Here is a 52428-nt window from a genome sequence, read left to right on the forward strand (position 1 = left end):
GTTTCCACAGCAGCTGATAACAGGTGGCTGCTTTTGGAAAGCTCTCATCCACTCCCCTGCACAGTAAAACCCTCCTTAAATAACCGTACAGCTCTATTCAGCTGTGGCTGTTACCTCACTGTGGCTGAAAACTGGTGTGAGGAAGCCAGGGTGGTTCTGTTCAGCTTTTGTTACCCTCCAGTGTTTCTGGAGAGTGTTTACAGACCTGTGGAAATGCCAGCTTGTTCCTACCCCTTTAAAATACTTGCATTTTAAGCTGTTGTAGTTCTTGACAGCCCTGAAAGCAAAGTTTGGTTCAGAAAAGGCACTGATGTCCCAGCCATGGAACGGTGGTTTTCAGTGGCAGTATATCTGAGTTTTTAGACAGTCTTGTTTCTGGAAGAGCAGCTGTGCAAAGCTACATGGACTCTTGAAGGGGTTTTGCCTTTGCAGTGCTCCACAGCAGAGCTTGCAGCATTCCCCCTTGTGCTGTCAGTACTGAAGCGAGACAGGAAATGAGCTGCTTGATTATTTAATTGATATTATTTAATCCCATAAAATTACCCTCATAAGCAACAGCTTCCAGCTCCTCTCTGCAGCCTGGGATAAGTGTCCCACAATGGCAGGATGTGCCGTGGGCAGAATTACAGGCAATGGACGGGAAATAGTTTTTTGAAGACCTCTGAACATTTACTTCCTGAGGTCCATCTCTTAGAATGCTTGAAAAGGAGAAGGGAAAAAAAAAACTGTTCTGTGGGAAGGAAGAGATGTTGGGCTTTTTCTGTTTTCCCCAGTTTTACCATGGATGCCACAATGTTTTCCGTGTCACAGCTGTATTTGGAGGAAGGGGATGAGAACGTACTTTTCATCATAAAACTAGGTGATCTTTAAGGTCCCTTCCATCCCAAACTATTCTATGGTTCTGCATGCTTCAGTCCCATGTCTTCTGACAGCTTATTCTATAAATGGCTAGGTGTTGGAAATAAAACAGCACTAATAGAAGCTGTTGTCCCCTTGCCTGTGATGGGGCAGTGAGAGGGGCCTGTGTAATCTGCCGGCACTGCTGGTGACCAAGAAGATACTTACTGAATGGTTTATGCTCTGTTAACCGGGAGTTCCTGATAACATGACATTTCCTATACCATCCCGCCCTTCCTGGGACACTTGTGGCTGATCCAGCTGTGGGTGAGTCCCCCAGCTCCCTGTGGTAGCAGGCACTGCCCTGGGCAGCATGTGCAGTGCTTCCCAAGCCTGTCAGGCTGCGCCACGTTCGCTTACATGCGGCTTTATAAAGAGGAGGTGCAGAAGCTTTCCCTGGGGGTTTGGTCTGGGGTTTGGTCCAGTCTTTTCCCCCAGAACAGCCTTTGCTATGGCTGGCCTGAATGTCTCCATTGCTTTCTTTTTCCTGGTGGTTGGGGTGTGCCAGGTGCTCAGGCAGCTTTCCAAGAGGCTTCTTTCTCCTGGAGCATATGGCTGCCTTGCCAGAGAACTTGCTGGCTCGTTACAGCTGTGCATGAGCTTCCTTGAGCTGAGGATGCTGGTGGAGATCGGCCCATGGGGTGGTGGCTTTGGTCCAGACGTGGTCCTTACGCTGCTCTTCCTCCTCTTCGCTGTTCATGGTGCCTCTTTTGATGGAGCATCTGCCAACCCGACTGTCTCTCTTCAGGAGTTCCTTCTCCTTGAGTCCAGCCTAGCAGCAACTGCTACCAAGCTGCTGGCCCAGGGTGCAGGCATGGGCATGGGCTGGGCTGTCACCAAGCTCTACTGGTCCTGGGAGCTGACGCAGTTCCACCTCATCCAGAACCTGATAGCGCCAGAGTGCAACTCCTCCATCCACACCGCTCTGCACCACGCTGCCTTTGTGGAAGGAAGCTGCTCTTTCCTTTTCCACCTTGTCCTTTTCAAGCTGCGACAGAGTCACCCAGTGTACCAGGTCCCTGCACTGGCAGCAACTGTCACCTTCTTGAGCTACACAGGTAAGCAGCACTTGGCTTTCTAAGTCACTTACAGATATACCTAATTTGCCAGGGAGGAGCAGTTCCTTTTTCATCTTCAGGTGAAATTGTTACCTCTCGAGAGGTAACAATTATCAAGATGTTTGTTTTCTACTTATTTTGCAGAATATCCATTAGGCAGCAGGTGAAACGCTAGCATATGAGAAACCATAGCTTGTCCCAAGACTGGGACTGCTTTCCTCAAATGATCCTGCACTGAGCTCTTCCCACAAAGCTCTGGGTGACAAGGGTGGGATTTCTCCATCTGCTGCTATTATATGGTACAAGAGATGCAGCTACTGGCAGGCAGGAGAGGTTGTGGGTCTTCTGGCCCAGCTTTGCATCAGTCTTTCAAAGCATGCAATTGAGACTGCTGGCCATGCTTCTCTTCCTGTGCAGCTGGACCGTACACAGGGGCCTTCTTCAACCCTGCCCTGGCCACCGCCGCCACCTTTCACTGCTCTGGGAGCAGCTTTTGGGACTACATCTGGGTGTACTGGCTGGGGCCCCTCACAGGTGAGATCTGCCAGGGAGTTCCAAGGGGCAGGGATGGGGATCAAGGTGCAAGGCAGAAATGCTGGTCATAACACAAGCTGTTCCTGGCAAAGCACTGAACTTGGGTCTTGCCATTTGTAAGTGTCCTCCTCTGTCCTTCCCTGTCACTTGAATCATCTCTTTGCTATCCATTTTGTAAGTTTCTACCTGGGAGACAGGAAGACTCTCCCCAAAGCCAAAGTTTGGGAGAGATGAAGCAAGGATATTTTAGGGCAACAATAGGCTGAGCTATGCTGTAGTGGTTGTCCATAGCTTTCCAGATGATCGCAGGGAGCTGGGTAAGTGTTGCTTTAAATGTAGATAGCTGAGACAGAAGAGTGCTGGCGTGGTTTATGGCTCTATCTTTGGGTCAAAACAAGCCTTGCTTGTTACATTAAGGATACAGTGGTTAAATTCTTCAAGTAATTTAGCAAGGGTTTCTCAGACGTCAGTGGGGACTCCAGTGGTGCTGGGCTATGTTTTGGTCATGATGAAGGTTGTGGGGAAGGACCTGAAAATCACTGCTGAGCCCTGGGGAGGAGGGTGGAGGTGCTTGGTGCAGCACACAGAAGATGTCCATGCTCTTGTTTCAGGGATGCTCACTGCCCTCCTGCTATTCCAAGGCAACATCCCACGACTCTTCCAGAAAAACCTCCTTTACAGACAGAAGAGCAAATACAAGATACCCAAGGCAAAGGTGGTGGTGCATGTGGAGGGTGACAAACCGCAGAGGAAGAGTAAAGGGGAGAAGAGCAACTCCAAGCCCTGTGCCTGAGCCATGCATGGGGGCCCAAGAGGTCCCTGCAGCCCCTCTCCTGGGAGTGGGTTTCTCCTCCCACCCATCATCCATCCTGCCCGTTCATTCCCTACCTCAGGGTGAAATACTTTGGAAGAATCACAAAGGAATCAGCCAGACTGGGCTTGCAGGACATCAGAATCCCTGAGCTCCTTTGAGAATAACTTGAGAGTCTCCCTGGAGAGCCCAGAATGTTTCAAGCCTGCATGACTAGCTTGGTGGGGGAAAAAACCCAATACTTTTGCATAAATTGCTGGTCGTCTTGTATTGCCAGGAAGCTTACAGAAAGTCAGGACCATCCCGTGGGTAGGCTTGAGCAACTCCTGAGTTATTGCATTGTGAAGTGCTCGAAATAACCCAACTTACAGCCATAAAAACACAAGCGTAAGCCAGTAACTGCCTTGGAAACTTAGGATGAGGAAGAACCGGGCTTGATCTTTCAAGTTACTGAATGTGGATACTGGTCAAAAATGGGTGTTCTTTGAGTTAAACTGAGATCATTGGATTGAACAGGCTGAATCTGGCAGTTCTTAGGAATTTAAACTGCTTCAGGACAAGTGAGTTCACTGGCCAGAGGAGACCCCTCTCCCCTGTGGACATGGTGCTTAGCCTGAGATTCATGTGCTGTAAAGCATCAAGATACAGTGCAGGAAGTGTGTGTGGTTAAAAATGAGACCTGGGCAGCCAGTACGCACTGGTGTGGGTGAACAAATGTGTCCCCGGCTCCTTTCTGTGTCCACATGGAGTATTCTTGAAGGTGAAATTACAGTTCATGGAAATTGCAATGAAAATAAATGTGATTGGCATTTGGGTGAGTGATGTCGCTGCTCCGAGCAATGTGGGGGGTGGTCAACACATCTGATACCATCTGAGACACTGCTGAGAATCCCAGAATCCCAGACTGGTTTGGGTTGAAGGGACCTTAAAGCTCATCCAGTTCCAACCCTTTGCCACAGGCAGGGACACCTTCCACTAGAGCAGGGTGCTCCAAGACCTGTCCAACCTGACCTTGAACACTCTCAGGGATGGGGCAGCCACAGCTTCTCTGGGCGCCCTGTGCGAGTGCCTCAGCACCCTCACAGGGAAGAGCTTCTACCTTATATCTAACCTAAATATGGGTTTCTCTCCACAGGCAAGAGCTGGTCAAAAATGACCATCTCATGCATTTTGCAGAAAGCAGTCAGTTTTGCAGGATCTCTCTGGGCAGAAAGTTCCTGAGCTTGAATGTATTCTGGGTGCATCATGGCTCTTTTGGGCAGTCTGTGGTTTTCATGGGAGTGTGCATGCGATGCTCTTGGTTGTACAAGTGCCCTGCCATGGGTCACCTTAGCAGGCACTCAAGCAGGGATGATCTGCTTCTGTTTACTGAGGTGCAAGCAGTGAATAGCAAAGTGGCACCTGGTTAAAAACCAGAGAAGGTGTCAGATGCAGGTTTGATACCGGGTGTCAGTTCTGCTCTTCCCTGCAGCCCTGCTTATGTCCTCTGTGGGGTTTGGGGGGGACAGACTGGCTATGCTGACTGTAGGCTGCTCATCTCCCTTGCCTGTGTGTGGGATTGCCCTCTGGGGTGAACTGCAGACTGCCAAGGAACCCAAAGGGGGAGCTGGGCCTCTGCAAGCCACGAGACCATACCATGTCCCAGCAGGAGAAATGAGGGAAGGGACCACAACGCAGTGATCTGTGGGTATGCCGCAGACATGAAACTTTATGGAACAAACAACACCAAAAGCCCATTTGGCAAGCATCCCCAAAACAATGCCCATGCATTGTGCTGGGGTGGATGCTCAGCACTGCGAGTCATTCCTGGGGAAGAGCAGTGGGAGTGTGGTCTCTTTCTTATCCTATTTAAGCTGTGAGCAGCAGACAAAGTGCCTTTGGGTGGAAACCGAAACCTTTGATGCTCTGATGCTGGCCAAGGGAGAGCCTGAGATGCTCAGATCCTCTTGTAGGTTTTTACTGAACCTCTTCTGGATTGGGAAGCATGCTGAAGATCCTGATCTTGGGTTTCTGTTTCTCCAGACTCATTTGCTGGCTCTGCTTTTGATTCAAGGGTAAGTGTAGGCCATGAAAAGTATGGCTAACAAGTCCACCACAGCCCGTTCTTGTATTGTGCCCTTGGCACAGCACAGAATATTCCTACAGAATAGTGGCTCCAGAGTGGTTGGTCAGGATGTCTGGCTGCAGAGATGCTCACGAGACATCTCCCAGAGGCAGGGGTATTTAACTCGCAGTCTGACACTGTGGGGTTGGCATCAGCTCCAGGGTAGGATGCTGAGCCTATAAATGCAGTGTAGGAGTGCAGCATCCGAGGGCAGTGTGAACCACAGAGCCAGGGAGAAAATGCTGATTTTTCATCTTCTTTTTCCCCTGGACATTTTCAGGTGTCTGAGGCCTGTTTCTTGGGCTGCTGGGCAGACTGGTGTAATTGCAGGGAACTCCATAGGAGTGATGGTGAGCGTTGTTATTTTTAATTAAGAAGCTGCTTTTCCACAACAGTAGCATTAAGGCACAGTGGAGGAGAGCTATGGCAGGGCAGACAAACTTGTTCCCAAGCTGTAAATCAAGCTCCACAGCTCTGATTTACAGCTTGGTCCTGCACTGCTGCGATCTCCAGAGCAGAGCTGAGAACTTGGGTTACCCTCCTGGTTCTGCCCCGCATCGCCTCCTCTAAGGGCTCAGCTGCCAATGGGGGGTTTGCCCTGCTTGCTCAGGGCCTACCTGGAAGAGTTGTGTCATGTTGCACCCCTGGGAACCCCTGTTGTAGCACGTCCTGCTCTGCACCAGTGGACCCAAGAGCTAATGCACAGCCTTGCATGGACAGAGGTGTGCAGGGGCTCTCGTGGACAGGCGCCTCACTGTCCTTGGCAAAGACAGCTGGAGAACCATGCCTGGATGGGACAAGGAGGCTCAGTTTTGGGTGCCCTTCAACTTGTTCTTCAGGGCATTGTCCTGCTGGGAGGGACTGGGCTGGTGGGTCTGGGGCTGTTTCTGGGCAAACTGCTTGTTGTAGAGGATGCTGCTGTACTGCAGCTCTGGGGTCACCAGCCGCCGGCACGTGTGCTCCATCTCCTTATGCAAGCCCTGCTTGAGGTTATAGCCCAAGATCTTTGCATTGCCGTGCTGCAGTGGGCGCAGGGAAGAGTCTTTGATGTCCTTTGGGGCCACGCTGCCTGTCCCTTGCAGGCAGGTCCTCGCCAGCTCTGCCTGCCTGACCCGAAGTGCCTTTACTTCCTGCTGCATGCGTTCCCTGCCAATGTCCCTGTCAATCCTTTCCCAGAAGGTCCTGTTGAAGTAGATGTAGATTTCCCAGTCCAGCCTATTCCAGTCCTTTATCTTCTCCACAATGCTGTCTGGCAGGGGCGACTTGGTGCTGCTGTCCCTGATGTTGAGTGGGAAGGAGACAACGCTGTCCAGGTCCCAGCACAACATCTCCTTCAGCAGCACCATGGACTCATCAAAGTACTCTGAGATGAGAAGGAAGTCAAAGGATGTCTCAATGACCTTCAGCATGAGTTGCACCCGCTCAGCAGAGGCCTCTCCATCGGGGTTGAAGCCAAAGTCAAACGTCATGAGGTTCTTGGCATAATGGCTGTCACTGTTTGCAGGGTTGTAGTAATGGTAGGGCTGGCTGAGGAACTCTTCCAGGCTGCGGGCGCGGGAGAAAGCTGATGTGCCCTTGTAGTACACAAAGGAGGACTCCATGAGCTGCACAGGGTTCCTCAGGATGGAGAAATAGACAGCGGAGCTGGACACCACTTTCTGCACCTGCAGAGGGGAAAAGGAGGTTTTAAAGGGGGGGCAGGGAGAAGGGTCCTGCTCGCTCGCAGTCCTGTGCTCTGGAAGCAGAAACACTTGGTGAGGTTGCAGATGAGGGGTGCTGGGGTGCAGCTCACCTAAGGAACATTTGTGCCAGTTGTGGGAGCCCCAGAAGAGGTACACAGGGAGTGTAGTGACTAAAGCTCCCTACTGTATGCTTCTGCAGCTGGGTGGCCTGTCAGGGCTTGCGTTACGTTCTAACTCCTTGCCTTTCCCCAGATCTGTGAGATAAGACATCTCCAAGGGCCCACCAGACAAGAATGAGATGATAGCACCTGACTGCTATAGTTGCTATCTCCTGGCTTGTCTCGGGTCACAGTGCAATGATTCATCAGACCTAATCATGGAAGCTCTCCAGAGGTGCCCATAATGGGCAAGGTACAATCCTGTCTCTCTTTAGCTTCAACCCTGAGAAGTCTACATGCTCTACAGGTTGGTCCCACCTGGCTCCCCACCAGCTTCTCTCTCTCTTCCCCATTCCCCCGTCCCAAGGCATCAATGGCTTTGCCCGTACCTCTGGCTGCAGGAACCGCATGTGGTGGCAGAGGATGTTGAACCGCTGAGGGTTCCAGGGGGAGAAGCCCTGCACGAAGCTGGCCAAGAAGTGGCGTGGGTAGAAGAGCTGGTTACCCCCTCCATTGGGGAAGGCAAAGGTGAGGTTGTGCGTCTCGCCGAAGCGGAAGAGGATGTTCATGACGGTGCTGCTGGCGCTCTTGTGGACCTTCAGGAAAACAATGTCAGTCTTGGGCTCACATCTCTGCCCTTGAGAGGAGACTCCTCTGCCCTGCTGGTCTCCAGGTGTCACCTCCTCAACCTTAGGGACTTTTGTCTGGCTTGGGAATAATCCCCTCTCCGTGTGTGTCTTGTGGAAGTCCTCTGCCTGTGGAGCCTGAGCAGGATTTGGCATGGTGTGTTTAAGTGAGCTGCCCCACTGGTCTTGGGGGGAATCTATGGCTTGAGGCTGAGGCTGGCTCTGTACCACCACCCGTGTCACTGCTGGTGGTGACAGTCTCTGGTGCTCCTCTGTGGTCATCCTGTTTGCAAAGGTTATGAACTTGCTGATGACAGCACCAGCATCTCCCAACACTGTGGAGGTTCCCCCAGGAAGGCCTGGAGAAGGGCCCTCTCTGGTTGCTTTTCTCAGGCCAGGAAGCTGGGATTTCAGCCTCGTGGGTGACAGCTGAGCTTTCACCTTCTTGCTGCTCTCCACAGGCAGCAAGGTCCAGTGCTCGTCTTGGCTGCCTGGGCTGGTTTCCAGTGGGGTCTCCTGGCTGAGGTATGGTTGAGACTGAAGAATGTCTTGTGTGCCCTCACTCAAGGTGGTGTCGGGCACGGGTTTTCTCTGCCAGGACAGGGAGCCATCCTCCCACAGCACGTCAGGGGTCTGGAGGGCATCCTTCAGCTGCTTCTGGCCATGGTCTGTGGTCTGCTGCAGGGCACGCTCCAGCTCACACTGGCAGTTTCTGTAACAGAGAGGGTACAAGTCTGAGATGCAGAGGATGGAAAGAGGGCAGCTCCTCTGCAGCCCACTGAACCCCCCTGCAGGCAGCCCAAACCCTGTTCCCCCAGCTCTCTTGGGGTGGGTGTTCTTGCTGGTGGGTGTAGGACTCGAGCACTGCCCTGGGAGGTTGCCTTGGGTGCAAGAACTTCCCCTCCTGTCTGAAGAAGACACTGTTGGGTGGTTTTCAGGAGGGCAGTTCTGAGCCCACAGCAGTGGTCAGTGAAAGGCTGGAGGATGAGGTACAGGTTTGCAGTCCTGCCTGTGACCTACCTGGCAGGCTGCAGCTTCTCTGCAACCTGAAGCATGACCAAGAAGAGGATGAGGAGGCTGAAGAAGACCCAGAGTCCACCTGGCTGGCACCTGTATATTGCTTTCAGCTTCCTGCAGGGAAACAGACATTGCAGGCCAGTAGTAAGTAGGACAAATGTGAGGCAGAGCGGAAGGGCGCCTTGAGGCTTTTTAATTGCATTGCTTTTTGAGGTAAGGTGGCATCTCCATGGGTGGCAGAGGTGCACGGGCAGTGTTAACCAACGCACCTCAGAGCTGTGCTCAAACGGTGTAGTCTAGTGGAAATTTCCAGCTGGGACATGAATATCACACTGCAAGGCAAACAGTGATAACCTCACAGGGCCTTGGCTGCTCAGGAACACCTCGCCGGAGCAGCCTCAGCTCCCGCTGTGGCCGCAGGAGCAGGCACCGCTTGCATTTTCCCTGCCCTGCCTGGCCTGGAAATATTGGCACTGTATCCTTATAAACAAAGAGTAAATATTTGTTTTCCCTGCTCTCTGAGGCCTGCCGTTGGAGGTGATTGCCACCTGCTCCAGCTGTGGCTGCAGATATGATGTGTGGAAAAGCTGTCCTGCCCTGAAATGCAAAAATCCAGCAAAAGGACAAGTCAAGCCTTGCCCTTCTGTGCTCCTTGTCCACCCTCTCCAAAACAGAGGCTGTGGAAGAGCGTACCTTACTCTAATATGCCTTGCAGGTGAGTGTGCAGAGCTGAGAGTGGTGAGCCATTGCCTGACCCAAGGCAGGAGGGATCAGCATCCTACTTGCCCTGCCAAGATCTTTGCATTCTTCTTCCTTTGCTGTTTCAGGCCTTACAAAAAGGGGAGATTTAGATTAGACATTAGGAGTAAGTTCTTTCCTGTGGGGGTGTTGAGGCCCTGGCACAGGGTGCCCAGAGAAACTGTGGCTGCCCCATCCCTGGCAGTGTTCAAGGCCAGGTTGGACACAGGGGCTTGGAGCAACCTGGTCTAGTGGAAGGTGCCCCTGCTCATGGCAGGGTGATTGAAGCTTTAAGGTCCCTTCCAACCCAAACCATTCTGTGACTCTATGTTATCTTTCTGCCTTGCAACCAGGGGAGCAGAGCTGCCCTTGGAGCTTCACAAGAAGAGAGAGCCCTGTCAACCCAGCCCTCCCTGTGTTTATGCGGAGCAGAAGCGCTCCTCTGCCCACTGCCATCATCACTTCAATCTCCAACCATTTATCAGCACAGAGGAGCCTACAAGGAGATGACCTCTAGGTAGGATGGAAACACAATTTTCCTTACTGAGGTAGTATTTTACTTAAACGGATAAATAAGTTAAAAATCCACTTACGTGGTCAAGTATCTCCTGAATCTGAGCATGGCGAGCTGGAGCCTCGGCTGAGGAGCGGGCAGTTATCGGCACACCAGGAGAATGGAAAGCAAACACCCAGAGCCTGGCTTGTGTGCCTGCGGCCTTGTCGCCCCTCCCCGGAGAGGACCTGCTCCCTGGTGCCTGCCCCAGGGAGTGACCAGCCTCTGCTCCAGTGAATGGCACAGTTACATGGCCCTGGCCTCAAGGGCTGTTGGCAGCAAGCTGCCTCCTCCAAAATGTCTGCCCCAACAGGCAGGGCAGTGGGCAGGCTGTGGACGCTGCAGGCATGGCCGTGCCACCAGTATCTGCATCCCTGCCTTACTCCTTGGCGTCAGCCATGGCTGCTGGTGTTCTGCTTTGACTCCTAGTGTCCTCCTGCTCTGCTCTTTGTAGTTGTCCCTTCTTTTCCCTTCTTGCATCCTGCTTTTATGTCTTGACAAGGCTGAGGTCAGAGATGGTTTGGACATGAGTGTTTAGTCTTAATAATCTCTGTGTTGATAGTCTGCAGGTCTGTGCTGCTGAGACCCTGTGCAGTCTGTGTCGTACCTGCATGCCATGGAGATAATCCTCTCCAATGCAGCCTGGCTCCACCAACCCTGGGCTGAGGTAACAGCAGTCCCCAGCACCCTCCTTTATTCCCTCTCACCATACTTGCTGCTCCAGGTCTACAGCCAGCCTTTTGACCAGGCTTTTCCTTCTCATCCTTTCCCTTCAAGGCTCGTCCCAGTCATGGTTGGTCCCGCTCATATTTGGGCACCAGATGCCCGGGGCAGTGGTGGAGACAGAGTACGTGTGGCTGTGACATGTGCCATGAGGACCAGTGGCTTAGGCTGTGCAACAGTACTTGAATTTGGCAGTACCAGACTCCCCACATCTCCTGGAATCAGTGGAGAAGACTCTGGTGATGCTGCTTTCCCTTCACCCATGCCCACGGGTCTCAGGAAACGCACATGAGGCAGATAAGTCACTTCCAGCCCAGACCCTGGCTTTCTTGAGGGACTAAAGGACCCAGCTTCTTCCTGGCCCTGACCTTGCAGGCAGGCAGGCAGGCAGCCATTCCCCTCACCGTGGCACAAGCAAGCGCTGCCTCTCCCTGTCCACCTCATCAAAACCACAAGTTTGTTGTGGGGCTGCGGTGCTCTCCACCCATCCTGCGTCCCTGCTATCTGCCTCGGCTGGCAGTTTATCTGGGAGCCCAGCGCTGGGCGAGAGCCATGGGGGAGCTCCCTGTCTTCAAATCCCTCTCTACTGTTGGGACTGAGAGCTGGTGCTTCTCCCCTTTCCTTCTCTCTGGACAACTATGGCACATGCGATCTTGGGAGGGCACAGGAGGTGGCTGAGGGCTCAGGGGGTATTCTATTGCTGTAGGGCATGGGCCACCTTGCCTGCAAGCATCCAGAGACTCTTCAACATGCGAGTGCCCAGACAGGCTGGATCTTCCTCGTCTTTGGTTGTTTCCTTTCTCTTGGTTGTCTCTTGTGGGACTTGTCACTGCTCAGCTCACTTGCTCTCCTAAGGACAAGTCTGTCCATGGGGACCTCACAGGAGGTCCAGTTGTGGTATGTAATCCTGGTCAGGATCTCCTGTGTTCTTTCTTGGGCATGACCCAGTGCACCTCTGGAAGAGAAACTCAAAAGGCAAAGTTGCCTGTTCCTGCTGGGATCTGGTGATGTGGAAATTCAGAGAGGGACAAGCTTTGCTGCCCACTCCCAGGGAATTCTTTGTGCCACTTTGCTGTTTGCTTTTCAGACCGGTTTCCAGACAGCCCTATTCATAAAATGACCCACAATAATTTCTGCATTACTTTCTCCAGGAAACCCAGTGCACCACATTATCAGCAAGGCCAACGTTTGCTTTCCAAGTAATTTTGAAATCTATCACACACCTGGCCTCCCCTTCCGCTGCTGGGCAGCCGCTGGTCCATTAGTGCCTACCTGAACTGATATGTAGTTAATGTGCCACTTTGGAGCCAGCGAGACATGTCCATTAAATTCATTTCCAATAACTTCAGCAGCTCTCCTGGGACATGGCAGTCAGTCTGCTCTGCAATTACCTGCCCATCGGCAGCAGCTCCCTCTCAAAGGATGCTGAAGGCCAATGGGAGCAAATGTATCTGGCTGGTAAGTTGGGAGCCAAGCACAGACAGTGGGGCTGGTACTGACATGCTGCAGCTGCTGGAATCCCACCAGCATGGGGATCAGAGGGGACCAGGCAGGGCTCGTCTGAAGCGTGAATGCTGAAGAACATCTGGATGTGCTCATGTTTAGGTGAGAAGTGCCTCTTAGCTTCTGGCTTTGTACACTTTCTGGCTTGCACTGGGACTTTGGCCCTAACCATATGCTTATTTGTTCTTTAATCTTGGTCACTTTATCAGAAGCCTTTGAACAACCAAATAAGTCTCCACACACCAGGGGAACCGGCTTTGCCATTTCTTTTCAGTTGGTTTTGTTTCTTTGTCAGAGACCTCTGAGAGATTAGAGTGATCCTTCACAAACCATGACTTGAAGCCTCTGAAGCCCGCAGTGGAAGACCTGTATGTATCACAGTGGCTTTGACCTTAGACCAGATCCCTCAGGGTTTTGAAGGATCCAGGATCTTCCAAACAATTCCTGATGGCTGTCCATATTGTATTCACCAAAGACACCAGGTCATGTGCTACTGGGAGGACTTGCTGATCTGATTGCAAGTGACTGGAAGCAGAAATGAAAGTGGGCATCCCAAGCATGAGGTGCTGTGGGCTCTCCTCAGCAGAGGTGGAGAGAGGCAGCCCCTGTGGGTGGATCGTGTGTGTTTCAGTTTGCTCTCATTACCTCTTGTTCTGTCACTGGGCACCTCTGAGAAGAGCCCGGCTCCCTTGTCTTCATTCCCTCCTGTGATATATTTATATACAGCTATGAGATGTACATCCACCTGAGACGACTCTTCTTAGGGCTGAGCAGCCTCAGCTCACTTAGCTTCTCCTCATATGAAGGATGCTTCAGACCCTTCATCACCTTTATGGCCTTACATTGTACCGGCTCCAGTAGAGCATCTCTCTCTTGTACTGGGGAGCCCAGAGCTGGACCGAGCACTGCAAATGTGGCCTCGCCGGTAGTGAGCAGAGTGGGAAAGGAGGCTGCTGGAGCTTAGGGACTGTGTTTGACCTGGGGATGGCCAAAGATGTCTTTCGGACTCTCCATGCCAGGAGTCCTGTGCAGCAGCATCTGATCTGGAAGAGCGGGTAAGTGCTGTGTCCAGTCCTGGCTCTACAACAGAAGTCTAGCTCTTGTAAGAGAATAGTGGAAGTTGTTTTCAGGTGGAGCCTGGCTAGAAAAGCCATGTTGACCAAGGGAAACCAGGTGGAGCAGCTGTTTACAGAGCAAATGCCTTTTGAAACAAATCATCAAGCAAACAGAGTGGGGACCTCATGGTCTGATGCCACCTCCTATTTATGAAAAGCATGACAGGGCACCCAGATTAATGTCCATGTTTCATCCGGTGAAAAAAAAACAAACCCAAACAAACAAAACAGAGCAAAATGCAGGGGAGATTTTATGGTTTCTAGGAAAGCTACAGCATTGACATTAAGTACTAAACAGCTGCCCCAAAGGTGGAGATATGCAGGTTACCCTGGCCTCAAATCTCACTGAGGGGTATTCCTTGGGTTATGGAGGGAAGCTGAGGGTCATCATCTGAAGATGATGGCCAAGATGGGCTGTTCTGCTGGGTCTCCAAGGGGAGTATCCCTTACATACATGTCCTTCTGGCTGAGATGTCTTTGCAGAGTTATGCCGCAAGTGTCCTGCCTTCTGCCTTTGACAATGAGATCAGAAGAAGGAAAATGTCAGTGGTGGAGGGTGCATGGGGAGATACCACAGAGCATTCCTGTGAGCTCCCTGCAAGGAGGGCATCAGAGCAAGGTGTGTGCCATTTGATGCTCATTTACAGCCTTTTGTCTGAGATCTCTTAAAACACTGGTTCAGTTCACATTTGGGATACTTGCAGCCATGACAAAATGTAATTACTGTGTGGGCCATAGTCAGTGTTGGAGGAGGTGTTCACACTTTAATCAGATCTTTCCATCTTCTCTGCATGTCTTCGAGGAGGGACATGACAGTTTGTTCTGCTCTCTCCAAGTCCCAGCTGCACACAAGCGAGAATCAGTTCAGTAAAAGGGAGGATGCTGAAGTCATGGAGTTGTATTTTCCTTTAAATCACAGCAGCAGAGCTGCCTCCTCCTCATATACCAAGAGTATTAGTCCTTGTATGAGGCTATGTCAGATCTGTTGAGAATTTGATCATGGATTCCCACCAGGAAGGAGAACAAAAGAGCTAGTGCTAGCATCCTTGAGGGACTTGGAGAAGAAAGGGTGCCCACCAGAGAATGGGAAGAAGAACTGGCTATGTGGCTATGTAGAAGGATGAGCTTGAAAACAGCCGTCCAGAGATGTGGGATGGAGGACCTCTGTGTGTCAAAAACAAGGGAAAGATGGAAAACATCAGGAGGTGTCCTTGGACATGCCCAGCATCACTCTGTGCTGTCAGCAATGTGTGTGCACTCATATTTGTCTCTTTTGCAGCAATTTCCATGCTGCAGATGCTGTATCTGGTTCCTCCATTCACACTCAACTGCAGCTGGATACTACTGAGAGTCATCGTTCCCTATACAAGGACCTCGAAATGTGGGAGCTTCCTGTGAGTGTTAAATCTTTGCTTCCCCTGGGGGAGGAACTGACTGTCCCCTACAAAATCTGCAGTGCCCATATCCAGAGCACAGCTCTTCTAGGTGAAGAAGGGATTAAAAACTCAGGGCTTTTCACTGCTTGTCCCTGCAGGAGTCATCAAAGCAGCGTGGCAATCGCAGGTAGCTGCCCACAGAACAGGCACAGTAAGGTATTTCCTGATCAGAGCTACTTTTTGTAGGGAAAAAAGCCCCTGAGATTTGCATTTTCTGTCCCCAGTGGTGCAAGAGGAATCTGTTGACATGCCCAGAATATTTTTCGGAGTGAAGTTGGAACTGGATGATCTTTAAGGTCCCTTCCAACCCAAACCATTCTGTGATTTAAATGAAATCCCCACAGAAAGATGTTCAGGTCTGAGCTGTGCCCATCAGCTTCTTGGTCTGGTCCCTGGAGCTTCCACGAGCAAGTGTATGACACCTTCAGCTAGGAATGAAAAGCTGAGAGCTGATGTTCTGTTCCTACCTCCTCTGTTGTATGCGTAATGTACACAAAAGATAGGGGTCTGCCTCTTCTCCCTTTGGCCAAAAGGACTCTGAACTTGAAGATATTCTACAAGGGGAGTTGCTCCTTTTGGGGACCCAGTGCCTGCTGATGGATCTATTTATTTATTCTTTAGTTTATTTATTTTTGCTGGTTTTGCAGGCAATGGTGCTGCTTTGTGGGGTTCACAGCTCAAGGTGTAAATGGGGAGCATTTGCTTAGGGCAGCAGCTGTAGGTCAGGCTCCTCCTGGGGCTCTGAAGCTCTCTGCTTGGTTCTGCCATGGTTGGCACCAAGGTTGCAGGTAAACCACATTCCCATCACTTCTTGCTTTCGGGACAGTGTTGACAGAAGTAATCCAGGGCTTGAACACTGGCCAAGTTACTGCTTTCTTCTCCAAGACCAACAGCTCCCCACTGTACAATGCTGCCTCACATTTATGCTTGATTATCACATGCAGACACAGTAATTAACTTGATTTGGATGTCGGTGCCCTCTTGAGACACCGCAGGTGAGTTGAGGAGTGACGAGGTGAGTCACGGATGGAGTGTGAGCCTTCAGTCTCTGCAGCTGAACCATGAACTCCTGCCTGTGAGCTCCCGTAGTGCTGAAGCAGAGATGGAGGTGCACAGTGTGGCACTGTAATCCTGCTTAAGGCAGCAGGTCGTGGTGGGAGGGAGGTCACGGCACTGATGGTGGGGAGGTGCAGAGCCCCGTGCAGAGCCGGCTCTGGCCATTGTGTTTGAGCAAGGGCTATGCAAACAGCACTACGTGCCGGGCCAAGGCTGCTGTTGCCATTTCTTGTTGGCAGTGGCAGGTCGGAGGTTCAAAGGGACAGATTGGGGTCCAGAGTCTATGTGTGAGGAGAGCTGTGACTCATCAGAGACTGATGGGGTCGGGGCCTGAGAGAACTGTGCTGCGATCTCAAGAGCCAGAGGGGGTGCTCTGAGTAGACCTGTGGGGCAGGAGGAGAAAAGAAGATTGAGGTGGATGCAGCAGTCCTGGGGATGTGGCAAGGAAGAGGAGCATAATCGGCTCATTTCCTTCCTACACAGCTGAGCACAGGCATTCTGCCCCTGCACAGTCTTCTTTCCTTACCCCTGTCCTGATGACTCTGATGTCCTTGCTCGTCTTGCTCCTAGGCCTGGAGAGCTCACTCTCTTCCACGGGGTCTGAGGGCACGTTTATCCCAGAGGAACAAACACTGCTGTGCACACATCATGCTACAGAAAGCCAAGGAGCTGAAGGTGGGAATGGAGCCCCTTGTGTGCTGTGGATTTGGACATGGGTGTTTACCAAACACTTTTGGTAGACTCTCCTGCATCCAGTAGAGCAAGGGCACTCCTGGGTGCACCTCTGAGGACTGATGATGGTGGTTCAGTGAGGAGAATGGGGTGCACTGTGTCTGCATGTACACTCTTCACCACCAATACACAGCAGTAGCATAAGTGGTCCAAATACCAGTTCTTTGGAGATGTTAAATCATCTCCTCCAAAACTCCTGCCTGAAGCTGCAGCAGTTGGGGTAGGTGTGTTTGCTGAGCAAGCAGCTGCTGTTTGCACAGAGGGGATTCATTAGGCTACAGTTTGATTGAACTTTGTTCTGAGGGTCACATATTATAACTTGTGCCCCTCTTACCTCTACTGCCTTGGCTTTGGATCCTGTTCTCTACTGTGGGCCAAGAGAATGAACTTCCTTGTGGCCATTTATTTCTACTTTTCCTGCTTTCTGGTTCTTCCTCATGCTTATCCTCTGTATTTTTTGCAATACACTGACCCAGAGCAGCCAGCAGGACACCTTGGAGGGGCTTCTGGATGGACATCACATCCCAGGAAGCACCATCTTCACATCTGCTGACCCCATCTTCAAAGAGGCAATTCCAGAATAAGGAGAATGCAGGTCCAGCTTGGGAAGAAGTTAAGAGATGAGTAACTGAGCCTCAGGAGAGAGATACTGGAGCATTTTGGGCTGTTTAGCATTGTCCTGTCAATGCTAAAAGGGGGAAGCAATAGATACATGTATGGCTTGAAGTGGCCCAGGACTAACTACAGACATGAAGTCAGAGTAGAAGGAATGGAAAAGCTCTGATGATGTCTGTGTAGCTGCAGTGGCTTTCACCAGCCTTGGAGAGTGTGAAGACAATCTCTGGAGGGTGGTCTCTGTGTTCTCATGCATGGTAGCTCTAGGGAGGGGTTGGCAAGGTGCCCCTTCACAACAGCACCTGTGCCCCAGGGAATGAATATGTTCAGAGTGTTCAGAGACCTTTGGGCCATTGTCTTTCTGTTGGTGCAGGATGTGTCTCTTTCCAGCTGGTCTGGGACCATTATTTTCCTTTGGATGGACCAACACTAGAAGACAGTGCACAAAGCCTTTCTCTATCTTTACATTGCTCCTTATCCTTATCTAACCATACAGATAATAATCTTGTAGATATCCCTTGCTTTCCTTTTCACTATCCAAGTCTCTGAGCAAGAGGTGCATGAACAAGAGAGTTTGACAACTGTGAGCTGGGAAAGAGCTGAGTTAACAAAAAAAATTAACCAAAACAGTGGGATCTTTCCTCAAAGTGGCAACCAGTCTTGCCAGGTGTTAGATGTCAAAAAGCAGTCCCAAATCAAGTTGTATGAGCAGATAGAACTGCTGATCATGGAGAGGAGGGCTGTGTCTTGTGCCCAAGTTTGCTTCTTGGCTCAGCACCCTGCTAATGAAGACCCTGTGTGCTTGCAATGCATAAGCTGGGACAGGAGATGGTCGCAGCCCTGAGCTCAGAAAGGGACATTCCAGGGGGCAGGAATCTGGCTGTGGCATATCCTCCATGTTTCTCTCTGCTACCTTTCCACCCCCAACTCCTTTATTTTCAGGCGGTCACCTGTGACCAGGAGAAATTGCACCATGGATAAAAGAGCAACCTGTACTTGGACATTTGTGAGTACAGTAGGTTTAACCCTGAACTGCCCCAGGCACCTGCATCTCTCCCTAAAGCCAGTACAGCTTGACTGGGATTCAGTCAACCCTTGAATTCAGCTTTGATTGCTGAAGGTGGGAATAACCTCCCCAAGCCACCATGTCCAATACCATGTCCACAAGACACTTCATGTTATCTCTGCTGTAGTGGAGTGGATTGGCCTCTGAAGATCTCTGCCCTCAGATGTAACTTGCAGAGAGCTAAACCAGACCAAGGTGGTCCCTTCTTTTGGCTTCTCCAATTTATTAAGTCCTTTATCTTAAGGAGCTTGACAGAGCTCAGACAAAGACCAAGACAGAGCCTGCAAGTGTTACTATTTGATATAACATAAATGAGTAAAAAACTGATTGTTCTTCTGGTGTAAAACGCTCCCCTGAAAGACTGCTTGCTGCTGTGCTCTTATGCTAGCATCCTTCATGGCAGACAAGGAAATGCAGGTTGGCAGCTCCAGCTTCCCTAGAGCTCACTGTTGTTACGCAAGTCTGACGTCCTTTGACTAAAGGCCAGCCTGGTCTTTTCCTGGGGTTTTCCCACTACAAGGGGAGCAAACATCTTCCTTGTAATAATATCTTCTTAATGCTTTTCATGCTGTTTGTTCATGTTATTTCTCTATGGCGTGTTTATAGAACACAGCTCAGGGCTGTGGAATCCTTCAAGAGCCAGCACTCAGTAGAAGTGCTTGGTTTGGTGGAAAAATCTTTACTGCTGCATATAAAAACAATTGCCCAGGATCAAGTAGGCTGTAAATGGATTGAAGTATGGGATCAAAGCCCTATAAGAGAATCAGGATCTTGCTTGTCATTCTCTGGTCTAAACCGGCAATAGCTTTGTGTTCTCTCCTACATGCCAGGGTACCACAAGAGCTGACTGTTCCCAAAAGGATGGGGAGCCCAACATGATGGCACAGATGGCAGGACTTGTCCATCGCTGTCTCCATACAAGGTGAGCAGGATGGGCCTTGGGGAAATCAGCTGGAATCAGCACACAGTCCAGATCCACCGGGGATTGGGTGGTGAAGAGGCAGGTCTGAGCCTGGGATCAGGCCTGGAGACAGTAGCAGGATGGGACAGAACCTGGGGACCAATAGGCGTGTCCAAGGTGTGGCTGGGATGTCTGCCTGTAGGTTAGGGTATGGACCAGCAGGGCCATGGCCTGACAGGGGCAGAGCTGTGGTAGAGCTGGGGACCAGTGCTCCTCCAGCATTGCTTGGACAGGGACTGATGGGTTGAGCATCCTGGAAGATTCTTGCTGAAAGCTCCTGGTGATGCTGGAAATCTAGGAGGATGCAAGAGCTGGTGACACCTTTTGGTAAGGGGTGTCTCCTGCAGCACTGCACAGCTGACCAGTGTTTCTCCAAGGCTTGTTCCCTCTTTCTGTCCTCGGCATGTGGTCCTGGTGCACCCTGGCAGTGGTGTTAATCCACGTTTCCCATGGCAGGGCTTTCTGCCTGCAGTTGATGCCTCTGGCAGGCGTGGATGTTGGGAGAAGGGTGCTGGTGATCAGAGGGCTGATCACCACCTCTGATGGAGGGGAGAACAACAGATCTCATGTCTTGCAAGGCTATAGACATGGCCATGCTGAGACCCTCAGTCACTACCAGTGACCAGACTCCCCAGGAGTTTGTTCTCCTTTTCCACTGCAATTAGAAGGTTAGCGTCACAAAGCTGTTTCTCCATACAGCATCCTTCGTGTATACCATAACCAATCATCCCACCTCCAGGGCACAGCTGTGTTTACCCACATTATGCAACTTTTAGCAAAGCCTCTGAAACAAGAAGTTTTTCTGGTTCCTTCCTTAGACTTGCAACAACTTTCAGGATCTGTTAGGGCCACGTCACCCTTCAGCTGGGCTTTGCCATCGTCTTCCCAGCACTAAGGTATCCACATGAGGAGAGTGTGTGGGCCAGGGACTGGTGGCTGATGCTGGTGTAGGGCTGTGGGAGATGACTGCTGCATCCTGCTGAGCAGCCCCAGCCAGACATGTGCCCTGAAGCCCCCCATACCTCTGCCTAGGATTTCTGCTCCTTTATCCCTGTAGCTGGAAATGCCAAGAGGATTAAAATGCCACGAGAGTCTAAAAGCCCCCAGGAGGAGGTTTGAAATCTGCTCAGCTTTTGGTCTTTTGCTCCCCCCCCTCTCTTCTCCTCCCAGAGCTCTTATTAGTCCCAAGACTGTTATTACTTTCTACATTGCAAAACAGTAATTACTGGAAAGGACAAGGTGGTTTGAGAGCCAGGGCCCAGTGGTGCCTTCCAGCCCCAGGTGACCAGGGAGTAGAACGGTGAGGATGGGAGGAGCCTTTCCCATCTGGATTTTATCTCTATGAGAACATCTTAATCAGTGACCAGGAAACAAATTCCTCTACCACTTGGGAGGGAGAGGTGGAACTGAAAGGTCAACCCTGCTTGTGGGGTCCCCAGGGATCCTGTAGGCAGGGGAGGTCTTTTTCACTGGTGATATGGTGGTCTCCAACACTGACAGGGAAGAGATGTCCTGCCTGGTCCTGGGTCTGGTGTTTCGTCACTGGTGTCATAGTTTAGCTATGGACCTGAGAAGGATGAGATGTTTGCATGGTTCATGAGTGCTGAGCTGCCAGATCTCTGAAAATCTCGAGAGCAGGAGGAAAATTAATTTAACTAGAGTTCAAAGGGTCTCCAGTAAAGACTAAGCCTTGCTGTTATTCTGAAGCCTTATTTTCATTAATTCCCTTTAATGCTGCTTTAAAACTATGAAGTGGAAGGGAATGCTGGCCAACAGATTATTTTGTGGTTTCAAAGCAACCACTCTTAATCAGCAAGGAAATGTATTGGCCTTAAGAGTGTTTAAATGGGAAGGTGGCTTCAACCAGGACACATGTAACAGCGTGTAACGGTGGTGACAATTTAAAAATTAGCTATTGTGAGGCCCCACATATAGACAGAGGCTTGGTATTAATAATTACCATGAAATAACTAACTGGAAAGGGGTTGAACAGCAAGTGGTAGAGTTCAGCTTGACCCACTGGTGAGCTGACCCTTTTCCCATTCATTTAATGTCCAAACCTCATTTCTGACCAGCGTGGCTATCCAAGAGCTGAATGCAATGCTTTAGGCACTGCAGTGCGAGGCTGTGCCAGCCCAGCTGGGCTGCCCATGGGCTGCAGAGGATGAAAAGAGGTTCAGCCCCTGCTTCTTGGGCCACATCCAGCAGCAAGAGCTGCTCCAGCAGCCAGCCAGTGCTGCAAGCCCCAGGGCTCATGTTGATGACGCTGCTCCATGAAACTGGTTCAGAAGTCTTCCCTTGGTATTTCCCCTTGCTTTCTCTTTTTGTGTCCTTCTCCCTGACCCCACTGGCAGCTCTGAGCCCACAGCTCCTGCAAAGTCACTCTTGGACCACCCAAATCACCAGCATCCTTCTGCATCATGTACAAAGCTGGCTGCATCTGACAGGAGGTTTCTTTTGCCTGCTTCAGTGATGTCCCCCTGCTCCTTTGGCAGCCAAAGATGCAGGACCCAGTTTGGTGAGCTCTTGGGGTGGAATGGCTTTGACTTACTCCAGGCTCACCTTCTTCACCCTTGCTTCCCTCTCACCATGGGGTCTTCTTGACCAGCTCTGCCGCTGTCTTGTCTCTGTCCCCATCATGGTGACCTGGGCTCTGTGACAGCAGCGGAACATCACCGCTCACACCCCTACTCCCTTGTCCCTGAATGTGTGCATGGGAGCTCATGTGAGCTATAGCTCCCTTCTTCTCTGGAAATAAGCCACTTGTTCTGTTCTCACCCACCACATCTTCTTGGATGGTCCAGCACCTTGTCGGGAGTACATGCTCTCATAAAAGCTGCCAGGCATGTCCCATGGAGCTGGACACAACTGTTTTACGGACAGAAGACTTGTGCAACTACTTGGTGTGTGCCCTGGCACAGCACCTGGAGGTCCTGTGGGAGAGGAGCCAAGGGCACTGTGGCCATGCAGGGCTGCTGGTAGTTCTGCCCTTTCTTTCCTACTATCAATATTTACTGGTTTGTTCCCACAGATCTCTGGAAAATACACGGGAAGCAGGGTGAATGTTATCAGCCGCTCTATTTGCAAGCGTGTCTTCATAAGGAATGATTAACACACATCTTTCTGCCTTCCCTTCCTGAAGCCCTTCAAGAATATCACAGCTCCCAAGGTTGCACAGAGTTGTTGGTAATCCTGTTAACCTTTGAGTTAATTAAGCAAACAGGAATCCTTCATTAGGAGGAACAGCACTAATTGCATATCCCAGAGGGTGACTTTTGCATGGGCCGCTGGCTGTCAGAGCAGAAACCAGTGCTGACTTCAGCAAGGGGGCTGGGGAGTTAATGGTGATTTGCTTGAGAGAGGAGGTCAAGAAAACCTGCTTCTTCATCAGTGCTGGACCGGTTTGTGTTTGCTGGAGGGGGGGATGTGAATGGAGAAGATGCAGGGCAGTGGCACTGTCCTGCAGAGATGCTGTGCAAGGCAGAAAGGGTCGAGCTGCTGGTACTTGGCTTTCGAGCTGACCTTAGTTTCCAATCTAAAAATGCGATTCTTTAAGAGCATGACATGGTAAGCAGCTCTGGACAAGGGGCTACAGTGTGCAGCTGTGCTTAGTGCTCCATGCCAGGAAGAGCTCCTAAAAATGGACAGAGAGCTCTTTGTTTGCTGTGTGTGGTTTAGAAATTAAGCAATACTTAGGAGCAAATATTGGTTCAAACAATATCAGCTCCCACTCTCCAGTGGCCAGGTCAGCTCATCTCAGGTAGAAAACAGTGTATTGCAACACAGTCAAAACCTGACACCAAGTATTTCTCCTAACCAGCAGGGAAACTGGTTTATGGCATTCCTTGAAAAAATAAACTAACCTCAATGACTGGAGTTTGAGCACAGCCTCAAAATTGACCTGTAGGTACAATCAGGGGCTGAAAACCTGTTTCTGGAAGGACTGGAACAGCTCTCCAGGGATCTCTCAGGCCCTGGGAGCCATGGAGAATGCAGAGCTGGTCCCAGTTCCTCTGTCAGCCATGAACATGGTTGCAGAGCTGGACTCCCATGGTGCATCTTACTGCTGCTCCAAGCCCCGTGCCAACCCAGGCTCCAGAGGACAATGACCCCTCTTCCAGGAGAGAGCCGGCACTGGGCTGGGAATTCCCTTAGATCCTTACACTTGCCAGGTAAGACAACCCTGCAGAAGCCCCCTGACTTCTCCCTATCCCCCTGAGGTACCTGAACATTGAATCACAGAATGGTTTGGGTTGGAGAGGACCTTTAAAGCTCATCCAGTTCCAACCCCCGCACCTTACACTAGATCAGATTTGCTCCAACCCCCATCCAACCTGGCCTTGAACACTGCCAGGGATGGAGTAGCCACAGCTTCTCTGGACAACCTCTGGCAGCACCTCAGCACCCTCACAGGGAAGAATTTCTTCCTTATATCCAGCCTAAGCTTACCCTCTTTAATTTTAAAACTGTTGCCCCTTATCCTGTCACTACAAGCCTTGGTAAAAGGTCTCCATCTTTTCTATAAGCCCCCTTTATATACTGAAAGGCCACAGAATGGTTTCCCTGGAGCCTTCTCTTCTCCTGGCTGAATGACCCCAGCTCTCTCAGCCTCTCTCCATAGCAGAGGTGTTGAGCCCTCTGACTGTCTTTGCGATTTTCCTCTGGACTGGCTGTAACAGGTCTGTGCCTTTCTTCTCCTGGGGGCCTCAGAGCTGGATGCAGGACTGCAGGTGGGGTCTCACCAGGACAGAGTAGAGGGGCAGAACCACTTAATCACCTCACGTGACTTGCTGGCCATGCTGCTTTGGATGCAGCCCAGGATACACTTGGCTCTCTGGACCACACAATTGCACAGTGCCAGCTTATGTCCAATTTGTCATCCACCAGTATCCCCAGATCCTTCTCTGCTGGGCTGCTCTTCATCTATTCACCACCCAGCAGTGTTCTCTCCCACCTCTTGAAATGGGCATGACTGACAGTTCAGTGCTAGTCTCAGCCCTGTGTCCCACCCTGGTCTATTGATGGAGGAGCAGGGAAGATGATCTAGGAAAATAGGTTCCCATCAGCTTGCTCTTCTTGCCTTCACCTGCTGCAATGTGACCTGTAGGGCCAGGACAGGACAAGAAGTTGATCCCAGCTCTTGTGGCTGTCCATGCTTATGTCCTTGTGGGCAGGCTCCAGCCTTCTCCAAGCCACAGACTTAGAAATTCCCATTTCTAGAGGAAAACAAGTCAACTTTGTAGACAAGCCCAAAGTCCCAGGGGGTGTCTATTGTCCTCTGCCCTCAGCTTATCCCTCCTCAAGGTTCAATTGATCCTTTTTTCCTTTTCTTTCATTTTCAGTACTTTTTATCCTTAATATCTCAAGGTGAGCTGGGTCTCATCACACGTCTGCCAGCCTGGTGACACCTGGGAACATCAGTGTTATCTCCAAAGGCCTCCATTGCTGGATAGGAGCACCTCTACAGAAGTAACTGCTCCAAAAAGTCAGGTGAGATGCTTGTGTTGGGGTGGTGCCTTGACTGAAGCTTTCTCTCTCCTCAGTTAATGTTTTCCTCACATGCAGACACAACCAGAGCTTGGGTCCAGCCTCCTTTCAGCTGCGTTGGCTCCAGGATGAGCTCTGCATGGGGAGCAGCTAGCTCCATGCTAAAGCCAAGCCTTCTCACAGACGAATTGTTGTGCCACCTCTAACTTTATCCCAGCCCAATTACAACAAATGTCCTTTCCTTAGGACACAACCAAAACTCCAGTCCAGCCTTGTCTCAACCACAAACCACAGTGTGCACATAAAGGGTTGTAGTAATAAGGGAGATGTAGAAACGAGCAGTATTATTTTACCTTCAATTTTACTTAGGATTGGGCTGAGCCCTGTTATTTCCTGGGGGTTTGGATGTGTTTATCACCACCACCAATGACCCATGGCTGGCCAGAGGGTGTGCTAATTTGTATTTCTCCATCATCTGTGTCATTTTTAGCAGCATCCTCTTTCTGAAAACAGAACAGCCAGGATCCAAAGTGTTGCAATACAACAAACTTGTGATGTGTAATAATAGTTCAGCTTGTTTCATGAAGATGTGCTGTAGAAGTCTTGATGCTTTCTGGATAACAAGGGCAAAATCTGAGAGGCACTGGCTTAGTTCTGTCCTTTCTGGTAAAGCTGCTCCTGCTTTCAAGAGCCAGAGCATTGATGTCTTATTTTTGAAAGACAACAAGAATGTCTGTCATTAGTAAGAATTGGCCCTTGCTGTTCAATCTCAGTTTAGCCAGATACATGCATTTGATCATGGAAGGAGCTCTCTTTTTCACAAAACCATGCACCCAGGTAGTGAGGTATGGTTCTAGCTAGAGCTTGTAGAAGCATGTGTGTATTTAGTGAGAGAGAGGACCTGCTGTGTGAATAGAAGTGTATTTTTTAACACAATGCAGGCTGCTTCCAGCCAACCTTAGCCAAGAGCCTGGTATGGGCAAGCCCATGGATCTGCTGCATGGAGAGTGCGGGCTATGGGAGAGGATAGACCTGTGCAGGAGATCCAGAAGATCACAAAAGGAGGCTGGTGCTCTTGAAAGCCAACCTGGGAGCTGGACTTCACTGCTGGGCTTCCTACAGCACCCTTGTAGCTTGTGCTGGGTGGATCAGCCCCCAGTGCTGTCTAGGAATGCTGTTAGAACTTGTGGGTTAACTGATGTGGTGCAGGGACTCTTATTTAGTGTGCATGTGCCAAAGTCAACCAGAAGCACAGCCTGCAGCAAAGGTCAGAACAGCCTTTTTGAGACAGATTCGAGCCTGGGACAGCATCACAAAGGCAGACCTTTGTAAACCAAGCCATGCCCCACTGGTCCTGGCTGCAGGGAGATAAATCATGAATGGTACAATCAGGTGGAGAGGTTTTGCAGAGGAAGGGAGAGGAAGGTGACTGCTAATCTCAGCACTTCTTCCCAGGTTCATCCCAAGAATTTAACAAAGGTGCCGTGCAATGTCTCCTGCTGGCGGCAGGGCGTTTATCGAGCTCACTGCTCACTGCCATTGACCCTCCTTGCCTGTGCAATGGGCTTGTCAGATCATGTGGAAGGATCATTTACTGCCTTTCAACCCCATTGCCAATGCACTCAGTGTGCTGCAAGGCAAAGGGTGACAGGCACAACAGCAGCAGTTACTGGCAAGCATGAAAAACTCAGGGCTGGATCCAGCAGGGACTTCGAGGGATCCGGCTGTGCAAGGCAGGGGGTGGCCAGCACAAAAAGAGCCTCCCCTGCAGCGTTTCAGCCTGCAGAGGAATTCAGATGTTGCAACTTGGGAATTTTCCATCTGAAGCCCCTTGGAAAATGAAAAGCACCTTGCCCTGCTCTGACTCCTGCCTGCAGAAGGGTTCAGTGCCAAATTGAAAGGCTTCCTAAAAATGGGCTGATCCAGGGAGGGGGGCGATTTAGGAACTATTGAGAAACAATGAAGAACAAACAGTGTTAGGTCATTGCTTCTGCAAACATAGCCAGGGCTGTTCTTCTATAAAAGGGGGAGAAAGCAGCTCCAGAGCCATCACAGACTTGGAGGGGACAGTCTGTGACCAAGGATACTGCATCCCCTCCACGGCACCTGACTCCCTGCCCAGATATGAAACTCATACTCTCCACTGTGCTGTCCTTCGGGATAGTGGGTAAGTGCCTGCTGAAAGCAGTTTTGGGGGAAAGGAAGAGTCAAAACCTCCTGGGACCCCAGGCTCTCCCCTTGGTGAGGCTGTTTTAGAGCTGCAGCATGTGCCTTGACCCAGGCAGCAGTTAAGTATAAGCCAGGGTGTAAAGCGATGCTTGCTTCAGCAGCTGTGGATCTCTGCCAACAAGGATGGTATTTTGGGCATTAAAGCACCAGCTTTTTCCATAGAGGTCTGCAGCTCCCCACAGCAAGCTACTGAGCACCCAGCTGGCAAGCAGAAGGGATGCTTGGAATCTATGACCAGGGAGGAGACTGCTCTGGAGAGGCTCCACACTTCTGCTGTTGTGGGGCAAAGTGAAAAGTCATCCTTCAGCCACTGCTGTGTTGGAAGAGGAGTAGGAAGAGAAACTCTGTCAGCCAGCAAGGGGGAGAAACCAGAGGGAGACCTGCCTGCCAAGCCTGCATGTGTGTTGGGTTAAACCTGAGGGCAGTGATAATAAAATAGAGCTTATACAACAGACTCCGCATGCTCCCCACTCTGCTCCTGCGTTGCTCTGTTCTGCTGCTGCGGCTGCACTTTGCTCGGACTCCCCTCTATCTTATGCCTAAATCGTGCTGCTGCAGAGCTGGCTCTGCTTGAAGCCATTCTTTTGCTTCTCTCTGCTCACAGCTTCGGCAGGCAATGGGCAGGTAGACATGCCAAGGAGATTGCTGCCATCTACACCTGATCTGGGGACCACTGCCTAGAAAGTAGGGGTTCCCTTCTTGCTGTAGGCATCCCCCACAAAGTGTGGTGGTGATAAATGTCCTCTGGTGGGAAGTGCTCCCTGTGCCGCTGGCATCAGGAAGTCCTCAATCACCTTTGCTGAGTACTAGCACGCAATGTCTTATTAATGGTGAAGAATCCCTCCTCCTCCCCTGCATAGAGGGAGCACAGAGGCTGCCCAAAAGCTCTGTGGCACAGGTTAGTATGGAGGTGTTTGAATTAAATGTGCCATCAAGGGTTTGGAGAGGGTGAACTGTGCAGACGCCTGTTGGTGTGCACAATCCTGCCAGAAAAGGACAGAGTTAGCACAAGCTGGCTGGATATTTTAACTGCAACTGAAGAGGGTGTGAGACCTCCACCTGAGGTCTTTGCAATGCTTCCATTTCCTAGAGCAGCCAGTCAGCTGCACTTACTGACTGGGGGGGTTCTTAGAAGAGAAGACTGTAGTGGTGGTATGGCATCTCTGTTATTAAGTGTAGTGGAGGAGGTGAGATATAAAGAGACAGTTAAATAGATCATCTAGCTGCCAAGGTCACTTAGTGATGTACTGAGTTGTGATGTACTAAGTTGGTGATGTACTGAATATAGTCTGGCCAGGTCAGAGTTGCTCTCCATTTGGGGTTATTTGTAAAGACACTGCTTCAGTGCACAACTTTTTTTCCCTTGTTTTTGCAAAGTCTTGAGTTTGATTGCTATTGAAGTGTGTGGATTTGGTCTCCTATTCCTGTGGATGTTGCTGTGAGACCAAGCTGCTTGAATCATTATTCTGTGCAGGACATACATTACCCAGAGACAGGAATGCTTCTCCCAGGTGTACTTGAAGGTGCACACATCAGGCAGGAAAAAATGACCCAGGAGACAAGCAAGGGAGATCCTGCATCCGGCCACCACTCAAGGATATGACTGCAGGGAACCAGAGATCTTGTATTCACAGAGATACGGTTTCTGTCCAATTGTTGTCATTCTACCTCTCTGAGACTATTAGTTTCTGGTTCTTTCTACAGCCCTGTGTTTTGCTGCTCCCCCCAAGGCCAGCATCAGATGGTGCACAATATCCTCAGCAGAAGAGAACAAATGCAATAGCCTAAGGGACCACATGCAACAAGAGAACACGGCATTGAGTTGCCTGCAGAAAGCAACATACCTTGACTGCATAAAAGCCATTTCGGTGAGTGGGCAGCATCTGTGCTGGGCACTGTGAGGATGTTTGAGCAGCCTTGTTACACCTGGAGAAGGTTGAAGTTTCCTTTGGGTCATTGGTTGTTACTTGTGATCCCCCTGTAGAGGACTCACCCGCAAGGATGCAAGGGAGACACTGGGCAAGTGTTTTTCCCTCATGTGTCCCTGCTCTTTGTTTATTGACTGAAATGTTCTTCTTGTTTAGAATAATGAAGCAGATGCCATCAGCTTGGATGGCGGTCAAGTTTTTGAGGCAGGCCTTGCCCCCTACAAGCTGAAGCCCATTGTTGCTGAGGTCTACGCACAAAATGGAGGTACATTTTCATGCAGTACTTTTAAGCCAAGTGGTGGTAACAAACTGATAGTTCAAGGGCCGTCCTTTCCATGCAGAGCTCCCATGTTATTTGTGTTGGGTGCCCAAGATATTGCCCCTGGTTCCCAGATCCCAGAGGGAAAAGGGTGGTGGGTGCCCCATTTTTGATGTTAGCTGTAATGAAAGTCACTGAAGCCGATTTTGACCTCTGCACTGGAGCTCAGCCTGTTTCCACACAATAATCAGGATCAAAGCAACGTGGAAGAGTCATTCCCAATATGGTAGCTAAGAAATTACTGATACTAAATCAAGAGATGTGGTCTCTACTGCCCCTAAAATGCAGTAATTTTATTTATATGTAGCATGTAATGGACTATGTATAATTTTGAAGACTAAATGGGTGATTTTGGTTTTACAAGGCTTACAGGTATGCTTCAGTGGGCAACAGCATTGGAGAAAAGACTTGCCAAAAAAGATTTGCCAAAAAGACTTGTTGAAGTATCTTTGCAAAACAATGGGCATGTCTAATGTCTGCCCAGTGGCAAAGCATTTTGTGTGTGATTGATAGTATTTCCAGGTCGCTTATCATTGCAAGTTGTGAGGTTCAGTGTTGGTTTGATATCAGCAGTGTAGTTCACCCCCAAGAAAATGGGAAGACGATGTTGCTGATTATTTGGAAGTACAGCACTTTATTCTCTGAACCTGGAGGTCTGGCAAGATTTGAAATGTTCCTGAATCCCACTATTTCCTTGCTTTCCTGTTTTTTTCCTACACTGCAGGCTCCACAACCAGCTACTATTCTGTGGCAGTCGTGAAGAAAGGAACAGACTTCACAATAAACGACTTGCAGGGCAAGACCTCATGCCACACAGGCTTGGGCAGGTCTGCTGGCTGGAACATCCCCATTGGGACACTCCTCCGCCGAGGAGACATCAAGTGGGAAGGCAAAGACTCAGGCTCCATCGAGCAAGGTGAGGTGGGAAACAGTGAGAGAGATGGGCTGGAGTTAAGCTAGCGGTACAGTGAAAGTGATGATGCCTGATCTTCAAGAGAGGTCCAGAGATGGCTCACGGAGGAGTAGAGTCATTGGCATTCTTTGCGCATCCCCTCCCTTCCAGGTCCTTGTACAAGTGGATCTTAGACTAACCATTGCTTCTTTCTCATCCATAGCGGTGGCCAATTTTTTCTCTGCCAGCTGCGTGCCTGGTGCCACCACTGAACAAAAACTGTGCCGTCAGTGCAAGGGGGACTCCAAAACCAAATGCTCCCGCACAGCACCTTATTCTGGATATTCGGGAGCTTTTCAGTGAGTGAAAGTTATTTTTCCTTTGGGGAAATATTCTAGCCTTGTTTTTGTTATTCATACCAGCTTTTGTTATACTAGGGAGGGCTGTGTTGTAACCAGGGATCCTGAGGAAACTGAATTTATAGCACAACTGGGAGTGCTGGTAATTAAAGGTCCAATTAGTAATAACTGTCAGGCAGCTAGTGGGAGATGACAGAGGCAGCTGCCTTGCATGGTTTTGCACAGACTTAAGAATACACAGCATTAGCATGGCGCTAAGTCTAACTGGGCTTCTTGGGCATTGATACTTTGCCATTACATTTTCTTCCCTGCCAGCATAGGATTTTGGGAGGAAAACCACTGCTCTGTGTTTGCAGTTTGTGCTGCGGTAATTTGCAGAAACAGTACATAGGGAGTTACAATGTCTGGTTTTTAACATCTCTTCTGTTATTCCCACCTGCAGCTGTCTGAAAGATGGAAAAGGAGATGTGGCTTTTGTGAAACACACAACTGTTCAAGGTAGGCCTGCAAGATCAGTTGTTTCTCTTTTTTCTAGTAGAACCTCTCGCTGCTGCTCTATCCTGCAATTAGTCTACACAGTGCAGGCATTGATTCTTCTCCAGGTTTGCCATAAACCTCTTCTCTAATTGTTAGAAACCTGTTTTGCACACTGCCGACTGACTCATCCTTGTTGGTGAGAAATATGATGATGGTGGGGTCCACTTTTCCTTCTTGGGGTTTCTTCTTTGAAGAAGGAAAATCTGTTGAAGTTCAATGATATTATCATTGGTACCACATCTCAGGGCCAGCTGTACTGTTATCACAGGAAAAGAGGTGTAAGGCAATTACACTCACCCACGACTCAGGGAGGTAATACGGACGGAATTCAGCCTACAGCAAGAGTTCACTCACTTCTTGGAGCTGGAAGATGGCCTGGCATGCCCAGGACCTGGAATGAGCTCAGTGAACCACCAAGATGGTCATGGGGCAGGCACACCTGTCCTGTGAGGAGATGCTCAGTGTGGTGGGCTTGACCAGCCTGGGGAAGAGATGGTTTTGAGGGGGCCTCAGAGCAGCCTGCCTGTCCTTATAAGTCTGTACTTACAAGGAGGCTAGCAAGAAGGTGGAGCCAAGATCTTTATGGAGGTGAACAATGGAAAGATGAGAGACAATCATAAATGGAAACAAGGGAGGTTTGGACCAGATAGAAGGGGAAATGTTTTCCCCTTGAGGACAATCAAATAGTGGGACAGGTTACCCAGGACAGCTATGCATTCTCCGTTCTTGAAGGTTTTTAAGATCTATCTAAAGCAACCTGGTAGCATTACAAAGCTGCCCAGGCTGGCTTTTCTGTTTTCATGGTGATACAACTCACAGTTCCTCTCTTCCTCAAGAAAATGCCCCAGATGAGAAGGATGAGTATGAGCTTCTGTGTCTGGATGGCAGCCGTCAGCCTGTGGACAACTACAAAGCCTGTCACTGGGCCAAGGTTCCTGCTCATGCTGTTGTGGCTCGAGATGATAGCAAGGTTGATGACATCTGGGACTTCCTCTCAAAAGCTCAGGTATTGTCAAGCTCTCCTTCCCCTAGAAACCCTGCTTCTGTCCTCTGACTTTGCTTGCTCTCTCCAGCTTTCCAAGAGCTTTGGTACAGTCATTTGCAGATTATTTTCCCTCAATACAGGAAAGATTTGGTGTGGGCAAAAGCAGCTCCTTCCAGCTCTTTGGGCCACCTAGCAAGAAGGACCCAGCCCTCAAAGACTTGCTTTTCAAAGACTCTGCTGTCCAGCTGAAGCGTATCCCAGCACTGATGGATTCCCAGCTCTACCTGGGCTTTGAGTACTACACTGCCATCCAGAGCATTCAGAAAGGTAGGCGGGATGTGGAACACTAATGTGCATCAGTGCGAGCTGTGTTGAAAAGATGGCATCAGCAAATACAATTAGGCAAAAGGAACACAGTTATTTCAAAGACATAGTATCCTCTGCAGAAGATTTTCTGTGAAAGGTATTATCATTAAAATCACACCATCTTCACAAACTTCACTTACATTAACAAATGGAATTTGTTGATTCCAAAATCAGAGTAACATCATCATCGCACCAACAAAAGCGGAGAATTTACACACACTCCACACCTTGTCCCTTCAGTATGATTACAAAAATAGCCCATGGTTATTCAGCTGGTGATAGAGATTTGGCATAGTCGAAACTGCAGCTTAGAAAAGCTGTTTCTGAGATGGAAGAGGAAGAAACATCCCAGGTTGTTTGGGACTGGACTGGCCAGGTCCAGTATTGGCCACTTGAGGGAAACAGTGAGCTTTATTTCCATCTAGACCCATCAAGCTTTAATTGACATTCTACCTGGGCTTCTGGAAGTCAAATATCCCACAAAGGACCTCCAAAACCCACTTAAAATGTAGAGTTGCTCAGAGATCTCTGTGCCAGGGTCAGCCATCGTGGCTTTTATGGAAGAGGGTGCATGGATTTGTAGTACCAAAACAGACTATTCAGATGCCACTCCACATAAACATAACTAGGTTGTACTTTTCCAACTTGGTCTGGTCTTAGTCTCACGGTTGTCTGGGCTGTGAGGTTTGGAAAATGTGCAATATCTCGTAGGCAGCAATACCAAGTACTATTAACGCATGGTGGTTTAGTGGTTGTGATGTTTCAGCTGACATGAATCTGCATGAACGGTTTGTGTTATGCAGAAGTTCTCCTTTCTGATCTGCATATGGGTTTTTGAGCATCCTTCAGCTCAAGAATCATCCCTTCTATTCACACTGGCCCAGGGCTTATTAAGCAAGAACCTCTTGCAGTGAGCAGCAGCAACAGGTTGGTGCGTACAGACAGTTTCATGGCTGAGTAAAAGAAATAGAAAGTAGCCTGCTTGTAGCCTTATTGTTCACCAGGGCTCTAGGCTTATCCTTGGTTTTCCTCTGCTGGTTTTACAGATCAGCTGAACCCCAGCCGCAGAGAAAACAAGACACGGTGGTGTGCAGTAGGCAAGAATGAGAAGAGCAAGTGTGACCTCTGGAGCGTGGTGAGCAACGGGGATGTGGAGTGCATCGTGGCAGACAACACCAGGGATTGCATCATTAAGATCATGGTATGGCTTTTTAATTCTCCCTGTGAACCCTCCAGATGGAAAGCACCATTGCTTCCTTCAGCCTGGGAATAGATGGCATGGAGACAGGGCTAGATCTTAAAAGAAGATAGTGGGAGCTTTGTAAGAGAAAACAGTGGGTAGAAACCAGCCTCATCACAGGGAATGGGGCTGACTATATTTTCACCAATTAACGTTCTTAAAAAGAAAATAAATTATTGAACGGTGTTCTTTCTTGAGGTTTCCTAAACAAAAACCAAATGTCTGCTGTGAAGCAACTTTTTATGAGGAAAAGGAAGGTGAAATATAAATATTGAAAAATATAGAGAAGAACAGTTGCCTGCTTAGAAGAGGAGAGATTCCATAGCACAGATGAGGATGCTGGTGTCAGCTCAGGGCATTGGGTTGGTACTGTGAAGAAAGCACAAAATGTGAACTTGAAAAGACAGGTGAGGTGAGGAGATCTGTTTGGCAGGGAAGCATGCTAGGAGAGACACACAGGTAAGCCTGTGAATGTCTGGGGAAGTGAGCTGCTGCTGCAGGTGGTTACAAGCACAAGGGAGCATCAAAACTCCCTCTGCATCAGTGAGACCTTGCCTGTCCATAAGCTAAGGGATGGCCTCTCATGTCACCATTGCCACAAGCTCTTCTCCTTTACATCGAGTGCTGCTTTTACAGTCTGATTTCTGGGGACATACAGGGTTGTTTGACTGCTGCACTGTTTTCATTGCAGAAAGGTGAAGCAGATGCTATCAGCTTAGATGGAGGTTTTGTCTACACTGCTGGTGTGTGTGGCTTGGTGCCAGTGATGGGAGAAGTCTATGAGGGTAAGCACAGCCCGGGCTGCCCCTCTGGGTCGTGGTGATGGGTAATGGGCTGGTGCAAAAGCACTGCTTTTGTTCTGTTTTTGGTTTGCTGTATCTTTTATCTACCATCTTCTTTTTCCCTCCATCAGATAACGGTCAGTGCAACAAAGCAGAAGGAGAGCCAGGTAATTACTGCCAACAGAGGGACTGAAAACAGTCCTGATGGGTATGAGTAGAAAAGTATATATGCAGTCATGAGGGGTTGGAACTTGATGATCTTAAAGTCCTTTCCAACCCTAATTATTCTATGATTCTATCATTCTATGAGTAGAGAATAAATGTCCAGTCTCCACACAAAGAGCCACTGTTTACATATAGGTCCCCTCTCCCAAGTGGAGCCAGTGATTTCCTAAGGGAGCATAGTGGGATCCTCAGTTCAGTCCTTAATTCTCCTTTATTTTATCTTCTGAAAGCATCCTACTTTGCTGTGGCTGTTGTGAAGAAATCTGACGGTGACATCACATGGAACAATCTGCAGGGTAAGAAGTCGTGCCACACTGCTGTCGGGAGAACTGCTGGCTGGAACATCCCCATGGGCTTGATTCACAACAGGACGGGAAGCTGCAATTTTGGTGAGTTGAGTTTTGCATCCATTTCTTCAAGCTGGGGATCTGCTTGCAAAAATGTTTTGACATCCTTCAGCTGAACTTCAAAGTTTCTTATGCCTCCAAGATCCCCACCTAGAGGTGGGAAATGGAGAAGACTGTTGTTTAAGGTTTCACTGAGCAAAGGTTTAGGCTGTTGTTAACTGCTTCGGAGTAAGATTTCACATCTATCCCCTTCCCTTTGCAGCAGCACAAAAGGTACTCCCAAAAAGGGAATAGGGCTGCCCCAAGCAGGGGGGTCCTGGTCCTTGTGCAGGGTGTGGAGTGGGGGTGAATGGTGCACCTTCAAGCTCAGAAGGGAGGGGAAGGGCTGAGAATAGAGGACAGAGGCTGATCTTTGTTTGAGAAACATAAAGGGACTGCTCTGGCTGCCTGAGAATAAGGGAGTAAAAGTCTGCATTTGCTCTGGAACTTCAGAAATTGCTCACAGGATCAACTTCTACATCCATCTTTCAGTCAGTGAGATTTACAGGGAGTCCAAAAAAATGATATGGAAATACCATCTACCAAGGCAAATCAATCATACCATTATTAAAAGGAAATTTCTAACTGCAAGAAGATTGTGAGTTTTAGACTCGGCCCCTCCGTCCTCCTGCCTGGCTTTCCCACTGTCCCTTCTTCTCCCAGAGATCTGACAAATGCTGCAAAAGGAACCTCTGATAACCCATAAAGGCTGTGGAGGCTTGGGCTGGCTCTGGATGAGCTGAGAATGGTTTGCAGCAAAAATATTCTTCTTCTGCCAAGATAGTGGCTGTTGCAATGGAGCTTTAGCCCCCATTTCATTGTCAATAATAATGACACAGGTTTCATAGTGAAAACTGTGTGTGTGTGATTTGCTGACCCCTGAATTGCGCTCCTTCTCACAGCCTGTTTACAGCTCCCAGTGACCCATAATACAAATTCAGCACAAGAACATATTATTAAAAGAAAAACCAGCTTTTCAGGGCAAAGAAAAGTCAATTTTTTACCTATTTCTGCTTTCAGATGAATACTTTAGTGAGGGCTGTGCTCCTGGGTCTCCTCCTAACTCCCGCCTCTGCCGACTCTGCAAGGGCTCAGGTGGGGTTCCACCAGAGAAGTGCGTCGCCAGCAGCCATGAGAAATACTATGGCTATACTGGAGCTTTCCGGTAGGTGATGGAAACATTCAGGTTGCTCCCAAGTACCATAGGGCTAATGACAGAAGTTATGGGTAGATCACATACAGAGTACAGCCTTACACTGAAGCTAATTTGCTGACCTCCTTTTTTCCTCCATTACACTGCTGAAGGTACAATGTCTGTAATATTATACATATGCTGTATATGCTATATGCTTTTTATGCTATATATATGCATATGCTATATATATGTTTTTTTCTTTATGCAGCTTCATGCAAATTTATATAAAAAGTTCCCATTCTCTAAAATGAACATCCTGGTGTCTCCACACAAACCTGGAGAGGCACAAGCATTTTGGCCAGACCTCCTACAATGGCAGCATTCCTTCACTTTTAATGCAAATAAGGAGTGTAAAAGATGGGGACACACAAACAGTGCTGCCTGTAGACCCTCTCTGTTTACAACACTGCTTGGCTTAGTTAAAACGAGCCGTCCTCTAAAAAGTGCAGAGACCAGAGGTCAGCCCCAGTACCATTTCCTACATAGCTGCTCAGTATCAGGTCAAGTCTAAGTAATTCACGTGGGGCATGAATTTAAAAAGAGAATTAATCTTTCATTTATGTCTGATAGCAAAGAGACCCTGGCTTCAGGATTTGCAGTCCTTAGGGGGCAAGTTAGTGTTTTTACAAAGTAATTAATGCATTCAGGCAGACTTGCAGAAAGCAAAGCAAATTCTGAACCTGACCAAACTGCCTCTGTCTGACAATAAAACAAATTGGCTACTTATCATGTGAGGAGGACACGTTTTTTTACAGAATGTGTTCAAAGACTCTGTTTTCCACAGCCTGAACATACTCATGGCATGGCTCCTTAGAGACCTGTCTTTGGAGAGTAATTTTACAAAATAAGACATAAGCCAGAATAAAATCTGTCAGGAAAGGGCCAGGATTCAAGCACCCACATCACTTGCTTTTCTTTGTACTTCCCAGGTGTCTGGTCGAGGAGGGGAATGTGGCCTTTATTAAGCATTCAATTGTCGAGGAAAACACTGACGGTATGTGGTTATTCTGTTGAACGGGTCTTGGCAGGGCTGCCTTCCCCTCCTTGCGTTCTTTTTATTCCCAGTGCAGAACGTAGTAGGAAGCTTTACCTGCTTGTCTTGTCAACCTCACCCTTCCCGCAGGAGAGGCAGAATTCAGGTGTTAGCAGGAGCTGTTTGCCTGTGGTGGCTTCTCCCAGGCATTTCTGCAAGGACACTTTCCTGCTAGCTACCATTTAACCTATGTTATTCAGGTGGTCCTGAATCATAACTGCAGGTTCCTGCCTTGCTACCTTTGAGCAGCGCTCCAGCAGGAGCAAATGCCTTGCTTTTAGGTATTGTGAGGCTGATGTTCTTCTGCTACACCAGATCTTTGAATCTCCGAACCAATTCCCTTTAAAGGCAAAAATAAAGAAGACTGGGCCAAAAATCTGAAGATGGACCAATTTGAGTTGCTGTGCACTGACGGGCGACGGGCAAATATCATGGATTACAGGGACTGCAACCTGGCCAAGGTTCCTACCCACGGTGTGGTCACGCGTCCTGAGAAAGCTAAGAGAGTCCGTGAGCTGCTGGAGAGACAAGAGGTCAGTAGCACTGGCAGTGGTGGAAACGTTCTGGGGTTGTTTTTATGCCGCGTATTTGTGCTTTTAGAGAAACAATGCCCTGAGGTTCCCCGAGTCAGTGCAAGGCGAAGATTTTAACTTACTCATACAAGGTGACAGCCTTGCCTCCCAGCCTCCCCATTCCTTCATCCCTTTCAAACCACTCTGTCTCCTCTGCCACCTCAGTAAATATGCATTTAGGTAACAGCTGTATCGTGGTGGCTGCTGTGGCATGCTATACTTGTGTGACATGAGGTTATCGCCTCCTTCTCAGGATATGCTCTTGCACGTGTGTTTCACAAACTCCTCTGAGGTCTCTAAACCAGCTGGGTCAGGCAGAGCCCTGAGGAAGACAGAAGCCTTCCTGGACACACAGAGCCTTACAGCTACTGCTGTAAACGTAACCAGGATGAACCAGCTCTGATTTTACACTAAAAACCTCAGCATTTCCCCCACCATCAGGGTCTGCTCAGAGGCACTTGAGAAGTCAGCTCCTTTTGCTTCCAACTTACGGCTAAGGCACAGAACTCACCAGCAGCATCTGCTGATGAGTTCCAAATGTAGTGACCTGTTAAAATGGAAAATAATAGTTTTGACAGTTGTGCCACAACTGTGCCTACCACTGAGATCCCTCGTCTAACCACATGGAGAGAGTATTCAAACCTAAACCCCTGGAGCTTGGCTGGGGGCCCCCCAGGATGATAGTGGAGAACTAGGACTAACAGATAGGCTTGTATGAGCTGCATCTTGACAGCTTTCTATGCTTTATATACACTTACTTCCTTGTGCCTTTATTTCAGAAACTGTTTGGAACAAAAGGAATCGAGAAAGAAAGGTTCAGTATGTTTCAGTCTCAAACCAAGGACCTTCTGTTTAAAGACTTGACCAAGTGTCTGGTCAAACTCCGTGACGGCACAACGTACAAGGAATTCCTTGGAGATCAGTATTATGCTTCGGTTTCTAGCCTCAATACCTGCAATCCATCAGGTAACTGTAACAGCCTCAGGAAGAGCTGCAGTTCTCAGCCTCGCAGGCATGAACAGTTTATTCTGTAGGTGTCCATTTAATTCTTTTAAAGCAAAATGAGGATAACTCATGAAGATGCCAGTATACTTTATCAAAGTTTCTTGAATGATCTGTAAACAGTCTTAGAGTCTGCTGCTCTGGCATCAACAGGGATCACATATTTCTACTCACCTTTAGAAAACAGACATTTTGAGAGATGACAGAAAGAACCCACCCTGTCCCATCAGTGTGTGTTCAGTACGATCTGTGGTTAATACACATGGGGCGGTTTTGTGGCATACTGGATGTGGCAATGATGATGTTGGCATGGCTGGGTGTGGGCTGTTGGGATGAGGGTGTTTAAAGGCAGGATCTGAACTTCTCCCTGTCCTTTCCATTTTCAGATCTCCTCCAGGTGTGCACCTTCCTTGAAGACAAGTAGTGAGATGGGAAGGACCCTTGCTGGAGGGGGAGGAAACCAAGCAATGACTCCTCTTGTGCCCTCAGCACCAAACACTGACCTGCAGAGGGCTCTTTCCCTTCTCTGCTTTTTCTGCCCTTCTTCATCACTCTAAAAGTGGCTGTTGGAGATTTTACCCTTCTCTCCTGCCATCACAGCAAAAAATAAACTCTCAAATCTAACCAAGATTCCTGAGATTCTTCAATACTTAAGCCCATTCCTTTCCCCAGTACCTCTTGCCGTAGGACAGTACCAGATGCCAACATGGCTATTGCCACTTAAGGCTATTGCTGCCCACTAGAGAAATCTGTTTCAATGTTTGCCAAAGCAAAATGGATTAAATATGCCCTAAAGCCTAATTAACAGCTGTTTTGTACTCTCAGTGCTTCTGCTTCACCCAGGTTATCCCATTATCTCCCCAGCAGAGGATAGTTGTCCCATGTAGTTGGGACACTGGAAGAGGGAGAATGTTTATGTCAGGGAAGCTGAAGGGTGAAAAAGTTAAAGAGCACCAAACCAAACCAAAGATAGTGGTTGTAACATAGAAGGTGTGAACAGAAATCACTGCCTTGTGTCTCATCTAGCCAGATCCCAGTCATTTGCACCAGGCAATGACTGATGCTTACACTTAAAACACATTGTAAGTACATGGACTGGGAGACTCCAGGCTTAGACTTGCGTTCTGAGAAACGTGTGTTTTGGTATTCTGTCTGATGTGCTGCTGACCTGAAAACAAACCTGTAGCTGGGCAGCCTGACTCTGATCCACAGTGAAATAAAAAGGAAAGACTAACAGGTCTGCTGAGGCTCTCTGCTTCAGAGGAACAGACTTTGGGGTAATCCGGCTGTTTTATGAAGGCAGACATAAAAGAGCTGCTGGCTTTTTTGAGGGAATTAGTATGTTGATGGGCCCACACTGATGATTTGTGGATGCATATGGTATATGCTGTGAGAAGTCCACTAGCCTGACTGAGATCACCTTGAAAGACAGAAATGTAGATGGGGAGTGATGAAATTTAGTTCCTCACATTTATGTAGGATGAAGTATACTGGACAAATGGCTTTTTTTAACTAGCCTCTGAGAGCCTGCTTCTGCAACTAACTGGCTGCAGTTAGAAAACTTGCCCCAAGAAAAGCTGCATCATCTGCAGTCTGTATCAGATGTAACCTCTTGCTCCATGAGTAGAAGGCATGGGAAAAAAAGGAACCTCACCAGAGGATCATAGGGTCTCTGTCCTACCTATGGGAGCCAGATTCTGGTTGCACTGCTGAGGAGATGGCAAGGGCTGGAGGGAGGGAGAATCACAAACTGCAGGTCTGCTGCATTTTATTTTTCAATGAGGGTAGTGAAACACTGGCACAGGCTGCCCAGAGAGGTGGTGGAGACATTCAGTGCCAGGCTGGATGTGGTTCTGAGGAACCTTAATCTAGTTGAAGACGTCCCTGCTCATTGCAGGGGAGGTTGGACTCAATGATCTGTGAAGGTCCCTTCCAACCCAAGCTATTCAGTGATTCTACAATTAGAACCCCAGGAAGTGCAGGCATTTCCCACAGCTGCTGAGGGTCTCTTCAGCTCTTTGTAGAAAAACCCCAAACCCACAATTATCCTTCTTTCTTATGGGAAAGGCTTCTCTCCCTCACACTCTTTGGTATGTCTGGTGGGATTGTGCCATTGCTGGAGCTCGTCTTCAGTACCTTGAGCTGAAGTGCTTTGCTGACATGAGGTTAAGTTCACCTGGGGGAACACATTTTAATGCAGCCAGAGAGGGGAAACTGGCTTATCTGATATACTAAGGTCTGTTTGGCATGTGGTTCACATTGAATGTTTGCTACCACACATACCGCGTGTGAACAACACCCAGCTCTGGGGAAATTCACTTCGATTGCAACCTGTTTGAACTGGTCATTTATCAGAGAAGCAAGTGTCACATCTGAAAGCAAAGCTCCTCTGGTGCAGCTGATGGGCCCCTGAGCTCAGCAGGAGCCCTGAGGCTGCTCTGCCATTTACCTATAAGAAAAATGACACCTGAACCACAGCAGGATGTAGAGCTTTCATGTGCATAGCCCCAAATTTATCTACCTTTCCTAGCCTGCCAGGCATGCAGCACTAGTGCAGGTTTCTAGTTCACTAAAGGGTACTATCTGCTAAACATTTTACAGTAACAAGATTTCAAATGTATCATAGCTGATGGGGGCCTTATAGACCATAATGCACACAGTCTACTACAGATTCACTTTCCTGCAGCCTGGGGTACCATCTACGGGGACAGAGATGTGTATTTAACCCCCTGATTTCAAGAAAATACTATAACAGAAAGGTCCATGCAGGCAAAAAGCACGTTTCCAGAGACCCCTATATACTGATGCCTCTGTCGCACCCTGGTGATGGCAGAGCCTCTAGGAAGCCCAGCCTTGCAGATGATGCATGCTGCCCAGCAAGCAGTGTGTTGATGAACCCAGACATATAGGGACAAGGTCCTTGGATCCTGCAGTGAAGCATGGCAAAGTGGCATGGGAGGAAGAGGAAAGGTCCTTGGGGATGCTAATGGAAAACTTTTGTAATTGCTACTTAGTGCACACCCAGCAAGCACTTTGGGAATCTGCCTCTGCATTCCCTGCACACACCAGCATCCCCTCCTCTTCGGTGGCTGCTGCCAGAGCTTATCTACTCTGTTGGTGGCATTAGTGTCACTGCACAGCTAACACTGATGGGTGGCTATAACAGATCACTGCTCAGCTGCTTGCCTTGGAGAAAGGATTCCCTTTGTGCAGCTGCCTCTCGCAGTTTAGTGACTGCTGCACAGCTTTGAAGCTCCATGACAGAAAAGTCTATATACTTTTAAAGAGAAGATTCTTGCTTCTAATGAAATTAAATAGCTGTCACAAAAAAAAAATCAAGATGTTATTATGGCAGGAGCACATTTCTCTTGTCTTCTCTAATATTCTTTCATAGTCTCTTATTGCCTCTTCTCTTATATTCTCCTATAGTCTCTTACATTCTCTTATATTTTTATATTCTCTTATAGTCTCTCCCCTTCTCTTATATTCTCTTCTCATGTATTCTCTTCTCATATATTCTCTTAGAGTCTCTTAGATTCTTTTCCCTTCTATTTTCTCATAGTCCCTTCCCTTCTCTTGTATTTTCTTATAGACCCTTCCCTTCTGTTAGAATCTCTTCCCTTTTCTTATATGCTCTTTCCTTCCCTTTTCCTATATTTGCTAATATTCTCTTCCCTTATATTCTCTTATAATCTCTTACTGTTTCTTCACTTCTCTCATATTCTCTTCCCCTCTTTTCTCTTACATTTTTTCTCTTCTGTTATAATCTCATATATTTTCTTATATTCTCCTGATCTCTTCCCTTTTCTTACATTCCCTTTTTTTCTCTCACATTCTCCCCTCTTCTCTCCTCTTACATTCTCTCCTCTTCTTTTACATTCTCTTCTCTTCCGTTACATTCTCTCAGTCTCTTCTCCTATATTCTCTTAAAGTCTCTTCTCTTACATTCTCTTCTCCTATATTCTCTTAAAGTACTTTTCTTAGAATCTGTGCCCTTCTCTAACATTCTCTTCTCCTCTCTTATGTTCTCTTACAGTCTCTGCCCTTCTTCTTTTATATTCCCTCCCTTCTCTTACATTCTCTTTTCCTCTTTTACATTCTCTTCTATTTGCTTCTATTCTCTCAGTCTCTTCTCTTAGTCTCTTCCCTTTTCTTCTTTTATATTTTCTTCCCTTTTCTTCTCTTACACTGTCTCCTCTTCTCTTCTACTGTCTCCTCTTTTCTTATACATTCTCTCTTCTCTTACATTCTCCTGTATTCTCTGTTAGAAGCTCCTCTCTTCAAGTCTCTTTTCTTCTCTTATATTCCCTTCTCTTCTCTTACATTCTCTTCTCTTATAGTCCCTTAAAGTCTCTTCTCATAAAGTCTCTTCCCTTCTTTCATATTCCCTTCCCTTCTCTTATGTTCTCTTTTCTTCTCTTGCGTTATCTTCTCTTTTCTTACATTCTCTATTCTTATAATCTCTTAGATTCTGTTACATTCTCTTCTCTTAGATTCTCTTCTCTTGTATTATCTCACATTTTCTTCTTAGATTCTCTTCTCTTATAGACTCATAGTCTCTTTCCCATTATTCTCTTAATATTCTCTTCTATTATGTTCTCTGATATTGTTTTGTCTTACATTCTCTTACATTCTCTTCCCTTATAATCTCTCTTGTATTCTCTTACTTCTCTTACATTCTCTTATAACAGAATATAAGTGAAGAGAATATCAGAGAATATAAGAGAATCTAAGAGAAGAGAATGTAAGAAAGATAATACAAGAGAAGATATTCTAAGAGAATCTAAAAGAATCTAAGAGAATACAAGAGAAGAGAGTCTAAGAGATTCTAATAAATTTTAAGAGGAGAAAATGTAAGATAATAACAGAGCATGAATCAGAATTTAAAAGAAACTAAGAGAATCTAAGAGAATGTAAGATAATACAAAAGAAGAGATTCTGAGAGATTCTGAGAGATACCTAGAAAAGAAAATGTAAGATAATAAAAGAGATTCTGAGAGATTCTGAGAGATACCTAGAAAAGAAAATGTAAGATAATACAAGAGATTCTGAGAGCTTCTGAGAGATTCTAAGAGATTCTAAAAGATTATATCAGATTCTAAGAGAATGTAAAATAATAGAGAAGAAATTCTGTAAGAGTCTAAGAGATTCTGAGATTCTGAGAGAAGAGAATGTAAGATAATACAAGAGAAGAGATTCTAAGAGATTCTGAGAGATCCTAAGAGAGTCTGAGAAATTCTTAGATATACTGAGAGAAGAAAATGTAAGATAATACACGAGAAGAGAGTCTAAGAGATTCTGAGAGATTCTAAGAGAAGAGAATGTAAAATAATATAAGAGATTCTGAGAGATTCCTAGAGATTCTTAGAGATTCTAACAGATTCTAAAAGATGAGAATATAAGATAATACAAGAGAAGAGATTCCAAGAGCTGCTGAGAGATTCTGAGAGGTTCTGAGAGAAGAGAATGTAAGATGATGCAAGAGAAGAAATTCTAAGTGAAGAGAACATAAGATAATACAGAATAGATTCTGAGAGATTCTGTGGGATTCTAAGAGATTCTGAGAAATTCTGAGAGATTCTAAGATATTTTAAGAGAAAAGAATGTAAGAGAATACAAGAGAAGAGATTCTAACAGATTCTAAGAAATTCTAGCAGATTCTAACAGATTCTAAGAGAAGAGAATGTAAGATAATACAAGAGATTCTTAGAGATTCTAACATATGCTAAGAGTAGAAAATGCAAGATAATACAAGAAAAGAGATTCTGACAGATACTAGGAAATTCTAAGAGAATCTAAGAGAAGAGAATGTAAGAGAATGAAACAGAAGGGATTCTGAGAGCTTCTATCAGATTCTAAGAGAAGAGAATGTAAGAGAATACAAGAGAAGAAATTCTGAAAGATTCTGAGATTCTAAAAGATTCTAACAGATTCTAAGAGAAGAGATTCTAAGTGATTCTTATAGATTCTAAGAGAATCTAAGAGATTCTAAGAGAAGAGAATGTAAGGTAATACAAGAGAAGAGATTTCAAGAGAATCTAAGAGAATACGAAAGAAGAGACTGGAAGATTCAGATTCCAAGAGAAGAAAGTGTAAGTTAATAAAAGAGAAGCAAATCAATGAGAATCTAAGAGAAGAGAATATAAGATAATACAAGAGAAGAGATTCCAAGAGAATCTAACAGAATCTAAGGGATGAGAATCTAAGAGAAGAAAATATGAGAGAATCTAAGGGAAGAGAATCTAAGAGAATCTAAAGGAAAAGAATCTAAGAAAATCTAAGGGAAGAGAAAGAATATAGGGGAAGAGACTGTAAGAAATAAGACTCGAAGAGACCAGAGGACAGGGAAGTGAATATAATTAATGTTGCCCAGGCCACCCTGTGTAAATCCAGCCTTGCTGAGAGATGAACCAATGCTACAGAGATGTTGTTCATACCCACACTTGGTACTTGAGCTTTTGCAAACAACAACCACGATGAATTTTAATATCCTGATATTTAAAATTAATTATTAACCCCCTTTAGTGATTACAAGACCTCTCCTTATAGTGATGGAGCCCTCTATATCTATAAAGGCAAGTGAAGAACTGCATTTAGATTTAATCTTAAATCATGTGGTCCACCCTTGTGAGGACAGAGGTGAGTGTGAGAGGATGCTGTGAGAACTTTGAGGGCACATTCGAGCCCCAGAGCTCTCCCCCTTGCGCAGCACAAGGCCCTTGCTATTACCCATTTGGCACCTTCCAAGCCCTCTCAGGGATGAGAACAATTACAATAGCAGAGGGGAAAGACATCAGCACAGAGGATAGAAATGGGCTTTTTTCTTCTCTCCCCTCTTGCCTCCCTATACGCTTTGGCCGAGGTCCGTGTTAATATTGGAAACCACAGCTTACAGAAAGCAGTCAGTAAGTGAGGCCTGGTCCCTCTGCCCATGCAATGAAGGTCCCTGCAGCGGCTGTGCAATCCCTTTCCAATGGGACACAGCCCAAGATCACCTTCGTCTGGTTACAGACAGCTTTTAAGTGCTTTTGGTGAAATTTCCACAGTATCATTCTTGCTAATACACTTACTGTGGGAGATGGTTTTAATGGCTTTGAGATGACAGAGGGGGATTTATAACATACATTAAGAAGAAGTTCTTCCCTGTCAGGGTGCTGAGGCACAGGCACAGGGTGCCCAGAGAAGCTGTGGCTGCCCCATCCCTGGCAGTGTTCAAGGCCAGGTTGGATGGGGCTTGGAGTGGAAGGTGTCCCTGCCCGTGGCAGGGGGTTGGAACTGGATGAGCTTCAAGGTCCCTTCAACCCAAACCAGTCTGGGATTCTATGATTTTCCACAGCCTCCATTTATTTGAAAAAAACAAGAGATGATTTGCAGAGGCAAATCTTCACCCAGCTCCTAGAGCTGGGCAGAACTGAGAGCACAGCCTGAGGGTCTGAAGTTTCATTTGGACCCACCAAAAGGGAGCTGTTAGTGTCCCCTCTGTATGAACAGGCAAACCTGGGATAATGCTGGTGTAAACCCAACTCATTAAGGTGTACAACCATACCCTGCACTTAGGGTTGAAGCTGTGTGGTTTTGAATACAATTCGATGCATAAGCATTCATGGGAACACAAGATGTTCTGCACATCGTGAATGGTTCTAACATTTGTCATCTGGTTCCCTTCTCCTGTAGCACAGCCAAGTGAAGTGGAAGTATCTACAGCATTTGAGGTCAGCCCAAACTGTGCCTCAGTAACAGAGGGACTGAAAGGTGAAAAAGCACAGGGGGAAGGCTGGGGAAAAGGAAATACTTGGCTACAAAATGACATCGCTCATCGCTTGGGTGGACTCTTTTCAAGCTTCAACAATAAAAAAGTATTAATGCCACTGAAGACTTCTTTGCATTTTCATGTACCCTGAGGAGAAAGAGTTCCATCTCTTAGGCGAGTAATCCATAGACATTTGCCTTTGAATCTCTTCTTGGACAAGAAGTGAGCAGAGGGGCAGTGTAGGTGGGAGCCAAAACTTTGAGCAGGGAAAGCAGAGCACCTCCTGTGTGAATCCAAACATGAGGCTCAGCTCCCTCCAGCTACCTCTCTTGTGCAGAAGGATGGAATTCTGGTTGCGGTTAATTAGTGGTTGGAGGCAAAAGCCATTCCTTACAGATGTTTTATTCCTCCCTGTGCACGAAGTGTTCCATAAGCCATAAAATCACATTTAGGCACCCAGGCAAGAAACCAGGTGCCAAGAATGCTCTGGGCACAGAAGAAATGTGCAATTGCTACTGTGAGTCCCCACAGCCCTCCATGCACCACCTGCAGACACGCTTGCTTCCTTCCTGGGAATCCTGACAAAGGCTTCCCAGCCTCAGGAATAAGCACATTTGTGCACCTGACACTAACCCCAGCTATCTGAAATCAGGTCCTGTCTCTGCTCCGCACTCCGGCTCAGATTTGCTTGGGCTGCAGCAGGAGACAGAAGAGCCTCCCAGTTTCACCAAAAGCAGATCTGGGATACAGATATAAAGTTATGCAGATACAGACATCTTGGAGGCACTTAGTAATTGCCCTCTTGCACATAGGGCAGACCTGGTCCCTAACAAACCCAACCAGCACGGACCTTGCCTAATTAGCATTGCACAAGGGCACTAGAAAAGGTTTGTCTTGGATTCAGATGAAGGAATTTGGGGTTTTGTCACCTGGACAATGACACTCCTAAGCCCCGGCACATCCTAATTTACTAGATCTAGACCAGGTAACAGCACATGGGGAAACCCGCAAGGCAGATGTTTGTATTTGACAAACCAGCACCGTTGCTGCTTTTTTGACTCAAGCCATTTTAAGCCCTGTCTCCAGCTTTGCTCTTCCCCACCTCTCCCTGTGCTGTGCTGCGCTGCAGTCGGACCTGCTGGGTTCAGGACTCTCACGTTGGGGTAAAGAACCTGATTTGTGGAATAAAAGCACCAGATCTGCCAGGAGAAAGCTGCGCTCCTCTCCTGGGCGAGCATTAAACCAAAACGGAACACAAAGCTGGCAACTTGCTTTCCTCACTCTTGTTTCTATGACAAGGCACTGAATGCATGGGGAGTTAAAGGAAGCCTAAGCTCCAAATCAAAGACTAAATGAAAACATTTCTGTTATGAATACAGATAACCTGTTCTTGGGTTTTATGACTGCAGTGAGAAGCTTTTAAGCATAATTCTAAGAGTCATTTTAGGAGGGATCCAAAAAACTTCCTTAAAATCTAACTTGATCTTGCAACATTTCTGGGTGGCAGCATCAGACATTTATTTTCCTTGACAAACATCAGTATTTCCTCTCCAATCCAAACTCTTTTTTATTACTAGGAGAGACCACGAGCTCCTGTTAAACCAGCCACTGCCTCACTGCCCACTGTTTCACAGCTTCAAGGAAATTCTCAGCAACAGCTTCAAGGAAGCCCCAGCAACAGCTTCCAAGGCAAACCTCTTACTGCAGGCACCCTCCTGACTTACTGTGTGAAGCTTTCTGCTGGGCTTCCATTTCTCTTTGTTCAGCCCTTGCCAAGCAAGCCCATGCTTGCAGAGGAAGGATATTCTTGTGCCACAAGGTCTCATGGGCTCTGAAGCTCCTATCCCCACTCACCAGACTCCCCTGGCAACCTGCTTTGTGCACAGGATACACCTGAGGTCAATTTAAGCACCTTTCCAAACAACACCCAGGTGTATTGTGTGTGTCCACAGATGTCCTGACCTGAGTTTTGAACGTCAACCAAAGACACAGAGCAGTGTTCTTGCTTAACAGTGAAGCCAGTTAAGCATCCTGGCAGCATCAGGTGGAATACTGCAAGCTTTTCTTGTTTTAGGAAAGGATAAAATACTTACAAATAAAAGACAGTAACACATGGTGCTGTAGCTTTACCTGAGAAGGGTGCGTTGTGCTGGTAGAACATGCACCATCAGAAGCACCCCTCCAGCTTTATGTCAGTGCTCAACCCAGTAACAAAAAGCAGCTGTTTCTCCCCATTTAGCTGTGTGTCACACTGCATCTGGACCTTCAGAAAGAGATGTGGAGACCAAGCATTAGAGCAGCTTCCTGTGACCAGAGCTCTGCTAAAGTTCTTAAATGGGAAATACATCCAGAGTTCTCCTTTCATGTCCAGCCTCAGACCAGGCTGATTTTGATCTGGAAAACCTCTGTCTTTTCTGACTTTACCTGAAGGAAGTGGAAAGGGCTGGTGGGCTGCCTTGTGGAAAATTGATAGAAATCAATAATAAAAATAGGTTTGCCTCTCCTCAAGGTGCACCACTCGCAAGCCACCACCCACCATCCACCCTGGGTGTCTTCTGACATGGGGATTGTGGGGGAAGGTGTAAAGAAACTGGGAATTAGTGTGGGGATAAACGACCCTGGTAGCTGGCTGCCAATGCATCTCAGTGCCTCTTCTTGGGAGCCTAAAATTCACATGATGCAAAATGCAGCTCCTCTTTCATCTCCATCCCTGCACACACGTGCAAACCTAGTTAAATCAAGAGAGGCATTTTTAAAATCACAGGCTAATCTTAACATGTTCATAGGCTGGAAGGATCACTGTGAAACAACCCAGACTGCAGAGGAGTTGTCCTTTCTACAGATGCTTTCTTAATTAATATAAAAGATAAATCTATTTACTAAAAGATTGGGTTGGGGCAATCTCAAGCACAAACACAGGCTGGGCAGAGAATGGATGTAGAGCAGCCCTTAGGAGAGCAGCAGGGAATTGGAACTAGATGAGCTTTAAGGTCCCTTCCAATGCAAACCAGTCTGTGATTCTATGATACTGTGATTCAATGACTTGCAGTCCATGCCAGACTTTTGCACAGCACTTTATTTTTGCCCAAAGTTTCCTTACAGGAATTGTTTTATTGTCTTTCCACAGAACAAGAGAGAAGGCAGCATCAAATGTTCTTGTGCTACCCACACTGTTTACATGTAATTTTACTTTAAAACACATTACTAGTTTTATGCACTTTGTCATAAGGCTACATGGCATCACAGAGATAAGTGTGAACCCCCTGTCTCTTGCATAAAGTGTAAGTTATCAGTGGTGATAAAAGGAATACACTGGCAGCAGCATTGAGACTGACAATGAAATTTGTTACTGAGATGATAGAGACTGGGAGCTTCTCCAGGTCTTTCCACAGGACTTTCCAATTATAAGTGGAACAGAGCATGTCTTGAGATGCTAACCCCATGCTGCATGACAGATTAGTAAAACATGTCAGGAAACTAATTCGAAATGGTCTCAGGCACTCCCATTGGCCCTTTTGCCATCAAGAGAGCTGAACTGGAAGCATGGATACACTACACTAGGGTGAAGAAAGCCCTACCATCGTGGAAAATTGTCAATAGGGACATGGTAAGACCTCAAAATCACCTCTGAAATATGCCTAGTTTTTGGTATCCTTTTCAAATCTGGGGAGAACAGATATGGATTTGGATGTTAGTGGGAGCCAATTTTGTGGTAAAAGCTAAACCAGAGGGAGAATTAGTAACACATGGACATCTGTTGAAATTGGGATGGCATTCTACTCCAATTCCAGACCTTAATCCCGATGAGATGGCAAGTGAACCAGGAAAAAGATGGGGAGGAAAGAAATAAGAAATAAAAAGCAAATAGAAACAGACCAATTGATCTATTTGCCAAGAAAAACCCAGGATGAAAATCTGATGTTAGGATTAATGAAAGAGTTTGCTAATTTGCACAACGTGTCAAAAATGACTGCTCGTTTCCCAATTCCAAGAGCAGTGGGTGAATCACTCCCGTGAGGAATTTTAACTTTGAATCTGACAATTTAAAGAAAACATGAAACCACACCTTGTGAACAAAAACCTGTGGCTGCACGGCAACACCAAGCCGAAACCATTTGGAAACAATGGAAATTCTCAGGTAGTGGGGCTGACTGTGAGAAACTGTTTTTACCAAAATAGGGATATCTAAGACTGAGGGATAGTGTTCCTATGATGAACAAAGAAAGACAAATGGGAGTCAAATGATCATGGAATGGAAATGCAATGAGATAAGTCTGATACAAAAGAGCGAGGCAAACTGGGACTCTGGTGGCCTGTGGCCATTTTATCTCCATTTGAATACATGGCTAAGGCACCTTGGTGTTTTATTTGGGGTGGAACGACTTTTGCAACCTGGCCAAATGTAAAGGATAGGAGTAGTTCATGGTGAGAAAAGGAAAACTGAGTGTCTTGGTGGAAGTGTAAAAAGGTATCTAATTGTAATAGCACTGATATGGCGATCCAGGCTAGTCCTCCTTTAGCTGCTGCTTTAAAATATGGATGCTTGTGTAGGGGCCTTAGGAATGACTTCAAAGTGGCTGACACATACATACCCAAAAGAGAAGCAATACTTAGTTGCAAAGAAATCTGCACTCCGGAGCCCAGGACGCTTAGTGTGTACAATGGGTGATGGGACCTGGACAACTCATTTCCTTTAGATGGTAAAGGAAGACAAATAACATGAGGCACGACAAGTCCATGTTCAATCTGGAAAAGAACTCCGCTTAGAAGAGCATTATGAAATTCAAATTGGAACGGGTGAAGAGGTCAGAAACAGATGAAGAATGGAATGAACCTTTAACTGGAGTGAAAGCTGGTTGGGCTCTGGAGTCTTTGTTGACTCCTTTAGCAATATAGGAGAACAGGGAATGCATCTGTCAACTAACAGGACAAGTAGAAAGGCTAGCAAATGCAACCAGTAAAGATTTAAGGACTTGAATTTACAATTACAGGCAACTTCAAGGATGTTACAAAACAGAATGGCTTTGGATATGCTCTTAAAGAGCATGGGGTTGTATAGAAAGATAGAATTGATCACTGTTGTGTACACATTCCGAATGTGACTCAAGTTGTGCAGCATGACTTAGACTTCTTGGAAAAGGTAGAAGAGAATACTAAAAGCTTCAATAGGCCATACAAGAAAATCTTCAAGGGGTTAGGATGGAATTTGAGTTCATGGATAAAATCACTGATGAGCACTGCATTAGCCATGTTGATAATCTTTTTAGTAATTACTTTGATCTATTGTGTAAAAACGCAAATATAGAGCAACACTGCATTTAATGGTATGACAATCCAAGCAGTGGCCGGGCAACATGACAAACAAGAATAAATTGCAAAGACCCCTGCTAACATACAATGAATGATTCCCACCAGGTAATAAAGATAACTATTATGTTAGAATAAAAGTATAAATATATAATAAATAATTATAAAAAATATATAAATGTTAGCATGAAAGCACTGAAATGATTTTAGAAACTTTACAAGGGGGGAAACGCCAAGCAGGGTCGGGCTCGGTTAGCACTTGGATGCGAGACTGCCTGGGAATCCCGGGTGCTGCAGGCTTTTGCCAGCCCATAGGGGACCCTGCGAGCAATGTCAGCCTCGTTTTTGTTGGCGGCGTGGTGCAGAGGGTGAGGTTCGCGGGGGTCCGCCTTGCCTCGCCCCGCTTTGCCTTCCCCCATTTCTTCTTCAATCTCAACACATCCTGGCTC

At 47.5% G+C, this 52428-nt stretch overlaps 3 protein-coding genes and 1 long non-coding RNA gene across 6 annotated transcripts; 3 read left to right on the forward strand and 1 right to left on the reverse strand.

The window, feature by feature from the left end:
• Nucleotides 1-235: 235 nt before the first annotated feature.
• On the forward strand, nucleotides 236-4118 carry LOC134157519 (aquaporin-12-like). Its single transcript, XM_062606523.1, has 3 exons — nucleotides 236-1955; nucleotides 2373-2489; nucleotides 3101-4118. Exons 1-3 carry the CDS (start codon nucleotides 1211-1213, stop codon nucleotides 3280-3282), a joined length of 1044 nt encoding a protein of 347 aa, XP_062462507.1. The 5' UTR covers nucleotides 236-1210; the 3' UTR covers nucleotides 3283-4118.
• Nucleotides 4119-5970: 1852 nt separating this feature from the next.
• On the reverse strand, nucleotides 5971-9532 carry LOC134157481 (galactose-3-O-sulfotransferase 2-like). The gene is made up of 3 exons (XM_062606435.1): nucleotides 8891-9532; nucleotides 7634-8582; nucleotides 5971-7068 (listed from the first exon to the last, which is right to left on the reverse strand). Exons 1-3 carry the CDS (start codon nucleotides 8923-8925, stop codon nucleotides 6211-6213), a joined length of 1842 nt encoding a protein of 613 aa, XP_062462419.1. The 5' UTR covers nucleotides 8926-9532; the 3' UTR covers nucleotides 5971-6210.
• Nucleotides 9533-18152: 8620 nt separating this feature from the next.
• Nucleotides 18153-26013, forward strand: LOC134157522 (uncharacterized). 3 transcript variants are annotated; one of them, XR_009962353.1, is made up of 4 exons: nucleotides 18153-19346; nucleotides 22417-22653; nucleotides 23206-23557; nucleotides 24728-26013. It is a non-coding gene; the product is annotated as an uncharacterized LOC134157522 (long non-coding RNA). The 3 variants fall into 3 exon arrangements; XR_009962352.1 differs by having other exon boundaries at nucleotides 18153-18364; nucleotides 19255-19346; nucleotides 22417-23557; XR_009962351.1 differs by having other exon boundaries at nucleotides 22417-23557.
• Nucleotides 26014-26884: 871 nt separating this feature from the next.
• Nucleotides 26885-39546, forward strand: TF (transferrin). Its single transcript, XM_062606518.1, has 17 exons — nucleotides 26885-27039; nucleotides 28806-28969; nucleotides 29186-29294; nucleotides 30073-30264; nucleotides 30464-30599; nucleotides 31042-31097; nucleotides 31973-32142; nucleotides 32262-32448; nucleotides 33534-33688; nucleotides 34419-34512; nucleotides 34641-34676; nucleotides 34965-35123; nucleotides 36141-36285; nucleotides 37245-37309; nucleotides 37697-37881; nucleotides 38700-38886; nucleotides 39309-39546. The coding sequence occupies exons 1-17, from the start codon at nucleotides 26997-26999 to the stop codon at nucleotides 39344-39346; spliced, it is 2121 nt and encodes a 706-aa protein (XP_062462502.1). The 5' UTR covers nucleotides 26885-26996; the 3' UTR covers nucleotides 39347-39546.
• The last annotated feature ends 12882 nt before the right edge of the window (nucleotides 39547-52428 follow it).

Source organism: Pezoporus occidentalis, unplaced genomic scaffold (assembly GCF_034315485.1).
Source record: "Pezoporus occidentalis ecotype Australia unplaced genomic scaffold, CSIRO_AGI_Poc_V1 ctg97, whole genome shotgun sequence".
Lineage (NCBI taxonomy): Eukaryota > Metazoa > Chordata > Aves > Psittaciformes > Psittacidae > Pezoporus > Pezoporus occidentalis.

Excerpts from the sequence above, each read along its gene's own strand:
- LOC134157481 (XM_062606435.1), bottom strand. The coding sequence starts at position 8,925 with ATGCTTCAGGTTGCAGAGAAGCTGCAGCCTGCCAG. Across the intron at positions 8,583-8,890 it reads GAGAAGCTGCAGCCTGCCAG|AAACTGCCAGTGTGAGCTGG; the intron begins GTAGGTCACAGG and ends TCTCTGTTACAG. Across the intron at positions 7,069-7,633 it reads TGCGGTTCCTGCAGCCAGAG|GTGCAGAAAGTGGTGTCCAG; the intron begins GTACGGGCAAAG and ends TCCCCTCTGCAG.
- TF (XM_062606518.1), top strand. The coding sequence starts at position 26,997 with ATGAAACTCATACTCTCCACTGTGCTGTCCTTCGGGATAGTGG. Across the intron at positions 27,040-28,805 it reads GCTGTCCTTCGGGATAGTGG|CCCTGTGTTTTGCTGCTCCC; the intron begins GTAAGTGCCTGC and ends TTCTTTCTACAG. Across the intron at positions 36,286-37,244 it reads GGCTATACTGGAGCTTTCCG|GTGTCTGGTCGAGGAGGGGA; the intron begins GTAGGTGATGGA and ends TGTACTTCCCAG.
- LOC134157519 (XM_062606523.1), top strand. The coding sequence starts at position 1,211 with ATGTGCAGTGCTTCCCAAGCCTGTCAGGCTGCGCCACGTTCGCTTACA. Across the intron at positions 1,956-2,372 it reads CACCTTCTTGAGCTACACAG|CTGGACCGTACACAGGGGCC; the intron begins GTAAGCAGCACT and ends CTTCCTGTGCAG. Across the intron at positions 2,490-3,100 it reads CTGGCTGGGGCCCCTCACAG|GGATGCTCACTGCCCTCCTG; the intron begins GTGAGATCTGCC and ends CTCTTGTTTCAG.